This window comes from Lepus europaeus, chromosome 7, assembly GCF_033115175.1.
Source record: "Lepus europaeus isolate LE1 chromosome 7, mLepTim1.pri, whole genome shotgun sequence".
Lineage (NCBI taxonomy): Eukaryota > Metazoa > Chordata > Mammalia > Lagomorpha > Leporidae > Lepus > Lepus europaeus.
Genome location: NC_084833.1, coordinates 59,110,304 through 59,180,969, shown reverse-complemented (window position 1 = coordinate 59,180,969; position 70,666 = coordinate 59,110,304). Strand labels below are relative to the sequence as shown.

The 70,666-nt window shown below is 49.2% G+C and overlaps 2 protein-coding genes and 2 pseudogenes across 2 annotated transcripts; 3 read left to right on the top strand and 1 right to left on the bottom strand.

Moving 5' to 3' along the window:
- Nucleotides 1-18,630: 18,630 nt before the first annotated feature.
- On the top strand, nt 18,631-19,050 carry LOC133763778 (small ribosomal subunit protein uS19-like; annotated as a pseudogene).
- Nucleotides 19,051-22,520: 3,470 nt separating this feature from the next.
- LOC133763777 (neugrin-like) lies at nt 22,521-23,822 on the top strand (annotated as a pseudogene).
- A 17,870-nt stretch (nt 23,823-41,692) lies between these two features.
- Nucleotides 41,693-46,028, top strand: SMPD1 (sphingomyelin phosphodiesterase 1). The gene is made up of 6 exons (XM_062196594.1): nt 41,693-42,172; nt 42,615-43,387; nt 44,263-44,434; nt 44,674-44,750; nt 44,962-45,107; nt 45,269-46,028. The coding sequence occupies exons 1-6, from the start codon at nt 41,867-41,869 to the stop codon at nt 45,676-45,678; spliced, it is 1,884 nt and encodes a 627-aa protein (XP_062052578.1). The 5' UTR covers nt 41,693-41,866; the 3' UTR covers nt 45,679-46,028.
- Nucleotides 46,029-46,157: 129 nt separating this feature from the next.
- Nucleotides 46,158-69,688, bottom strand: APBB1 (amyloid beta precursor protein binding family B member 1). Its single transcript, XM_062196593.1, has 14 exons — nt 69,592-69,688; nt 61,999-62,736; nt 55,932-56,107; nt 55,776-55,832; nt 55,620-55,690; nt 55,445-55,508; nt 54,858-55,007; nt 54,361-54,488; nt 53,849-53,963; nt 53,616-53,700; nt 53,261-53,344; nt 47,160-47,275; nt 46,817-46,993; nt 46,158-46,734 (listed from the first exon to the last, which is right to left on the bottom strand). Exons 2-14 carry the CDS (start codon nt 62,720-62,722, stop codon nt 46,567-46,569), a joined length of 2,115 nt encoding a protein of 704 aa, XP_062052577.1. The 5' UTR covers nt 62,723-62,736; nt 69,592-69,688; the 3' UTR covers nt 46,158-46,566.
- Nucleotides 69,689-70,666: the final 978 nt, after the last annotated feature.

The window sequence follows — 70,666 nt, the reverse complement described above, 5'->3', positions numbered from 1 at the left end:
ATAGCTCACAACTATCTTTTCTTGGCTTTTAAAGAATTTAGGCCTTCAACATCAGCTCTTTCTGCCATTCAAACACTTATTATTTAAACTATCTTTCTAGATTTTTGTCTTGTATTAACAATTAAGATGATATTGATGAGTTCTGGTTACACCAAAGCAATAACTGTTCAAAAGTTTTTATCCATGGGACATGGCTCTGTGGCACAGTGGGTTAAACCACTGCCTGCAGCACCAGTATCCCATATGGGTAGTGGAGTCCCTGCTGCTCTACTTCTGATCCAGCTAATGCACCTGGGAAAGCAAGAAAAGATGGCCCAAGTGCTTGGACCCCTGCACTCATGTGGGATACCTGGATGAAGCTCCCAGTTCCTGGCTTCAGTCTGGCTCAGCCCCAATCATCAAGGTCATTTGAGGAGTGAACCAGCAAATGGAAGATGGAAGATATCTCTCTCTTTCTCTCTCCCTCTCTCCCTCCTTCTCTCTCTCTCTCTCTCTCTCTCTCTCTCTCTCTCTCTCTCTCTCGTGTGCACGCTCTCACTCTCGCTCTCTCGCTCTTTCCCCCACCACTCCCTCTCCCTCTCCCTCTTCATCTCCATCTTCCTCTGTAATTCTGTCTTTCAAATGAATAGATAAGTCTGAAAAGTTCTTATCCAGAGTTTGATAATCCTACCCAGGAGGTACTCTCTCTTAACACACAAGCATTCAACCCAAACCTAGGCCTTATTCATTATTTTTCTTCCTGGTTCCACATGAATATGTCACATCCATTCTATGCCTCATCTTAGAACCTTAATTCCAAAATATTTCAAGCATGTTCTTTCAGAGCACAGGAAATATCTAAATACCTCATACACACAATACTATATTACCTAGAATCTCCTAATGATGCTTTGAGTACCCTACAATGTTATTGCCAGTCTTCCTCACTCAATTCCTTAATTCCATTCAGTTTTTCTGTGACATAGCTAATATGTTTGCCTCCATTTTAAGAGGTGAATCCCTAGTTATTTACACTATTATCTCTCTCTCTCTCTCTCTCTCTCTCTCTCTCTCTCTCTTAAATGGCCTCTTACGTCTCTTAACAGTTTCCTGGATCTGGATCCCTTTTGAAGGAAGCATTCCAATCAACTCAAAATCCAGACTTCCTGTTTTGTGAGAGTCAACTATAATTTACTCACTGTTTCTAAGCTAATAATTCAAGCATCTCATCCTTTTCTGATACCCTCTCATAGAAAGTAAATGCATCTCGTGGAGGATGGCCCAAATCCTTGGGCCCTGCACCCGCATGGGAGACCAGGAGAAGCACCCGGCTCTTGGCTTCGGATCAGCGTGATGCACTGGCCGCAGCGCGCCAGCCATGGTGGCCATTGGAGGGTGAACCAATGGCAAAAAGGAAGACCTTTCTCTCTGTCTCTCTCTCTCACTATCCACTTTGACTTTCAAAAAAAAAAAAAAGTAAATGCATCTCCTTTTCCAATTTTGATTCATTTATCTTGGTCTTCTGAACATGTGGCAAGAGATGGCTCTTGAGCATAAGTGAGATAAGCCACAAAAAGAATTCAAGATGGGGCTTCCCATGTTTGCTTTCTAGATTGAAGTAATTTCAAATCAACATTTGAGTGGATGAGATTTGGTGCAGTCTATTAACTGATAATTAATTGTACTGTATCCCCCATGTCCAGAATGTGCAGATGGAGAAGGGCTCTCTTTTATCCATCACTGCAGCCTTGCTTCAGCTGCTCACATCAACTTAGGCCCTGCATCCCCCTAGCATCTTTATGGACCCTCCATGGGCTAAGTCTAATGCCTGTGTGGTTCAAGGACAATCTGCAGCATGCTTCACTCAAGGCTCCAACTTCTGCTATGGCTGTGCCTTTCCTGAGACCTGTGTAGCCAAAAAATACTTACTAGACATTGTCTAGCAGGCATCTGCTGAGGCCAGTACAGGCTGAGCTACCTCCATGCCCTGCCACGGAAGGTGCCTGACTAAGGTCTGTCTTTATGACTGTTCAAGTCATCTGTATGTACCTAAACAGAGGCATCTGGACTAAAAAGGCAAAACCTACCTACTCTACCCCTAAGGCAGCCCATAGCTCTGCTTCCATAAAAATAGATCCTTGCCTATAGATAAAGTCCTGAAAGTTACAGGGACCCATCCAGGTGAAAATCCCACATGGCTGTCATTGAAATCCTGAAGCTGCCTTCCCAGTTAACAACTGATAAAACCCATCTCCACCCATTAAAAAATCCAGCGGTATGCTTAATGTAAACTTCTACAAAACCATTGGGATCACAACGTGTTTACTAGAGTCAAAACCTGAAGCCCACCTTCGGTCCACCAAAAGCCTCTCGACATGTTAGCTGGGGCCCCAAATTCTACTCTCTGTTTATTTCTCCTGATCTGGTGGATTGGATGTGAACCTTCTGCTAATCCTCATACACAGCACTTCTTTCCCTCTGAATTCAAAACCAGATAGAAAGTAGAAGTCCTTATGTCACTTTTACTAGTAATAAAGTTAAATACTGGATAAGATTGCTTACATCATTAGATAAACTTTTTTTTTAAGATTTATTTTATTTTACTTGAAAGGCAGAGTTATAGGGTGGGGGGCAGGGAGAGACAGAGAGAGAGAGAGAGATCTTCATCCCCAAAATGGATATAACACTTGGAGCTGGGCTGACCCAAAACCAGGAGCCAGGAGCTTCTTCTAGGTCTCCCACGTGGGTGGCAGGGGCCCAAGCACTTGGGTCATCTTCTGCTGCTTTCTTAGACACATTAGCAGGGAGCTGGACCTCAAGTGGAGCAGCTAAGTGCCCATATGGGACTCCAGCACCACAGGAAGAACTTTACCCATTACACTACAGTGCTGGCCCCAGATAAGTGACCTTTCTAATAGTGAATCTCATTAGCAGAGAGTGGGTTACCAACCCATAGGTCATGTTGGAAAACCAAGGTCTCCTTTGAAAGATCCTGCAGAGTGCTTGCCTCTGTGGTCAGCCTGGCTGCCCAAGAGAATAGTGGAACTGAACCAAGATTGTTGATTTATTCTTCCCAAATCATCATTCTACTAAGTAGTTGAGGCCAGAAGTAAATCATGAAAAGTGTGAGGAAAGCACTTTTCTCTGATAGTGGTCAAGGTTAAAAATTCAACGCAGCTCCACCTTTTTTTTTTTCCATTTCTGCTGCATGTCAGGAGAAATGTGAAAAGACCCATTGCCATCTCCAATTTAGCAGAATAATTATTGTGGCCTCTGAGCAGAAACGTTCCTGATTTGAATAGTAAGAAAATCTTGGTGTCAGGAAGCCAACATTTTGAGAATGATTCTTAAAGTGTAATTAAGAGTGACAACATTTCCATTTCTACCTGTTAATCTCTGAACCTATGTATTCTAACTTTGGAAGTATGTTGAAGATGTATGCTTTCTCTCTTTCTCTCTCTCTCGATAGATAGATAGATAGATAGATAGATAGATAGATAGACTGTAGATATAGATGTAGACACATAGGAATCTGGCAGAGAACATAAGTAATCATCAGCAAGGCAATTTGCCAAACTTACAAGAAATTGTTCCCTATCTAGTGTGAAAGCTTAGCAACCATTTCTCCATAAAGATTTCTTGATTAATTTGCAAGTGCACTCTCAGAATTCTGCAGGATAGAAACCCAAAGTTAGGGTCTCAGCAAGGCAGACTGTCTTATAAGGCCCTAGAGAAGACCCCTCTTTGCCTTTTGTGGCTCCCGTAAGTCCTTGGCATTCCTTGGCTTGTAGCTGCATCGCTTTACTCTCTGCTTCTGTCTTCACATGATCTTCTGTCCTCTGTTCTCTGTGTCTCCATACCTCTCATTTTTTAAAAGATTTATTTATTTATTTGAAAGGCAGGGTTACAGAGAGGCAGAGGCAGAGAGAGAGAGAAAGGTCTTCTGGTTCACTCCCCAAATGGCCACAATGGCCAGAGCTGCACTGATCCGAAGCCAGGATCCAAGAGCTTCTTCCAGGTCTCCCACACAGGTGCAGAGGCCCAAGAACTTGGGCCATCCTCCACTGCTCTCCCAGGCCATAGCAGAGAGCTGGATAGGAAGTGGAGCAGCCAGGACTCGAACCAGAGCCCACATGAGATGCCAGCACTACAGGTGATGGCTTTACCCGCTAAGCCACAGTGCCAACCTTCTCCCCCTCCTTAAAGGAACATGGTCATTAGATTTAATACAGTATGAACTTATGTTAACCTGTTATGTCTATAAAGATCTTATTTTCAAATAAGGTCATCTTCACAGGTACCAGAGTGAAACTTCAGCATACCTTTAGGTGGTCAGGGCCAGGGAGGGAGGGCAGGTATCGATTCAACCCATTATAGGTCCTATGATGATGGCATGGACTTTGGCCCATTTTCTTGCTTATTTCACTATGAAATAAGTTTCTTGACAGAGCTGGATGCATTCATTACAAAAATGCATACTCTTTGAAATGTGACTTATCAGTTCTCATCAAGAAGAGTCTGGTTCCTCAACTACTGAGAGAAGACTGGCTTTGTGGCTTCTTTTGATCAATAGAAAGCAGCAAAAATTGGAATGTGGATGTTTCAAATTTAAGCTTCAAACATGCATTATTTTGGGTTTTGTTTTATTTTTGGAGGAAGGAGGGAACTTGACCCTGTCTTAAAAGCAATCTTTGGCTAGCCCAATATACAGTGAGAGATATAGGATCCAGCCTCCCACATCACCTCAACCATCAGCCAGCAAATCCCCGTACACATGTGAATGAGACCATGACAGACCAGTCCTAACTGACCAAGATGACCCATAGACTCATGGACAGCAGAGTGTGGTTCCTGCTATAAGCTACTAATTTGGGGATGATTTGTCATCAGATGACTGATAATAGGAAATAATGAGATATCTGATTCCATGACAATATATAAGGAACTCAGTAAGTTCACAGATGTTGGTGCTGGCAGAAGCATGACAAATAAAGAAGAAATCTCCAAATCCAAGATAAGTGTCTATTCCTATGAGGACAAATCTCTGTTACTTATGTAATGTGATGTGTATAAAAAAAAAAAATTCTAGCTGTTACCAATAGCTGGCAGATCTGCTTGAAATATGGTCCTATGGCAACGACTGAGAATTTGTCACTGTTAACTGGCAATTTGGGTACTTGGCAGTGGGAGCATTCAAATGATGGCCAAGAAAATTCCATTATGAGCTCAAACCAACTTAACATCCCTGTCTCACTGCCAATTTATCTGTGATTCCATCAAGCAAAAACTGGAAAGGTTGGGGAAGAAGAATTGATTGATGTATCAGACACTTGTGGTCCCCACCCATATCTTCTTGGATCAACTGTTTCTCAGGCCATTGGCAGCTAGCTTCTAGCACATGGACTCTGTCAGCAGCTTGGCTCAGTTTCACTTTTTGCCCAAGGCACACTTCTATATATACAACCTCAAAGTATGAGGCAGCTAACACCCCAGGGACAACCCTTGAACAAATGAAAGATGGATCTGGTAGATAAGTGAATGCATGGAGAATTCTATGCCTATCCTCAGAAAATACTGGCAGATGGAGCTCAGCTGGTCACCATGGTGATTAACCCTAGCACGCATGTTGTGTTAGCGCCTCTCCCTCATGCTTTGCCATCCTTGCCCTCACTCCTGCTCTTTGGGATCTCTTCTGTAAAGCCACATACTCAAAAGTCCTTGTTTCAGGCTCTGGTTGGTGTGTAGGGGAGAGGGGGTGCTACTGAGGAAAGAGGAAAATTCCCAGGATAAGATAACTAAGATGCACAGACTCATTCTGCCCACCCAATAGTTAAGAATATCTTCTGCAGGGGGGAGCTTCTGGTAAACATTTGTAAAACATGAATATGTCTCGTCTCGGAGCCTATTCTAAGGGGTTTATCCATAAACTCCTCATCCAAGCCTTTCCAACAATTTTTTAACCTTGCCCTTTCCAGCCTCTGACCATCTAACAAAATCAGCAGACACCACCCAGGAATCAGTGCACGTCTGTCCCCAGGAAATGTGTCATTTCGGGTGGTGTGCAAGATGGATTTCCCTCCCCCCAATCTATTTATACCTAGCTGTGTCCTACCCAGCTCAATGTGCAAGTCAGGCTTCAATCTTCTTCTCTAACAACAGATCCTGTGTGAGATTTAAGGGAGGGTGGCATGAGTTCTCACTCATTTGAATGATTGCCTAATGTTCCACTACAGGGAATATGTAGTCACATTTTATTTTATTTTTAAATGTTTTGTATTTATTTATTTGAAAGGGAGAGTGACAGAGAGACAGAGGGAGAGAGGGACGAGGGGGAGAGAGAGGAGAGAGAGAGAGCTCTTCCATCTGCTGATTCACTCCCCAAACGGCCTCAACCACCATGTGTGGGCCAAGCTGAAGCCAGGAGCAAGGAACAACATCCAAGTCTCCCACATGGATGGCAGGAGCCCAAGTACTTGAGCCACCATCCACTGCCTTCCCAGGTGCCTGCTAAATTAGAGGAGGAGCAGATGGATGTCAAACTGGGGGTGAGGGCACAGAGCTAGCTGTGTGCCCTTGGACAAGTCACATAGCCCCACTGGGCTTCAGTTTCCTCATCTGAAAATGCAGAGGATAGTTTCTGCCTTAGAGATATGATTGGTGACTTAAAGTACAGTCATCCACTACATAAGGACATTTTGGTCAACAATGGATCACATATATGATGGTGGCCCCAGAAGATTATATTGTCCAGTGACATCATAGCATTCTTTTTTGTGTAAATATACTCTACAATGTCTGAGCAGTGATAAAATTGCCTAATGTATTCTATCAAGTGACACATTACTGTATCACAGATATTAAATGCTTAATAAATATCAACTATTTTCCTAAATTCCTCATTCTCCCTTACCTTTCACATCTACTTTGATACATAATCTTATTCATCTTCCCTCCTAAATGCCCCTCAAATCTGTTTTCTCCTCTCGAGTGCCTGCCTGCAGTCTGTCTCTCTTCTAATTTACTGTGCATTTTGACACCCAGAAACCTGAATATTTCATCTGCCTACTTGAAAACCCTCCTGATTCTTCATCTGTTTAAGGACCATGATGAAGCCCTGGCATGGGATCTTCCTTGTGTCTATCTGTCATTCCTACTCCTCACTCCCAGCCCACCCTCCCCCTACTTCCTCTGCTCCAGATGTTTGGACTGCACAGAGATCCCTCAAGCTCTTTCAGAGACCCCACTTCCTTCCTCCACTTTTGCTTCTGCCCCAGATACGTTTTCTCATCTGCGCAAGGGAAATCCCTGTTCAGGCTGTGAGACCGTGCCTCAAGGTCATCTCTCTGTCCTCTTGTGTTCACAGTCTCCCCAAGCCGTGCATTGAATCCTTCCCTGACTCCAAAATCACTGTGCGTGTCCCTGTACTACAGTGCTTACCACATACATTGTAATTTTAATGTTCACCCCCCATACTGGGGACTTCTCAATATTGTGACCTTCTGTAATCACCCTTGAATTCTCATGCCTAGCATAAACTTCATCATTTATGTATGTACACTTGCTCAGTAAGTGAAGGTACACATGAGTCAAACATTAAAAAGTCACCCTGCATTTGGAACTAGCTAGTATGGTGATAACAAAGCTGGCCTCTAGGTGGCCTGTGCTTAGGAGATCTGCCTCAAGCCATCAAGCCTCGTTCTTTCCAACCTCTGGAGAGTCTGGTCAGAGGGACCACTAATTTCCTCTATCTCAGCTGCCTGCACCTGGACCCCACCTTGGGACTTACTCGCTCTCCCCCTCCACATGTGAAGCTTCAGCGCCATCTACTGGTGATTAGAAGACATGCAGGTCAGGCTAAAGAAAGGTGGAGGAGGAATTAAGGATCACTCTGATTTAACCCTGCCTTGGAATCTCAGATATTTCACCCCACACTGGGCAGTTTCTCCTGACTGTGTAAGCCCAAAACTGACAATGATCCTTTTTATTTAGACTTGTGTTGACCAGACACTCTCAGTCATGTCTTGGTGCTCAAATTCCCTTTCTTCAGCCCTCTCAGAGCCAAGGCCCCCAACCTCAGTCCCCTCAGAATCTGGGGACCCTAACTCAGTGACCCAAGCATCTTCCTCAGTTGTCTCAGGACAGAGTTTCTCATTCAGGCCATCGACCATGTTCAAGACTCTGACGAAAACCTCCCCTCAGCCTTTGGTGGCCATGTCTCCCCCGACCCGGTAAGCAGGACCCCTGACTCAGACCCTCAGGGGTCAGGGACCTTTCCCTGGGTCCTCAATGATTAGGGCACCATGTTCAGGCCTCTCACTGTCCTGAGCCCATCCACAGCATTGTCAGTGAGAACACCACCACCACCATCACCACTCAACCCCTTACATAATACCCTCAGTGGTCAGAGGTCCACCCTCCTTTCCTGTCATAGCTCAGGACCCTCACTCAGCCCATCAATGACTGGGCCCTCATTGAGACCTCTTCATATTTCATTCAGGTTTTTCTTAAAGAACTCAACATTTGCAGAAAAGTATCTGTGTGACCATAAATGGGATAAACATTAACTTCATTGACCATTATTTTATAGTTTATTTTTCATGTATTTGCAATAACATATGGAGACTAACCACAATCTTGAAAGTGTTTAGAGCTTTAACACTTATGATCCAGCCCCATCCCCCAGGGACCTGGTACCTATCACTTGTCACTCAGGGATCAGCAATTGAAAGCCTTTCACTAAGGTGTAAGCATAACAAGAGCTGGTCAGCTCCCTTCAGACACCCAACTGCCTTCCATGGCACTCTGGTCCACCTAAGAGGTTGTCACTGGAGCCTCTTGCCTCTATGGCTCAGCCTCCTGCCTTGTCCCTGGGCACTTTGTCCAGATGGAAGCCACAGCTGTGCCCACATCTCATGAGAGAGTATGGGCCTTGCTGAGCTAATTGGTGCAATCCAGGGACAGTCCCCCAAAAGGCCAGCTCTGGCCATCTGTGCCCCAGCTATGATTAGCAATGATTAGCAATAACCCTCTGAAATGTTTCTGTCACACACTAACCCACATAAACACAGTAACAGAAAAACAATCCAACGTCCCCTTTTACCCTGAATCCCCAGAGGACATACCACAGTGTCCACAGTAAGCATGATTGATCAGGGAACCTGGGAGGTCAGGCATAGGACACTGCGACTCACCATTCTTCTGTCTGTCTTGGCCCACGCTGGGCTCCCCTGCACTTACTGAGCTGCCCACAGAGTCCTTTTCCACATTAGTCACTGACTTGGTCACTGCCTCAGGGCCTGCTTCTCCCTTTCGGAGTCTTCACCGTGAAGACCTCATTTCACAGAAACAACACCATCCTCCGTTTATCAAAGGCTTAAAGAAACAGCCATGTGGCTCATTCTTCCCACACATCTTTGTTGAGCTGTGCTGTGTATTGTGCATTGTCTCAGACACTGAGCTCACCTGTGCTAGGGATGCGTACAGAATAAAACGGAACCCTTGTCCTTGTGGAACTCACCTCCATATGGTGTCACAGATGTTAGCAAAGCCCATGGTTATTCATTAACAGAGGGCATGCTTCATGCTACAAAAGAGATGGACTTCACAAGTGTCCAGGCCTTGTCCATGCTCTAGGCAACAGAAACAGAAAAGAAATGACAGCACATAAATCTAATGCCAAGAATTAGAAACATAAGTGGAGCGCTAACTTCCAGGGGAAGGAGAAGGATGGAGAGATCTGTCACTCTAATTAAGTCAGTGAGAACATCCCAAAGACCCTGGCCACTGGAAAAGAAAATGTGCTGTGTGAAGAGGCCCAGCACAAAGGCCGAGGTCCTGACGCCGGCTTGCTAGAGGAGTGCAAACAGGCCAAGAAAGAAGGCAAACTGTATTTAGAAAGTGTAGCAGCAGAGACTTGCCAGTGGCACTGGCCAGAAACAAAGCAGAGGAAAGGCAAGATTTCTCAGAGTCAGAGCCTCACAACCAAATGGGCTGTCCAGTCATTCATTCATTCAAGTGTTGTCTATGCATCAAGGCCAGACACTGTGCTGGGTGCTTGGGGTACAGTAATCAACAGAAAAGTTTAACAGGGCAGGGGGAACAACGTTGTGGCATAGCGGGTAAAGCTGCCTCCTGAGATGCTAGTATCCCATATGGGCACTGGTTCAAGTCCCGGCTGCTCCACTTCCAACCCAGCTCCTTGCTAATGCACCTGAGAAAGCAGTGGAAGATGGCCCAACAGCTGCACTCACATAGGAGATCCAGCCCTAATTGTTGTGGCCATTTGAGGAGTGAAGCAGTGGATGGAAGAGTTCTCTTCCCCCACCTTTCTCTAACACTGCATTTCAAATAAGTAAAATAAATCATTTTTAAAAAGACTTCAAATAAAAGTTTAACAGGGAAAACAGACATGTAAACTGACACACACTGAGGCAAGACAGCTGCTGTTAAAAGCATGCAACCTAAAAGGTAATCTATAGAAGTGAAATTGGCACTTTGAGATGCGATGACTTTGAACGGGCCTTGTCTCGACTGTTGAGGAACAGTTTTTGTTTTTCATACTGTTTGTTAAACTTTTACTTAGTATAGGGTTATCTTTATGTGTATAAAATTAATTAGAAATAGATCTTAGTAAAAAATAAGAATGGGGATAGGAGAGGGATGAGGAAGAAGAGTGGAAGTATGGGTGGGAGGGCAGGTGGGGTGGGAAGAATCACTGTTCCCTAATGTATATTTATGAAATGCCTGAAGTTTGTATACCTTAAATAAAAGATTTCTGGGGAAAACACATATGCATGATTCCTAGCGAGAGCCCCATACTGAAGTTACCCCTAAAATAATGTCTCCTCACTCATCTGAGAGAGGAAAGAGTTGCGTCACAGCCAGGACTTGCGAAGGGAGTCTTTAATGCTTGTTCTCCCCATACAGCCAGCAGGAGTGGGCAGATTGCTAACACACCAACGGTGCTGCCAATTTCAAATCATTATAGTGCACGGAGATGTAATAGTTATTTTTACCATTGGCTCTGATTTCCTGCAAAAATTCTTGCCGGGCTTGAATAAAATTGGGTTTAACCTTTGAGAGTGTGGATGAATGTGGATACCATCCATGGCATGTGGGTGGTGGGAAGAAGATTGAGAATGGTGGCCACGCATGGCTGTGATGAGTCACCATCCTGAGACCAGAAAGGAAGCTGAGCAGGTGGGCCCAGCAGGAGGGAGCTACAAGTACAAACAGGGGTTTCATTGCCTGGAGAAAATAATGATGATATCAGGAGACCGCCCCAATCTGGCTTCCCATGGAGATTCCCAGATCTAGTCTGGCCTGGAGCCAGGAGGAAGGGTCCCAGAAAGCCCAGGGGCAGGCCCCCCTCATGGTAGCATTTGAATGCTATGCTTCGGAATTTGACTGTTGGAGAACTATTTATAGCTTTTATTCTCTCTTCCTCCCTGCTCTTCGAAAAAGCTTTCAGAAAAGCCATCTATATCTGCACTTTTTCCAGTGAATATGTATTGTTCATTGAATTTTTAAAAAGATATTGATTAAAAGTAGTAAGTTAAAAATAGCCCTAAAATGCAAATGCCAGTTCAAGTTGCATTCAAAGGAATGGAAGTTTTGTCCATATTCACAGAGACTTGTAAAAATGGAGCTGCCCAATCCCAGGTCAGGGTTGGAGATAAGGGAGGCCTTTGGTTAGTTTTTAAGTCAGAAATTTCTAAGATTGAAGATAGGGTCAGGTAGACTCTGAGCCCTTGGCAATTTCTTCACCCCACTGCACAGAAGTCCCCTTCCAAAACATCCAACTGCTGGCCCCCGGTGCTTCATGGTGGCTTCCATGGGGGGCGGGGGGGTGTTTCCAATACGCATGGAGAATGGTAGACAAAGACACTAAAAGGAGAGTCAAGCTCTGGGCCCCAGAAGTCTTGCAAAGTCAGGGGGGACCAGGCGAGGCTGGTAAGCAGGGAGGCAGGGAGTACCAGATGTGCCCTCACTCCCACCATCCTGTAAAGTCCGTATCTTTGAGAACAAGCTCACAGTCCGCCTCATCTGTGGAATTTCCCCTGGCCCTTTGGCCACTCTCCCTCCTAGAGTGTCTCTGAGTATTAGGATTGAGCACCACTAGGTTGTATAATGTGATGAGAAGAGCTAGATTATTTTTCTTTAACCAGTTTTTCCCAGAACCATGTAGAAAATAAATTTCTTCATTTCCTTGTGATCTTTGACCGCATGTTTATGGTATATTAAATATATACCTACCAGGACTATCTTCTTTCTACTAAATCTATATAGTTCCAAGCAAAGATTATTTTTGACATGTGACTATACACTCTGGATTACTCTCTGTTATCTATACTTAAAATCATCTAAAGGAAGAAGCTACATATTTTACTCCCAATTATTCATCCAACAAGTATTTACTGAATGTTGACTATGGTCCAGGTACTTGCCATGTGCTGGAAACAGAGTGAAGAAAAAGATATGCATAGTATATGCCATTACTATAGAGTACTAATAATCAAATAACCAACAACAGTGAGGTACATAAAGAGTTATTTATTTAGTTTGCTTATTTGAAGGCAGAGAGAGAGAGAGACAGAGACAGCCGCACACAGGTACACAGAGACACAGAAAGATCTTCCATCTGCTGGTTTACTTCTCAAATGCCTGCAACAGTCAGAGCTGGCTGAGACTGAAGCCAGAAGCCAGGAACTCAATCAGATCTCCCATACGGGTACCAGGGACACAAATGCTTGAGCCATCACCTGCTGTCTCCCTCGGTGCACATTAGCAGGAAGCTGCAATGGGGAACAGAGGCAGTACTGAAACCCCATCACTAGGATACAGGATGTGGTGTCCCAAGCAGCATCTTAACTACTGTGCCAAATGCCCACCCCTGGAATGTGTTTAACAGCAAACTGCATCCTAGAGGTGATGGGAGGGAAGGCTCCCTGTGGCTTCCCTTTGACACCTGAAGGTTGCATAGACACTAAAGCAAAGAGGAGGGGACTGGTACAATCTGAGATGTGACAAGACCTGGGCCGGGGGACTCCTGATAGAACCTTAATTCCAGTTTCACAGGACCAGTAGAACCTTACAGAAACAGAAACAGATGATGACAAGAAAACTGATAACCCCAGCACAGCTGCCTTGAGCAGGAAACAGGAGCTACTGCTCCTTGAAAGACATCACACTAACATTTCCATATAATTCTCATTTCAGTCTCGGGATCCTTCTTGAGGTTGTTCATTGACTCACTGCATAGATGGAGACACTAAGGCTTAACACACTTGCCCATGATATGGGCAGGATGAAACGCGTGAGTCTATCCACCTTGTTCTATTCTCTTCTTCCTTCTCTGGGAATGTTGACTGTGGTCCAGGTACTTGCTAGGTGATGGAAATAGAGTGAAGAATAAGACATAAATCATCACCAGGCCCTGCTGCTTGCTGCAGAAAGCTGCGCCAAAACTTCAGCACATTTGCAGGATCCTCGCCTAACAGGACATCTTTTGGAACTTCATTCCCTAAGCTTCCAGTCCCCATCACTCTTCCATGCAGGCTGCAGACAAGGCCCACCCATTTGGCCAACATCTTTCTCTCCCCTACACCCCTAAGCCCTTGTTGTAAGCACCTTTTGTTTCTGCATCCTCTCATTTTCCTGCCAAACCACTGGAATAGTGGAGTAGTGAGTAGTCTTTATCCCAGGGCCACCCAAGATGTGGCCTAAAGGCCAGTGCCAGTCTACAAACTGCTTGCTTCCAGTTCCTGATGAAGTAAGCTCAGAAATTAAGTGTAAGTGCTTAAAAAGTGCTATAGCAATTTAGTAGAATAATTGTATGTCATTTGAATCCAACAATAAAAACTGCACTAAGATCCTCCACCTTGCGGCGCCGGCACACCGGGTTCTAGTACCAGTTGGGGCGCCGGATTCTATCCCGGTTGCCCCACTTCCAGGCCAGCTCTCTGCTATGGCCCGGGAAGGCAGTGGAGGATGGCCCAAGTGCTTGGGCCCTGCACCCACATGGGAGACCGGGAGAAGCGCCTGGCTCCTGGCTTTGGATCAGCACGATGCGCCGGCCGCAGCGGCCATTGGAAAGTGAACCAACGGCAAAAAGGAAGACCTTTCTCTCTGTCTCCCTCTCTCACTATTCACTCTGCCTGTCCAAAAAAAAAAAAAAAAAAAACTGCACTAAGTGCAACGTGATATCCTGGATTGGATCCTGAAACAGAAAAAAGATATTAGCTGAAAAATTACTGAAATTGAAATCTTTAGTTAGTAACACTAAAGTGAATTTGTTAGTTTTGACAAACGGATCATGGTTATCTAAGATGTTCAAATTAGAAGAAGCTGGGGAAAGGGTGCCAGAAACCTATTCTATTTACAGTTTTTCTGGTAAGTCTCAAATTATTCCAAAAATAAAATGTTTACTTTTAAAAAATGAGTTCAAACCTTATGAACTTTTTCAATTTAATTCTTATAATTTAATTGTGTTTTACAAAGGTGTCCCTCTATGGCCGGCGCCGCGGCTCAATAGGCTAATCCTCCACCTTGTGGCACTGGCACCCCGTGTTCTAGTCCCAGTCGGGGCGCCGGATTCTGTCCCAGTTGCCCCTCTTCCAGGCCAGCTCTCTGCTATGGCCCGGGAGTGCAGTAGAGGATGGCCCAAGTGCTTGGGTCCTGCACCCCATGGGAGACCAGGATAAGTGCCTGGCTCCTGCCTTCGGATCAGCACGATGTGCCGGCCGCAGCGCGCCGGCCGTGGTGGCCATTATAGGGTGAACCAACGGCAAAGGAAGACCTTTCTCTCTGTCTCTCTCTCTCTCACTGTCCACTCTGCCTGTCAAAGTAAAAAAACAAACAAACAAACAAACAAATAAAACCAAAGGTGTCCCTCTACAACAGATTCACATTGCAAATTTAACAATGAAACTGGGGACTGGCATTACAGCGTAGTGAGTAAAGCTGCTGCCTACAGCGCCAGCATCCCATGTGGGCACTGGTTCGAGTCCCAGATGCTCCACTTCAGCAGAAGATGGCCCAACTGCTTGGGCCCCTGCACCTATGTGGGAGAACTGGATGAAGCTTCTGGCTTCCGTCTGGCCCAGCCCTGGTCACTGTGGCCATTTGGGGAGTGGAACAGCAGAAGGAAACAATGAAACTGGTGTTGTCACTACAGATGTTGGAGAAGCACTGCTTCCCATACTCTGTCCCCAATAGCATTTGTCGCCATAATCACATTGAGTGCTTGTTAGTGATGGCCACACTTCCAGGTGCAGGTTTGGGGACCAGTTACTATACACTGGGGGTAAGTCACAGTCCAGAGCCTTGCTCTCCCTTAAATACAGGCACATTCTGGGGCTCCATCATGTACCTGACACTGTCCCATCCCAGGGTCTTGTCACAACCCCACTGAAGCATAAGATCCTGTCACAGTTCAGGGCTAAGCATAGGCTGCAACAAAACCCTGGGAGGTGCCAATATGTAAAGATTAATAGTGGGCTGGAGCTGTGGTGAAGTGGGTTAACGCCCTCGCCTGAAGCGCTAGCATCCCATCTGGGCACCGGTTCGAGACCTGGCTGCTCCACTTCCAATCCAGCTCTCTGCTGTGGCCTGGGAAAGCAGTAGAAGATGGCCCAAGTCCTTGGGACCCTGCACCCATGTGGGAGACCTGGAAGAAGCTCCTGGCTCCTGGCTTCAGATCGGCGCAGCTCTGACCATTGCAGCCAACTGGGGAGTGAACCATCAGATGGAAGACCTCTCTCTCTGCCTCTCCTTCTCTCTGTGTAACTCTGACTTTCAAATAAATAAATAAATCTTTAAAAAAAAAAAAAGATTAATAGGAAAGGCCCAGATGATTCTTATGTGAAGCATCCTGGGGTGTGCCTCTATTTGAGGGATGACAAAGCTCTGCTCTGTGACCCCATGTGGTTCTGTGACAAGGCCCTGGAATGCAACATGGTTCTGGAATGTGATCAGGCCCCGATCTGTCTGAGTCCTGCCTGTAGTGGGTGCCAACTCAAATCCTGTGTCACTGTCACTGGGCTTGGAACACAGAGAGGTCTGGGAGATGGCAGTGCTAATGTCCAGTTAGTCTGGGACCCGTGGTGTGTTGGGGACAGCAGAGTCAGCCAGAGGTGAAAGCACACCTGGATATGTTAGGCCACATTTGGAGTAAAGTTTGTTCTGATTCCCAGAGCTATTGAGCAACCCGGACCTGCCTCCTGAGTCTCAGAACAGTCCAAGGCCTCCTAACTAATGGCACAAAATTCTCAGCTTCCAGGGGATCTGCCTGAAGCCCTCACCCAGGAGAGTTGGGTCAGGTTCAGCTAAGCCCCTGCCCTCCTGAAGCCCAGCAGCTCCCAAAGCTATGGAGCCTGCACCTGAGCCGCTCTCGGGAGAGCTTTCCCTGAGGATTGCCTGCTTGCTGTCCACTGCTCTGAATTTGGACCTTGGATGAGGCGAGGCCACAGTGCCACCTGCTGGCCGTTGAGAGCCATGCATGTCAGGCCTGAGACCTGGAAGCACTGAGAATCCTTCCCTATCTCAGTTCAAGGTTAATAGAGGTGGCCTTTTCCCCCTGGCCCCCCATGACTCAGACTTCAGTGATCAGCCCCCTCTACTCAAAAGCCTTAGTGACTGTGGTCTCCAAGTCAATTTCCTCAAGGACCAGGGCCCCTCACTCACCCCTAATTCCACGTCTCTGAGAGCAGAGCCTCACCCCCAGGGTCCCTAAGTCATGCTCTTGCCCCATACTAACTAGAACCCCTCACCCAAGCACCCTAGTGGTGAGAGCACCTCACTCGGCCCCCTACCCCAGTGACCTGACCTCATTCTCAGGCCACTTAACCAAGGCCATAGTCCCATAACCCCAAAAAACCAGAACCCCCCAAGCAGGCCCCCATGACCAGAGCCTTCAGCTTCCCATTGAGGACCTTCTGTGCTGGGTAACTAAAAACCATTGTTCAGAGGCCAGTGGACATGCGGAGTGGTGGTCTTGGTTCCCCTTGTCTCCAGAGAGGCCAACGTAGAAACCTCTGGCACAGGGGCTTTCCTTGCTCTGCTGTGTTCCTGGGTCCCTGCTTCAGTCATGGCCCGGATCTCATGAGGAAGGCAGCCTCTGCAAGGCTAATCAGTCCCACCCCAGGAACTCTGGCCTGAGAAGACCAGATTCTGTAGCGTGGCAGATCACCTGCCACCACCTGGGCCCTTCAACGCCAGGTCACATCCCTCTGCACCACCTCACCTCTTGCCCTCAGAGACAGGGCTGCCATTGCATCTCAGGTCTTGTAACACAAAAGCCAGATGTTTTTCAGAGACAGCATCCCATCAGCGCCTGACACCTTCCCCATGCGCCTAGCACCGACGCTTTCCCTTCTTGTCTTCCAGTCCCTGGCATAGTTCCCCATCCCAGTTGGGTTCATTTACTTATCCGAACAGACCTCCACTGAACATCTGTGTGTGAAAGGAATCAGCTCGATGGGGTGTGGGTGTGGATGTGTGGGAGGCAGCAGCACAGAGGAGGCATCTGGGAGGAGATTTGAAGGGTGAGTAGGAGTTTGCCATAGAGTCAACAAAGGGAAGATGTCTGAAGAAGACAGAGCTGAATGTGCAAGTGCACAGCAGGCTAGGGTGTTCAGAGGGGCCGCACGGCCATATGGAGCCCAAAGTGAGGTGGACAGGAAGAGAGAAGACAGGCTTGAACAGGCAGGCAGGGGCCAACTGACAGAAGTCCTTTCCCTGAGCTAAGGAGTATGGATGCTGTCCTCCTAGGATGGAAATCCACTGAAGAACACCAAGTAGGGAGCAATATGATTTTTAAAACTGCTTTTTCTAGGCTGGTGCCGTGGCTCACTAGGCTAATCCTCTGCCTGCGGCACTGGCACCCCGGGTTCTAGTCCCGGTTGGGGCAACGGATTCTGTCCCGCTTGCTCTTCTTCCAGTCCAGCTCTCTGCTGTGGACCGGGAGGGCAGTGGAGGATGGCTCAAGTGCTTGGGTCCCTGTACCCACATGAGAGACTGGGAGGAAGCACCCGGCTCCTGGCTTCAGATCGGTGCAGCGCCGGCCATGGCGGCCATTAGGGGAGTGAACCAACGGAAGGAAGACCTTTCTCTCTGTCTCTCTCTCACTGTCTATAACTCCCTCTGTCTCTCTCTCACTGTTTAAGTCTGCCTGTAAAAAAATACAAAAACAAAAACAAAACAAAAACAAAACAAAAAAAAAAAAAAAACCTGCTTTTTCTAAATAAGTAGCACTAAGGAGGACAGACTGGGAAGGGGCCAGAACAGAAGCAGGGACTACTCAGTCTAGCCGGTCAGCCAACAAGTTTTTATTGCATGCTGTACTGGGTGGTTACAGTGGCCCTCAAGAAGATATGTCCATGTCCCAGATCCTGTGAATGTAACCTTATTTGGGATAAAAGACCTTTGCAGGTGCAATTAAGGTAAGGATCTCAAGCTGAGTTCATCCTCGATGATCTGATGGGCCTTACTTCCAATAGTAAGTGTCCTCATAAGAAACATGCACAGGAGAAAGCTGTGTGACAACAGAGGCCAGAGTGATGCAGACATGGAGTGCCTGGAACTACCAGAAGCTAGAACAAGGCAGGATTCAAGACCTTCAACTTGTTTTTTTTTTCCCCTGAAGCCTACAAGATGGCAGAAGTGGAGCAGAAAAAGAAGAGATCTGCAAGTTCATCTACTATGCGTGAACCTCGACCAGCTGCTGGACACGTCCCGTGAGCAGCTGATGCAGCTGTACAGAGCTTTGCTGCAGCAGCCGGTCTGGGGCTTGCATCCAGAGAGGCATTCACTGCTAAATCACCTGTGCAAGGCCAAGAAGGGGCACCTTCCATAGAGAAGCCGGAGTTGGTGAGGACGCACCTGCAGGATGTGATCATCCTGTGTGAGACACTGGGCGGCATGGCAGGCATCCATAACAGCAAGACCTTCGACCAGGTTGAAATCAAGCCACAGATGATTGGCCACCACCTGAGCGAGTTCTCCATCACCTCTGAAGCAGGGCCAGCCAGCATCAGGCCCATCCACTCCTCCTGCTTCATCTCTCTCAAGTAGCCTGTTCAGCAAATACCTTTCCAAAAAAGTCCCTCCATGCCCATGAGATAATAAATCTCAGTGAGTTTAAGCCGTCAAGTTTATGGCACTTTGTTACACCATCCATAGGAAACTAATCCAATTGGCAGCCAAGCCTGTAGTAGGCATTGAGCATAGACCAAGGAACACAACAGATAACATTTCCAATCCTCATGAATCTTAGTAAACAAACTCATTCATTCACTCACTCAACAAGTATCTATTTCGCACCTCTTATATACCAACCATTTTCCAGGTACTCAAGTTACATTAGTGAACAAAGCCTCTAGTCTTGTGCAACTCATTCCTGGTCAAAGAAGAAAGGGAAGGGGAGTGGAGAGGAAGGGAGAAGGCAAGAGAGAAAGGGAGGAGAGGGGAGGGGAGGGGAAACAGTAGAAGAGAATAGACACACTAGAACAAAACGACACACTAGAACAGAGTAGGGATAAGTGCTCTGGGGAGAGGACAGTGGGAAGGAGAGTGCTGATCTTCAGGTCCAGTCCTGGCTCTTCAGCTGCTCAGCTCTGAATTGCTAGGGAACTGCACTCTGTGTTTCTCAGGATCATACGTAAGATGATCTGGACAACTTCGGCCAATCAGGAAATACAGTAAGATTGGCAGTCAGGATCAAGGCAGCCAGGATACATCTCTCTCTCTGCTGTGACAACATCTTTAAGGCCTCCTTGAAGACAAGCATGCAATGGTTCTACCTTCCATAGAGTGCCCTTGATCCCAGGAGAAGCCTCTCTTTGTACCTCCAGCCTAGTGGAGGGAGCAATTTCTTGCTATTGCTAGACTCTGGATCACCTCACTGACCTGGTTGGAATCTGAGCCTTTTCAACCAAGAGATAAGGTTGTAAATAGGTCATAGGTCCAGTTATGGAATCTGCCTTATCTTAGACAGTGGGATTCCTTATTCCTTTAAATGATGGAGGCTGAAATTAGTTATATTAGCTGCCTTGGTTAATAGGAAGTCCCCTCACTCTACACCATGAAACCCTACACCAAGGCAGAATACATAAGAATTACAGATGAGTTCTATCAGAGTGGTCTTAGGGGAAATAGCACAAAGCCAGGAAAGCCAGTCTCAAAGAAATCAAGCTTGGGGAGTGAGTGCCAGAAATAGGATCCAGAGTTACTGATGTGATTTGAAGCTGAGAGCAGAACCATGGCTTTTCTTATCAGCCCAGATTACATTCTTTACACTGAACTCTGCCGCTGCTAGGATGGGTTCAGCAAATGGCTTGTAAAGCCAAAGTCCCTCCACCCAGGATGGGATACACATACAGTCATGTACTGCGTGATGATACTTCAGTTAGTGACAGACTGCATGTGTGTCGGTGATCCCGTAAGATTGCAATGAAACAGAAAGATGCCTATCAGCTAGTGATGTACCTATCATTGTGCTACAGTTGCCTACAGCATTCAGTACAGTAGCATACCATATAGATTTGTTGCCTAGAAACAATAGACCACAGCATAAAACCTAGACATGGTAGACCGTACCAACTGGGTTTGTGTAAGTACACTCTGTGATGTTTGCACAATGACATAATTGCTTGATGACACCTTTCTCCGTGGAGCCACACGTGACTGTATGAGATACAGGAGGACAAAACAGGCCATGGGTGAACAGCAAATGTCACCTTGTGATTGCATTACCTCCCACGGATCACAGAGTTCTAAGAGCTCTAGAGAGTAACTAGATGAAAAGGGACAGCAAGGACACCAAGCAGACATAGACAAAGGGTGGGGCACCAAGGCTGAGGCATCAGAGAAGCCAAGAGTGTTGATGAGTGTCCAATTCTGCTGACAGAACCAGAAAACAGAAACTAATAAGTGTGCCTTAAATCTGTTAATGTGGACATCACAGGTGCCTTAACCATCTCAGGAGATAGGTGGGGGTCACCATGACAGAGATGAAAGATAGAGGCAGCATGGGGGTAGGGAGCTCCTTTTTTTTTTTAAGAATTTATTTATTTATTTGAAAGATGGAGTTACAGAGAGAGGAGAGACAGAGAGAAGTCTTCCATTAGCTAGTTCAGTGCCCAAATGGCCATAACAGCCAGGCCTGGGTCAGGGTGAACCCAGGAGCCAGGAGTTTCATTCGAGTGCAGAGTCCCAAGGCCATCTTCAGCTGCTTTCCTAGGCATATCAGCAGGGAGCTGGATCAGAAGTGGGGAAGCCAGGACACAAACCAGCACCCACATGAGATGCCAGCATCAAGGGCAGTGGCTTAACGTGCTATGGCACAACGCCAGCCTCCAGGGAGCTCTTTTGAGAGCAGAGGAACAGAGGTAATGGAGAAGACTGGGTTATGTCCAGAGAGGCTTACATTTCTCTTATGTTGGTTTGCCTAATTTTGAGTTTTAAAGCAGCAGCCTTGGTTGGGTTTTAAGCTGAGTAGTAGAGGTGTCAGAAAGGAAGAGTATGGCTGTCTTACTGCCCTCTCACAGCCACTCTCCCAACTTCTAAGGTGGTAGCATCTCTGGATTTTCACTGAGTAAGCAGCCTCCTGAAATACAAATGATATTTCTCTCCTCTCTGGCAGCTTTGCAGCATCACATGACCAAGCTCTAGCCACAGAAGCAAAGACAAAAATATTGCGTGCAGGCCGGTGCCGTGGCTCAACAGGCTAATCCTCCGCCTTGCGGCGCCGGCACACCAGGTTCTAGTCCCGGTCGGGGCACTGGATTCTGTCCCGGTTGCCCCTCTTCCAGGCCAGCTCTCTGCTATGGCCCGGGAAGGCAGTGGAGGATGGCCCAAGTCCTTGGGCCCTGCACCAGCAAGGGAGACCAGGAGAAGCACCTGGCTCCTGGCTTCGGATCAGCATGATGCGCTGGCCGCAGCGTGCCAGCCGCAGCGGCCATTGGAGGGTGAACCAACGGCAAAAGGAAGACTTTTCTCTCTGTCTCTCTCTCTCACTGTCCACTCTGCCTGTCAAAAAAAAATAAAAAATACTGTGTGCAACTTTAGGGAAATGTTTTTCAAGGGGAGGGTCCAGTCTTTCTCCTGCCCATTCTTTCTTCCCACTGGCTAGAATGTGAATGTGATGGCAGGAGCACGAGCCATGACATGAAAGCCATTTTTTGAGGATGGCGAGAAAAATAAAAGTAACTTGGGGTCCTGGTGATCCTACTATTATTGTACAAATCCTGTATGGGCTGTGTCTGCATGAGGGAGGAGTAACTGTTGACTGTGTCTAAAGCTGATGTTATTTTCTGTCATTCATTGCGGAATTTAGTTTTAACTAAGAGGGGAGGGGTAACCAATATAGTAAATTGGTAGAATGAATGAGGTGGGACAAAGAGCAATATAAAAAGATCAGCTCTTTGTAGAGGAAGGGACATTTCCCCTATTGGGACTGGTCTCCACCACTTGCTAACTGTGTGATCTTAGGCAAGTTGACACCATTGCACCTGTTTCATCATCTGAAAGGGTGGTAAGAGTAGATGCACATGCACAGTACAGCTGTGGCTGTTAGAATGCAATGGAGGCAGAAGCTTTGTGTGTTCAACACGGCGATTACCCTGAGCCTGTTGCTGGGCGGCCATGTCTGCACTGTTGTCTCTCGCTATGGGTTCGTGACCCGGGGAGTGGCGGGCCCAGGCCCGTGGGCCGCGAGCAGGACCCCAGTTCCGACTAGGAGCCTAAAGAGGGGGAGCTGCGGGAGCTGGAGAGGTTTCCAGCTCCTCCTCCGGCTTGAAGCAGGGCTCTCGCGCCCGCTTGGCGCCGGGCGGTCCTGCGGTGGCATCTGCAGCGGCCCCTGTGTCGTCTTCCCCCTTTGTCAGGGTGCAGGGGAGGTGTGTTTGGCTCCCTTGGGACCACAGGTCTCCTCGTTAGTGGCGTATTTCATCATCTGTGTAGAGAGTTCGGCATACTTGTGGGCAGTTACTGTTCTAGATGTTAGATTCCAGCAAGCGGTGCACGGAGCAGCTCCAAGCCGGCACCCTCGGCCCCGCCGCCCCCTGATTCAGCCCGGAGGCAGGCTCTTCAAAACCTATCTTGCGTCCACGCGTGGCTTCTGCTATTGGTTTTCTCCACCAGCACCCTGAAACGACAGAAAAAAGCAATCTGATTCCAGAAAATTCGGAGGCAAATGGAGGGGCCTGGTGCCCTGCCCAGAACCCTGACGAGCCATGGAGCAGATCTTGTATCTACATAAGGAATTTGCAGACACCTGCTCAGTTCCCAGGTTGACTGAAGGCTTTGATGTCAGCACCGATGTGATCCGAAGGGTTTTAAAGAGCGAATTTGTACCCTCGTAGGAACAGAAACTGAAGCAGGATCAAAAAGTCCTTAAGCAAGCTGGACTTGCCCACGTGCTGCCGCGGCTCCCGGGCTCTGCAGATGCAGCCAAGCCACTCCTTACAGGCCACTCTGTGTCAGGGTCCTTGCTGGTGCCAGGAGACGGAGCCTCATCCAAAGGTCAGAGTCACAGCACAGCTTTGAAAGCAATTGAGGCAAACAGCCTGGTACAGGTACACCAAGGAGACAAAACAGAAGGAATCAAGGAACGCAGGGCCTGAAGAAGGAGGGCTTTGTGCCTGATGCTGCAGCTTTGGGTCGGAAGAGGGAGCTACCGAAGTCCCCCGCGCCTGACTGCACGGGTCCCAGAAGAAAGGGGAGTCAGTTGTCAGAAGCTGGAGGAGTTGAAGGCAGGGGGAGCTGGTGACCGGAACTTCAGCAGCAAAGGAGGGCAGAGTGGGCGGGAGTTCTTTGACAGCAATGGGAACTTCCTGTACAGAAGTTGAGTGCGCGCCCGGGGGTGGGGGGGCCTTCCTTGTGGAGATGCCTTGTGAAACACAGGTAGGCCAGTGTATTTGGAACTGCCTGGGTTTCTGCATGTGGATTAGCCACCTTGGGATAGAGGAAGTGGGAAGTGGAAGCAGCAGCTGTTTAGGTAGAGTGAAGCTTCCTGGAGCACTGCTCCCAGTCTGACGCCTGTGCATCTTCCATGCTCACCCTTCTTGCTCTGGCTCTGTCTTGCAAACCAGTGTTGCAAGTGTTAGGAGCTTCTGTGATTCTTGTGTAATATACATTTGGGAGGAGGTGAAAAGTTTGCCTTCTAACCTCATTTCCTGGTTGATCAGTGAACACTACCAGTTCTGGAACTATCCAGTCAATTGGTTATTTCCTTATGTGTAGAAAAATATAGTGAAAACATAGAAAAAAAAAAGAATGCAATGGAAGGGAAAAGGAAAAGGATGGCTACAGAAGCATGGCAGTTTTTAATATTTTATAACAAAAATCAGGAAATTTCTGTCCGGGTGGTTCCTAAATTATCCATATAATAAAAGCAAAATTAATTAATGAGAGTGGGTAGTGTGGACACAAAGGAATCAGATACAAACATTTATTACAGAAAATATGGCTAACTAAAGAAACATGGAAAAATGACAAGGCATTGCCAAGGGCACATGTGAGGCTAGGGTTCATGACTTTATTGTCATACTATTTTCCCGATTGGTAGTTTTTTCAATAACAATTTCAGCTACTCAAGGAGTAGAAAACAGTAGTGATTGGTACCATTTAAGACTTGGGTTCAGTCACACGAAATGACAGAAGGAAGAAGGACAAGAGCACGGAGGGTATCTGAGAGACTCACAATGTTAGATCAGAGAACCTGAGTTAAAATAGACAGGAAGCCAGGACATAGGGACAGATAAACGGGGAGAAAAAGAAAGGAAGAGGAATTGGGTGTGTTGATGAGGTCAGAGCTATGGTGGTGGGGGTTGGTATCCATCCATGCATACCCCACCATGCACAACACACATGTGCATGCACAACACACAGACTGGTTTTCTAATTAAGTTCTGGCTTACGGACTGAAAAATATTTCTAAGGTTTAGCTTTTTCAGAGCACAGTGATGGTAAGAAATGTAAAGCTCTCTAGGTTTTGGGCCTGGACTCCCACTTGTCCAGCCCACCCAAGTTTAGAGCTGAGGCATTATCTTGCAAGTTAGAGTCCTGCAGACTCTGTGGTTCACTGGAACTAACAAGTATCCTGAGTCACTGAACGTCGGATGTCCACAAGCAGGAGTATAGCAGTGTCTCGGGACACAGATCAGTGACCTTCATCCTACAGAAGATACAGTCTCCTAGGAATGACTGGAAGATCAAATGTCAACTCTACTGGCATGAGGTGTCTGTGACTGTTGACCGGTCTGCGGGAGAAGGCACGTATGCCGCTTCCTCATACCAGCTGTGAACTTAATCCTACAGAGGTCAAAGTCGGCCAGGATGTGGGCCCTGCTGTGAAGACGCCCTGCAGCTGGTTTCCAGACCACAACAAGACCTTTCAACAAACACTGACTGTGACCAAGGAAACACCTACTGTTCCTTAAGGAGGAGCAGGAGGAGTGATTAATGCTCCCATTGTTCGTCTCTCCCTGAGTATAGAGAATATCCCATGTGAGAATGAGTATGGGAGTGTAATGTACCTCCTTAATGATCAAGTCTGTTAACTGTTACCCAGTGTTCTTTCATTTCCAATGAGCTATTCTTCAATTTTCAACATCACTGATCACCAAAAATCTGTCTTGTTTAAATATGACTCAAATATGTACTCACCCTGTAAGAAAAATAAAAAAACTACAACCAAACTCAGACTCGTGTAGCCACTCAGACAACTGACTGGTTATTAAACCATCAGTTTGACTGGAAGAATAAATTTAACTTTTCTTTTTCTTTTTTTTTTTTTTTTTTTGACAGGCAGAGTGGACAGTGAGAAAGAGAGACAGAGAGGAAGGTCTTCCTTTGCCGTTGGTTCACCCTCCAATGGCCACCACGGCCGGCGCACTGCGCTGATCCACAGACAGGAGCCAGGTGCTTATCCTGGTCTCCCATATGGGTGCAGGGCCCAAGCACTTGGGCCATCCTCCACTGCACTCCCGGGCCATAGCAGAGAGCTGGCCTGGAAGAGGGGCAACCGGGACAGAATCCGGCACCCTGACCTGGGCTAGAACCCGGTGTGCCAGCGCCGCAAGGTGGAGGATTAGCCTGTTGAGCCACGGTGCCAGCCCTAATTTTGCTTTTTCAACCAGACTCTGATTATTTACGCCTACTTGGCTGACAGGGATGGGTCAGTTTGCTTGGCTATCCTAGGGCCCACACTGATTCAACAGCCCCTCGTGACCTGACCTTCTCACTACAGACCTCCCCCCAGCATCGCCACCACCCCGTTCCTGCAGCAGGACCCAGAGTCCCAGTGTTTCCAGGCCCAGGTGGGAACTGGAGTTACCTGCCCAATGCTGTTCTGTTCCCAGCTACTACAGTGACATAAATTCTATGTCTTGACCCTCTTCCTTTTTTATTCCCAAAAACTTGTTTGAAGTAAGCTTACACCTAGATACACACACAATCACCACTCTGAACCTTAACCTTTTGCTTCTATGTACCTTCCTACTACCAGAAACATCCTAATTTTCTGAGAGATATTGTGGTTATTTTGCCACATCTAGAGCAATTCCTATTCCTTTAAAGGGGCTAGGTCACAAATACCTTGGTCTTTGAGGGGTCACAGTATCACCACTGCTTCTACTATAGCAACTGCTCAACTCTGCCGCTCTGGCAGGAAAGCAGAATGAGCATTGCTACATCCCAATAAAACTTTACTTATGGATGCTGAAATTTGAACTTCATATAATTTTCTTTTTCTTTGTTTTAATTATTCTACTTGAAAACTGTAGATGTCATTTAACATCAACCATAAGATAATTTTGATTTGGAAATATAAGAATGTCTTAAAATTTATGAAATATAAACCACCCAAATTAGACATTGATGTTGTTTACAGTTGGGTTTTTTAATGTTAAAATTGGAATCTTATATATATATATATTTCTTTAGATAAAAATCCCAAGGGGCTGACATTGCAGAGCAGCAGATAAAATGCTGCTTGTGATGCCAGCATCCCTTATCAGGGAGCCAGTTCAAGTTCAAGTTCCGGCTATTCCACTTCTGATCCACCTTCCTGCAAATGCATGTAGGTAGGTAGTGGATGATGGTCTAAGTATCTGGGTCCATGTGGGAGACCATAATGGAGTTCCTCGATCCTGGCTTTGGCCTGGCCCAACCCTAGCTATTGCAGCCATTTGGTGAGTAAATCAGCAAATGGAATATCTCTCTCTTTCTCTCTTTCTCTCTTCTCTCTCTCTCATTCTGCCTTTCAAATAAGGAAATAATTCCCTTTAAAAATCCTAAAAGATTGTTGAGTAGAGTTAAAGGAACATTTACATCGTTACTAATTTTTGTGTTGTTTTTGATTGGCAGAGTAATTATGCATATTTACAGTGTACAATGTGATGTTTTGATATGTGTATACATGGCATAATGATCAAATTAGATTAATTAGCATATTTGTCACCTCAAATATTTATCATGCTTTTGTGGTGAGAATATAAAAAAATTTCTAGAACTTTTGGAAAATACTTGATACACACCGCCAAATTGCCACCTAGAAAATATGGCCGGCGCTGTGGCTCAACAGGCTAATCCTCCGCCTTGCAGCGCCAGCACACAGGGTTCTAGTCCAGGTCGGGGCACTGGATTCTGTCCCGGTTGCCCCTCTCCCAGGCCAGCTCTCTGCTATGGCCCAGGAGTGCAGTGGAGGATGGCCCAAGTGCTTGGGCCCTGCACCAGCAAGGGAGACCAGGAGAAGCACCTGGCTCCTGTCTGCGGATCAGTGCCGTGCGCCAGCTGCAGCGCGCCGGCCACAGCGGCCATTGGAGGGTGAACCAAAGGCAAAGGAAGACCTTTCTCTCTGTCTCTCTCTCTCTCTCACTGTCCACTCTGCCTGTCAAAAAAAAGAAAAAAAGAAAATTTGTCTGAATTCAGTCTAAACCAAAATTGAGATCTTCTATTCTTCTATGTATTCACTAAAACTAGTTTTATCATTTTTACACTGTATATCTGATGGGTGAAAATGAAGTGCTCTGTTTCAATCTGCATTTTTGAGTCTGTTAAGTTTGAGCATTTTTCATTATTTCCCTGCCTATTTTCTGCTAATTTGAAATACTTCTTTACATAGGAAGATGATTAATAATTTATGTTTTATATATGTTAAAAATGAATATTTTCAGTGATCCATTTGCATTCTGATTTTGTTCACGATGCATATATCACACAACAGTTTTTGATCTTTTTTTTAAAGATTTATTTTTATTATTTATTTGAAAGTCAGAGTTACATAGAGAGAGGAGAGGCAGAGAGAGAGAGAGGTCTTCCGTCTTCCATCCACTGATTCACTCCCACGATGGCCTCAATGGCTGGAGCTGTGTCGATGCGAAGCCAGGAGCCAGGAGCTTCCTCCAGATCTCTCACTTGGGTGCAGGACCCAAGGACTTGGGCCATCTTCTACTGCTTTCTTAGGCCACAGCAGGGAGCTGGATTGGAAGTGGAGCAGCTGGATCTCGAACCAGCACCCATATGGGATGCCAGCGCTTCAGGCCAGGGTGTTAACCCACTGCACCACAGCCCCGGCCCCAGTTTTTTATCTTAATGTAATAAAATTCATCAATCCTTCCCTTTACATTTTCTTTTCTCTTGTTATGATCCAGCTTGAATTTTTCTCCACATAAGTTCCTTTTTAGATTTTTCTGTTAATTATTAACTTTAAGTAAATTTATTTTACAGTTTCTATGTATAACTTTCTCTGTATTTATCATGCTTGAAATATATAATTTGAAAACTAACCAGTCATTATATCTTCAAATATCATTTCTATCCCCATTTTCCCTAACCTCTCCTTGGTCTTAAAATGACATGGATATTACACCTTTTCATCACAACCTATGTCTCTCCAGATCTCTCACATGGGTGCCGGGGCCCAAGGACTTGGGCCATTTCCTGCTGCTTTCCCAGGTGCCTTATCAGGGAGCTGGATCAGAAGTGGAACAGCCAGGACTCGAACAGGCACCCATATGGGGTGCCGGCCCTGCGGACAGCAACTTAACCTACAACGCCAGCCCTGCAAGTGACTTTCTTGATTGGTTGAACAGATCCTTAGGCTGTCACCTTAACACTCACCTTAAGCTTATATAATATGAGTCCAAAAATTCCATGAACGTCATAATTACATGGTGGCAAGTGCTGTGGTTTTCTAAGGGTTTGAGGAGTCGTTCAACAAAGCCTCAATGCAGTTTTGGCAACCTGTTTGCCCCACTCCACCAATGGAGTCATGGGTTAGGTAGGAGGACACGTAGGCCAGATGTGCTCTTCCAAGAGTCTGTCTTAGAGATTGGAGAGTTTCTTCCCCTTCAGGAAAGCTTGAAGAATACAGTAATACACAGTTCTCCTTCTAAAGCTCAAAAGCTTTGTCATATTCCACTATAACTGATTATGCTTGATCTTGGAACATTTTCCATTGAGTTTTCCCCTTCTGCATGTCCTTTCTCTAGATGGGGATGAGCTAACTACAGTCCTTGGGCCAAACCTTGCCCACCGCTATTTTTTCACATTCTGCACGCTAAGAATAGGTTTTACATTTTAAATGATTATATATTATATTATATTATATTATATATATATTATATTATATATAATATATATTATATATATTATATATATTATATTATATATATGACATATATATGACATATATATGATTGTATATTATATTATATATATATTATATATATATAAATATTATATATATATATAATGATGCACAAAAAGTCTATGGAATTCAGAATAGAACTGTTTTCATGGGGACAGAAAGCAAGCTCTGCTTCCTCATCCAAACATCTGAAGGCAGTAAATGATCTGAGATTGCCAGTGCTCCTAGCATGGTGGCCCAGGGAAACTAAACATAAGCTATCTCTGGAGGAAGATAATATCTTTCAGAGTCTCAACCATCCATATATTTTCCACTAAAAGTACCTAGCACTTATATACAACCAGGTATAAGAAAACAGAACATTTAATTGAAAACCAAGAGAAAACAAATACAGGCAATTGAAGCAGATTAATGGGAAAATTAGACAAGTTAGTTATAAGGGACCTTATAATGAACTGTATAACAGCTATGATTATAATGCTGAAAGAACTAAAAGACTAAGAAGACCAATTTTGGGGGAGATCTGGAAACAAATAATTAAGTGGAAATCTAGAATTGTAAAACTATGCATGAAGGGGCCAGTGCTATGGCATAGCGGGTAAAGCTGCCACCTGCAGTACTGGCATCCCATATGGGCACTGGTTTGAGTCCCGGCTGCTCCACTTCTGATCCAGCTAGCTCTCTGCTATGGCATAGGAAAGGAGCAGAAGATGGCCCAAGTCCTTGGGCCTTCGCACCTATGTGGGAGACCCAGAAGAGCTTCCTGGCTTCAGATCGGCCCAGCTCCAGCTCTTGCGGCCATTTGAGGAGTGAACCAGCAGATGAAAGATTCTCCCTTTCTCTCTCATCTAGCATATCTGCTAATGTACCTCGGAAGGCAACAGAAGACAGCATAAGTGCCTATTGCCTTGTTGCATTCCTTTGCCACATATGTTCAAACCGGCACGATCTGATCCAGTTATACAGCCTCAACATATGCTACCAGTATTTCCATCAGTAAGTTAAAGACACTGGTTTTAGTAATTAAACTAAGTCATTCTCCCTGAATGAATTCTCCAAAACATCAGCATTGTGGAAAGTAATGCTAGCTCTTTGTACATAAAATAAATAATTTCAATTTTAAAAAGGCAGAGGAGGAAGGGGAGAAGGAAAAGGAGGAGGAGAATGGGCTCATGCCACCACAGAAGAGACAAGGACAGAGTTCCTAGCACCTGACTTTGGCATGGCCAAAATCTCACTATTGCAGCAGCTGTTTGGGAAGTGAGTAGAAGACAGAAGATTTCTCTCTCTCTCTCTCTCTCTCTCTCATTCTACCTTTCAAATAAATAATAAATATATAAATCTGTCTTTAAAAACAGTGGGGGCTGGTACTGTGGTATAGCAGGTTAAGCTGCTGCCTGTGGTGCTGGCATCACATATGGGCACCGGTTCGACTTCCAGCTGCTCCTCTTCCAGTTCAGCTAGCTGCCTGCTAATGTGCCTGAGAAAGCAGCAGAAGATGATCCAAATGCTTGGGCCCTTGCACCCCCGTGAGAGCTCTGGATGAAGCTTCTGCCTCCTGGCTTCTGCCTGGCCCTGTCCCAGATGATGTGGCCATTTGGGGAGTGCACCAGCAGATGAGTGATCTCTTCCTCTCTCCCCTCTTTTTTTGTAACTCTCAAATAAATAAATAAACCTTAAAGAGAGAGAGAGAGAGACTTGTTGTGTCCAAGGTAACACATCTAGTGACTGGCAGGACCAAGATTCTAACCCAGGTATCCTGAATCCAAAAGTTCTCTTTAACCACAGCCTCTATCATTAGATGTACTGTTTTATTGCATTGAAATTGCCTGTCTAAAGACACAATTTCTTCTGTATCTGTGCCCTTAAACTCATAGATTCCTAGCTTTCTGATACTTCTTAAAAATTCCACAAGAGGGAGATATTTCCCATCACTTTGGCATTATGGATTTTATTTGTAGTTTCTTCGGCAGCTCAAGAGCACAGAATATATACAAGTTTCCCAACACAGTGGAACACAAATATCCTAAGGTCAATTATCCCAAATTAACTAAGTTTTCTGTTCCAATCCAGCAGCCCATATTAACCCTCTGCCAATCACTCTCTAAGTCTAGCCACTAAGTTGTCATGGTGGCAGTGGTTGTATAAGCCTTAGCTATTTTTTTTAAAGATTTACGTATTTATCTGAAAAGCAAAGTTACAGATACAGAGAGACAGAGTGAGAGAGAGGTCTTCTATCTGCTGATTCACTCCTCAAAGCTCCCAACATCCAGGGCTGAAGCCAGGAGCCAGGAGCTTCCTCAGGGTCTCCCACGCAGGTGCAGGGGCCCAATGACTTGGGCCATCTTCCACTGCTTTCCCAGGCCATAGCAGAGAGCTATATCAGAAGTGGAGCAGCTGGGATTCTAACCAGCGCCCATTTGGGAAGCCAGCACTGCAGGTGGCAGCTTTACCTGTTACATCACAGCGCCGGCCCCAACTAAAAGCACTTTCTAATAAATCTCCTACAAGTGGCTATCCATCTTAGGGTCCTGCACAACCCAACCTAAGACAGTTGGTACTGGAAGTGCTTTGAGAAAGCACACACTGAGATGGAATTTAGGAGCTGGACCACCTTTCATTTGGCTGATGAAGACATCCATTGGTTAGCTGGCATCAGTCACTGGAAACCAGGGCAATATAATGGTGGAAAGGAACACATTCATTGAGCTGATGCCTCAGACTTTTGAGAAATGTGGGAGAAATAGTACCTAGAAGGATAGGAAGTTTGAGTAGCTATGGCTAAGCTCAATCAACACTCTGGGGAAAAATAGCAAAAAAATCAAAAGTAATTAATTGACAGTGAAAAGCATTTGAAGAGCTGAGCAGCTCACTCAGTGAGGCAGAAATGCCATAACTGACAGAAAGAATCAAACACCTTAGAAAAGTCGGCCGGCGCCGCGGCTCACTAGGCTAATCCTCCGCCTTGCGGCGCCGGCACACCGGGTTCTAGTCCCGGTCGGGGCACCGATCCTGTCCCGGTTGCCCCTCTTCCAGGCCAGCTCTCTGCTGTGGCCAGGGAGTGCAATGGAGGATGGCCCAAGTCCTTGGGCCCTGCACCCCATGGGAGACCAGGAGAAGCACCTGGCTCCTGCCATCGGATCAGCGCGGTGCGCCGGCCGCAGCGCGCTACCGCGGCAGCCATTGGAGGGTGAACAACGGCAAAAGGAAGACCTTTCTCTCTGTCTCTCTCTCACTGTCGACTCTGCCTGTCAAAAATTAAAAAAAAAAAAAAGTGGGCATATATATATATATATATATATATGGCTGGAAAGTCCATCAAATAACTACATCCCATGGCATCACCTGGAGGATACACAGTTTATGTAAGCAATTTGTGGTGAGAGGAGGCACGGTCTGTCTGAGAAGTTCTGTTACAGCTCTCCTGCACTGGCCAAGGCTGACAGTAGGAAATCACACTGCTGAGCTGGACTCACCGCCAACAATAGGGAATAAAGGACATCCCCCCCACTCCCACCCAGAATAGCAGCTAGGTGGCAGCACATAGCCATCCGAAGTCCAAGCTCGTTAGCATGGTTTCTCACTTACCAAGGCTGACAGAGCTTTTACCACTGTCAAATGTCTAACCTGCCAAAAACAAGGAAAAACAAAACAATAGCCAAACTGCTGCATGAGCCCGTACTTCAAGGAGACCATTCACCCTCTCATTGATGAGTCGACCGTGCTGGACTCCTTCTACCCTGTGTTAATCGTCTTTTCATCGCTATAACTAAATACCTGAAACTAGCTACTTACAAAGGAAAAAGATTGTTTGGCTCATGGTTTTCAAGGTTCATGATCCAAGATCAACTGGGCCCCATTGGTTTGGCCATCTGGTGAGGCCAGAGGATGGCCATGGTGGAGGATGGGCAGAGGAACACAGTGAGCCAGGAAGCAGAGGCAGCAGTTTGGCCCAACTCAGGCTTATATAACCAACCGTCTTGTGAGAACCACTTTCCAAAGACATGCCCCCAGCTACTGAAGGACTTCCCACCAGGTGCTCTGCCTAAACACCATATTGGATTTAGTTTCCCCACTCTTAGTGCCATATACTTTTGATTTGGGGGTTTAAAGACCTATGCGAACTTGGGAGCCACAGCCTATCTAAACCATAGTTCACCCTAAAAGATGAAGCAATTTGTTCTGTGAGAATATATACATAGTTCAGAAGAGGGTTTGTGTTTCCTGCACACTTGGTCTCATCATCACTGCTATCCCAGGCCTTACAAGAGTGTCTGAACAGTGGGTGTGAGATCTCATTTTGTTGTTCCTATCATGCTGAACCACTTGTCAGCAAAGGAGGTATAAAATGGGCCCACGACCATGGGATCAATTGATCATATTATACATCGTGTTGCCCAGAAACTGCTAGCCTGATTCAGTGACGGAGCAAGCTGGTGACCACACACCTCAAGCCCCTGTTAGAAATGAGGACACCTAGAGAGGACAGGGTGCCATCTCCCAGCTTGCAGGATACACTTTAAACCAACAACCTGTACTGTCAGGACTGTGTTTCCAATAGGCAAAGCATGCAAACGCAGCAAGAGGGGGAAGCAGGCGTGGCCCTGTTTACCGTCACTCCTAGTGACCCACTTGGGGATTTTGTGCTTCCTACCCTATAAGCCTAGGCTCTGCCAGTTTAGAGGTTCCAGTTTCCAAAGGGGAAACTTTTCTAACACGGGAAGGGGTATGGTTGGTACTGAGGAATTTCAGGCTCCTTGTGTGGAGGGGCCAGCCAGCAAGAAGTCATCGGCATCTTGGCTGCAGAGTTGGTCTTGATTATCAAGAGGAAGTAGAGAAGTTGTTACATAATAGGACATAGGGAACTATGTTTTGTATTCAGCTTATGCATTTGGGTGCCTCTTGGTACTCCCCTGCCCTATTTTGATGGTAAAACCACAAATGAGCAGTTGTGGTTTAAGGCAGGCAGGGATATTAGAGGCTCAGATCCCTCCAGGGTGCAAGTCTGGGTCACATCATCCAATAAGTCCCTGAAATCAGCTGAGTTACTAGCTAAGCTTGAAGAAAACCTAGAATGGTTGGAGATCCCCTGCAGTGAGCTATAATTCTTCCCGGTTTTTTCTTCAAAGTGTCCACCTTGAAGAGCAACTAACATGCCATTTCATTAACATGCCAGAGTGGCTGCTCTCAGAACTGACATGAAATGTGTCAACTGGCGTAAGAGGTACACTGTGGTGGATGCTGTGGTTTGCCACCTGCATCTCCCATCCCCCAGCTGCTCAGAGTGGTCTCAACAGAAAGTACTCAACTATCAGCCCCCTTCGAGGATTTCCCTAAATGAAGCAAGTCCTCTCGCCTCACTTCTTGACAGCTCTGCAGGGCCGACCCAGTTTCAGAACTCTCATAGGGCCCCATGAGGTCTGTCTGAGACAGTATCACAGATCAACCTGTCTCTCTACCCAGTTCTGTTCCCTTCCATTTCCTTTCATGGGTATTTATTCCAAGAATACCTTCAGGTAAATTTCTCACATATTAGTCTTCTGTCTCAGGACCTAATTCCTGAATAACAACCATCCTTGTCAAGGAAAGAGAGTTTTGACAGTCTACCCAGAAGTGAAGCAGGAGTGGGTAGTTGTTCCTAGCCGCGCAAAATCATTGTCTTATAACACGATGAAGTATGAAGGCACAAAGAAGGGCAAGCGAATGTTGAAGCAAAATTTAATGAAAAGTGTTAGTAAAATGGCACAGTCTTATTTATGGTGCTATCTATGCCCTGGACACCATCCTAGGCTGTAGCTCCTCCCCCCCACCCCACCATTGCTAGAAGCCAGGTGACCACATGGCCCAACCACCGATGTCAGCTCCACCTGACCCTAATGGGATTTTGCTGCTCCTACTTCTTTGCCTGCCCTCTGGAAATGTTTAAGAGGACCTGCTCCTGAACACATGGCTTGCTCGCTCTCTCTCTCTCTCTCTCTCCTGTCTCTATCTATTATCTATCTATCTATCTATCTATCTATCTATCTATCTATCTTATGCTCTCCTTCCCCTTCTTTTCCTTCTTTGCCCCTTCCCTCTGGTCTGTTGAGTTTCCCCACCAATAAACCCTTTCCCTTACTCTGGTGTTTGGTGTGTTTTGTGGTGACCTTACAGAAAGAAATAATGAGGAGAGTATATCTAACAGTCCAGGTGGGCATCTCAGACGGTTTTATGGATTTGGGTATGGGCCCTCTTCCTCGCTCCTAGTCTGGGATGTCTCGATGGATGGTGGGCTTCCTGGGTGTAGAATTGTTAAAATTCCTTCCAGAGGGGCCGGCACTATGGCTTAATGGGTTAAACCTCTGGCTGCAATGCCAGCATCCCATATAGGCACTGGTTTGTGTCCTGGCTGCTCCTCTTTCAATCCAGCTCTCTGCTAGGGCCTGGGAAAGCAGTGGAAGATGGCCCAAGTGCTTGAGCCCCTGCACCCACATGGGAAACCTGGAAGAAGCTCTTAGCTCTTAGCTTAGGATTGGCCCAGCTCTGCCCATTATAGCCATTTGGGGGTGAACCAGCCGATGGAAAGCCTTTATCTCTGTGTCTCCCTCTCTCTGTATCTCTGCCTCTTGAATAAATAAATAAATCTTTAAAAAAAAATTCCTGCAGAACTTCACAATAGCCCTCTTGGTGTAGGGCAAATGAGATTCCCCTAAACTGTTCCCAGGCAGAGGGCTGGGACCCACTCAATCAGGTTATTGAACAATGACAAGAATTTTGATATGTAGATTATTATAGCCACACAAAGACCCACCCAACAAGGTTATTGTACAAGAGCCAATACTTTTAGATATGTAAGGCTGGCTTACTTCTACATTTCCTCATTCTACTGTGTAGACATTCCCATTTTTTCTTTGGCCCCTACACACATAGGCTAATGTTTACATATCTACTTTCACAGAAGGATAAGGGCACATGATCTGCAGCAAGTGCTGGTTCTATCAAAACAATGACATATATGAAAATGCTGTGTCATGCAGGACTGCGGAAATGAGAGCGCAGGCAGCAACCTCGAACAACATTATCAAGGAGACTGGATATGAGCTAGGTCTTGGAGGACAAGTAGAATTTGGACCCTGGGGATCATCAATGCCATCCTACATAAAGGAAGGCAGATTCAGAGCATTAACAGTTAAGGAGAAAAGAGGCTACTTGAAAGCCCAGACAGGGAAGTGGAAGGGAGAAATTTCACTTCAGAGCAAATGTACCAGGCTCCTTCACACCCCGTGCTTTCTGCATGACGTCCCACCTCCCCCCAGTCCCTTCTGCCAAAATTCCAGACTTTGCAGACCCAGACATCACAGATCCAGGCATACAGTTATGACAAAGAGGTGGTTGTCTGGGAGGAAAAGCTTTTCCCAATACCCTTGTCATTTCAGTGCCCAAGGCCTGAGAACTAGGCTGACACAAGACAGATTAACAGCAGAAAGGGGCTTATCTGTACACACAGAAGACCAACCAAAAAGGAGTTGGTTCATCAAACAGTTAAAGTTAGAGGCTTATGCACCTAATTTAGAAGGAGAAAGGGAAGGGAGAGAAAGCCTTCTTAGGCAAGAACAAATAAGATTTCTTTAGGAAAGACATGAGTTTTTAAGAGAACAGAGGAGAGGGGCCAGTGCCCATATGAGTGCAGGTTCAAGTTTCAGCTGTTCCACTTCCAATCCAGTTCCCTGCTCTAGAATCTGGGAAAGCAGTGGAAGATGGCCCAAGTCCTTGGGCCCTTGCAACCATGCAAGAGACCCAGATGAAGTTCCTGGCTCCTGGCTTCAAGCCTGGCCCAGCCTCAGCAGATGTGGCCATTTGGGGAGTAAACCAGTGGATGGAAGATCTGTCTCACTCTCTCTGCCTTTCAAATAAATAAATCTTAAAAAAAAAGAGAGAGAGAGAGAGAGAAAACAGGGGTCAGCACTGTGGCATAGCTGGTAAAGCTGCCGCCTGCAGTGCCAGTATCCCATATAGGCATAAGTTTGAGTCCCAGCTGCTCCACTTCCAATCCAGCCCTCTGCTATGGCCTGAGAAAGCAACAGAAGATGGCCCAAGTTTTTGGGCTCCTGCCTGGGAGACTTCAAAGAAGCTCCTGGCTCCTGGCTTCAGATCAGCCCAGCTCCAGCCACTGCAGTCACCTGGGGAGTGAATCAGCGACAGAAGACGTCTCTCTCTCTCTCTCTCTCTCTCTCCCTTTCAAATAAACAAATAAATCTTTAAAAAATAATAAGAGAGCAAAGGAGAAAGAAAGTTTGTGACAGTGTTTTTCTCCACCTGAGTGGTCTTACAAGGCCATCAACTGAAGAGCGTCAAACTTAAGTTAGGTTTACCCTTGGTTTCTCTCCTGGGATAGAAGTCTCCCCAGATAGGAAATTTGTGACAGTCCTCATTTCAAAAAAGTTCCTGCTTTTTGTCATGTAAAGGAAGATTCAAGAACATTTCTTTTACATCTGTTGAATCTGAAATGCCTCTGGCTTATAATAATTTATGCCATTCCTGAAGTTCCACATAGCAAAGCATCAAGCCAGGATGCTGCATTTAAATTCCAGTTCCAGCATTTACTAGGTAGCTGTGGAATCTTGAGACAGTTACTCAAGCCTACTCTACTCTTCTGTAAAATGTGGATAATAATAATAGTCAGCCCTGCATATCCAAGTGCTCCACATTCATGGATTCAACCAACCACAGACTGAAAATATTTTTTAACTGCATCTGTATTGAACATGTGCAGATTTTTTGTCATTACAGAATCCAAACTTCCCCACTCTATGTAATCCTGTCCACCCACCTGTCAGACAAATGACCCCTTCCCCAGGATGTACTTCCCCTGACCTGGGGACACTACCATGTAACCATCCCCCTGTCTAAGCTCAGAAGCCTGGTGACAGGGAGGGAGCTCTTGGGAACTTCTACGGAGGCAGGGTACTGAAACACCTTCTTCCCCACCCCACCCCATCCTTTCCCTTCTGGGCCCACTCTTCTGAATAATGCCCATGGGTGTATATGCATTTTCCTCACCTTTTAAATAAACTTTATCACTTTGTACGTTGTTGCAAGGTGTCCAGCACGTAACAAATCTTCCCAGGCAGATGAATCAATTAATTTACAAGCTTTTATTGGAATTCCGCTCCTGGGCGAGGTTCACAGTCCCAACAGAGGTTGGGAGGGCTCCTTTTATAGATACAGGGTGTGGGGGTTAAAGGTTCAGGCAGGTCTGATCCTCACTGGATGACCTTTAGGCACCCGTGGGGACCTTGACAAGGACTTTTCTTCCCCGGAAGTGTGGGTAGGGACTCTCCATTCCCGGAAGTATAGACCTTCTCTCCTTGCGGATCCCAAAGCTACCAGTTGTATTTGTATGAGGAGTCAGAGGGTTTAATAGGCAGTCAGGTTTGTCCCAGGGGAATTTGTGGGTGCAAAATGCTTGCTTCCTCCAAAAGTTATCGCTAGCAAGGTCAAAATTGCCTGCCCACTCCTTGGAAGCTTCCAATTTTACCATGAAAATAGCAAGGGAGTAATGATTCCATCCTTCTGAGCTCACAGTTCACTGTAAAAACAAATTACCTATCCCACCCCTCAGCAAATAACAATACAGTCAGGTCTTTTTGATGGGTTTTGTCCTTGCCTTGTAACTAAATCTCAAGTTGATAAGTTTTTTTCTTCCCCAAAATTGTGCTTAAAACCTCAGTACCACCAGCCACATTGGGTTTTCTTCCTCTCTTGGAGCCCCCCCCTCCGGGCTACTCTAGCTGGAGGTCTCTGACTCCAGTAAATCTTGCTTTTCAATACATCTTGCTTTTCTTTTTGCCTTGTCTGCTTGGAAATTCTTCCACGTGAGACAAAGCTCTGAGGTAATCTTTTCTCCCTTGCTGTTTCACCTGTAGAATTTGTGCCTGTACTTAGAATGCTTCTCTAAGGCACAAGAGCCTGGAATAGGGATTTAGACCTCAACCTAGCCCACAACAATTATTCACTAAACAATACAGTACATCAACTATTTAAATGGCATTTACATTGTGTTAGGTATGGTGACTTAAAGCACACAAATATGTGGGAGGGAGAAAATTGCATAGATTATATGAAAATACCGCACTATGGGAGCCAACACTGTGCTGCAGTGGGTTAACGCCCTGGCCTGAAACGCCGGCATCCCATATGAGTGCTGGTTCGAGACTCAGCTGCTCCACTTCCTATCCAGCTCTCTGCTATGGCCTGGGAAAGCAGCAGAAGATGGGCCAAGTCCTTGGGCCCCTGCACCCGCATGGGAGACCCGAAGGAGGCTCCTGGCTCCTGGCTTCTGATCAGCGCAGCTTCAGCTGTTGCAGCCAATTGGGGAGGGAACCATCAGATGGAAGACCTCTCTCCCTCTCTGTGTAACTCTACCTCTCCTCTCTCTTTGTAACTCTTTCAAATAAATAAATAAATCTTTAAAAAAAAAAATACTGTACTATGCCACTTTCTATAAAGGACTTGAGTGTTCACAGACACGTAAGGGTTGTAAGTCAAATCCCTTGATGATACAGAGGTGACTATACCTACCTACTAAATTTGTTGTGAGCAGCCAGTCAATATGGAGCTCTTAGATAAAAATCCAGCTTGGGGCCAGCGCTGTGGCGTAGCAAGTAAAGCTCCCGCCTGCAGTGCCGGCATCCCATATGGGCACTGGTTCGAGTCCTGGCTGCTCCACTTCCAATCCACCTCTCTGCTGTGGCCTGGGAAAGGAGTGAAAAATGGCCCAAGTTCTTGTGCCCCTGCACCCATGTGGGAGACCTGGAGGAAGCTCCTGGCTCCTGGCTCCTGGCTTCAGATTAGTGCAGCTCTGGCAGTTGCGGCCAACTGAGGAGTGAACCAGCAGATGGAAGACCTCTCTCTCTCTGCCTCTCCTTCTTTCTCTGTGTAACTGTGACTTTCAAGTAAATAAATAAATCTTTTTTAAAAAAAGAAGAAGAAAACCCAGCTCTTAATCTTAAAAATACATGTTAATAATTATTGTGACTACTGTACCTTAATTATAATTTATTATTTATTTGAGATACAGAGACAGAGTTCTCATCTCTGGTTCACTCCCCTAAGTGTCCACAAAGGCTAGGTCAGGCCAGGACAGACACAGCCAGGAGCTGGGAACTAAATCTGTGTTTCCCAGGTAGCAGGAACCCAATTCCTTGATGATGCCCACAGAACTGGGTTGTGGGGTGGAGAGCGGAGAGTCACCTGGAAGAAATTCTCAAAGGAAAGAACTGACATCTTTGTGGAAGTCGAACAGCGTTAAGTTTTAATTGTTGTTCTGTGCGGAACTTCCCTTGTGCTGGTTTCCCCATCTGTAAAACGGGGTCAACAATATTACATCTACTGCTTAGAGGTGTCAGAATTGAAGAGTAATTAGAAGGTGCCTGGATTAGTAAAGAAGGCAATACATGTTGGCTTTGTTACTATTACAGACACTCGGATACTCGGTGGAGAACAAAGGTTCTAGCTCTTGTTCCCAGCCACCGCTGCTGTACGGTCTCTACTGCTCCTAGGTCATTTTGCCATCCGAAGCCTTAGATGAGCCAAGAGTTCCCGTGTATTTGGAGAATGCTGGGTCAATGGTGACTCAAGGGCTGTCAAGGTGACTCTAGGGAGCTGGCGGCAGGGGCAGAAGATAGGACGAGAGGAGCCCCCTTGACGGGAGCGGCACACTCACCGGGAGGATCCTCACCTTCACCGGGAGGATCCTCGCCTGGCCCTGCTCCTCCTCCCGCCTCCCACCACGCGAAGGGCAGAAGGCTGGGTGCACTTCTGGGCAGTGGAGCCCCCCAGGAGCCTCGGAAGCCCCCATCCCCCACCAACCACACAGGTGCAGCGCCACAGCACAAGCGCAGAAGCTGGCGCGGTTTTGTGCGGCTGTGGCCGCCAGGCGGTGCCCCTGGTTAACCGCAGGGAGCAAGGGCCCGCCCCATGTCCACGCGGCCCGGGCCAGGGCCGGGCGAGTGAGGGGCGGGCCCGGGCGCGCCGCGCCGCTCCGCCCCCGCAGAGTTGACAGGACTCTCGGCGGCCGCCGGGATCAGCTGTTGCTGTTGCTGACAAGAGGAAGAGGAAGGGGCGGAGCTGCTTGCGGCTGACTGCTGAGCAATCAGCCGACTTAGAGAGAAGGGTAATCGGGTGTCCCCAGCGCCTCCCGGGCCCTGAGGGCCGGCCAGGGTCAGACAGGCGAGCCAGCCCTGTCCAGGAACCCTGGCAATGCCCCGCCACGGAGTGTCACCGGTCCAAAGCCACTCCGGATCTGGCTGGGGGCGGGGACTGGACAGGTCCTTGGGGGCCCCCAACCGAGGACTCCTTTGGATGGGCCTGGGCCTGACGCTGGCCCTGGCTCTGGGTGACTCCCTGTTTCTTGGGGCCCCCGCCGAAGCCCACCCTCTTCCTGCCCACGGCCATCCTGCGCGGTTCAATGGCATAGCGCCCCAGCTCCGGAATGCTCTGGGGTGGTGGAACCTCACCTGCCCCATGTGCAAAGGCCTTTTCACCGCCATCAACTTCGGGCTGAAGGTGAGTGCTAAAGGGGCTGAGATGGGACAGGCCAGGTGGGAGCCCTGGGGGGGTGAGGACTGGGAGGAAAGCAGATGCCCCCGGGTCTGAATGCATCCCTGATGGATGGAGAAGGTGGCATCTACAAGCCTTGGCTGTTTGCTCCCCAGTGGGGAAACCCATGCCTACATGGCACCACCGTCCCAGTGGGAGCTTTGTGAAGTAAGGAGAGTGAAGACTGAGAAAGCCAGCTGGCTAAGCGAAGGTCCTGAAAAGCGTGCTGCTGGCCACTGGTCAAGAAGGAAGCACTGGGCTGGTGCTGCCTGCATCGTGCATATCTGGGAGGCACTTCAGTGGCACTGAGTCCAGCCCAGCCCCCGTTAGGGTCTGGAGACCCAAGAGGTCCTGGCCAGGTTCCCCTGCTGTGTCTCTGGTGTCTCACCCCTCTTTGCTCCCTCCACAGAAGGAGCCCAATGTGGCACGGGTGGGCTCCGTGGCCATCAAGGTGTGTAATCTGCTGAAGATAGCACCGCCCGCTGTGTGCCAGTCAGCCGTCCACCTCTTTGAGGACGATGTGGTAGAGGTGTGGACGCGCTCGGTGCTGAGCCCCTCGGAAGCCTGTGGCCTGCTCCTGGGCTCCAGCTGCGGGCACTGGGACATCTTCTCCTCCTGGAACATCTCTTTGCCTGCAGTGCCGAAACCACCCCCCAAGCCGCCCAGCCCTCCAGCCCCAGGCGCCCCCATTAGCCGCATCCTCTTCCTCACTGACCTGCACTGGGATCATGACTACCTGGAGGGCACGGACCCTGACTGTGCAGACCCACTGTGTTGCCGCCGCGGCTCTGGCCTGCCCCCTGCCTCTCAGCCAGGTGCTGGATACTGGGGCGAGTACAGCAAGTGTGACCTGCCCCTGCGGACCCTGGAGAGCCTGCTGAGTGGGGTAGGCCGAGCAGGCCCGTTTGATATGGTGTACTGGACAGGGGACATCCCAGCCCATGACGTCTGGCAGCAGTCTCGTCAGGACCAGTTGCGGGCCCTGAACACCATCACAGCCCTCGTGAGGAAGTTCTTGGGGCCAGTGCCAGTGTACCCTGCTGTGGGCAACCACGAGAGCACACCCGTCAACAGCTTCCCACCTCCCTTCATAGAGGGCAACCACTCTTCCCGCTGGCTCTATGAGGCAATGGCCAAGGCATGGGAGCCCTGGCTACCTGCTGAAGCCCTTCGCACCCTCAGGTATTTACGGTCCATAAAAATCCAGGAAGGAGAAGACAGGTGGATGAAAGTGAAGGGAGGAGGGAACCTAGCCATTAGCTCAGGCTCGAGTCCTCAGAGCTTCCCTGGCCCTCTCCTTCCCTTTCCACCCTTAGCTCCAGCTGCCCTCCTTCCAAGGGCTAGCAGCATAACTTCTGCATGCCCCAGCCTGTGTCTCTGCTCATGTTGACTCTGGAAAACTATCTCCCCTCCTCTTTAATTCCCCCAGGTTTTCCCAACTTGCTCAAGCCCTGGTCATCTCCTGGAATAGCCTTTGCTTCCTACTCTAGCTCGTGTTTTTGTTTTTGTTTTTTTTATTTGACAGAGTTATAGACAGTGAGAGAGAGAGAGAGACAGAGAAAGGTCTTCCTTCCATTGGTTCACTCCTCAAATGGCTGCTATGGCCAGCGCTGTGCCAATCCGAAGCCAGGAGCCAGGTGCTTCCTCCTGGTCTCCCATGCAGGTGCAGGGGCCCAAGCACTTGGGCCATCCTCCACTGCCCTCCCGGGCCACAGTAGAGAGCTGGACTGGAAGAGGAGCAACCAGGACAGAACCAGGTGCCCATATGGGATGCCGGTGCCGCAGGTGGAGGATTAACCAAGCCACAGCGCCAGCCCTCTAGCTCGTTTTTAACCTTGCTGGACTCCCAAAACCCTTAGCCCTCCAAGCTGTTTTTTTTTCTGTCTACAAGCCCTATCATCAGTACTGTTCAATCTCTGCTAGCATGTGAGCTCCTCAGGGTAGGGATGATGTCATGTATGCCTCTTCCCTCCACCTAAATATCTAGCACAGGACCGGGCACCCAGAACCAAGATTATGACCAAGTGTTCACATCCCTCATGTTCCCTTTGTTTCAGAATTGGGGGGTTCTATGCCCTTTCCCCACGCCCGGGTCTCCGCCTCATCTCTCTCAATATGAATTTTTGTTCCCGTGAGAACTTCTGGCTCTTGATCAACTCCACAGATCCCGCCGGACAGCTCCAGTGGCTGGTGGGGGAGCTTCAGGCTGCTGAGGATCGAGGAGACAAAGTGAGGGGCAGTGGTGGGAACACAGTGGAGTAGGGGCTGCCAGGGGTGAGGGGAGAGCAGGCTTCTGCTGAGCTGAAGCACCTGCAAGCAGAGAGGCTTGGTTTCCAGGCACTCCCAACAGCAGTGTCCCAGGGGTTCCATTCAGGGTCATTGTCTAAGCCCTTTCATGCAGCCACCTGCTGGCTGGCACTGTCTGGACTCCTCAATCCCCTGATTAACTGCCCCCTCCCCACCCCCAGGTGCACATCATTGGCCACATTCCCCCAGGGCACTGCCTGAAAAGCTGGAGCTGGAATTATTATCGAATTGTAGCCAGGTAGGAGGAAGAGGAGGTGAGAGGGGGTTGGGGGGAGGGAATGGAAAGTCAAAGGTGGAGGTTCCCTAGGGCATCTCCCCCTCCCTGCTGCCCCACTGGGTGGCTCCGCTACTGACTCCAACAGGCTGCAGAAACACAGCGTCCGGTCTCCCCAGATCTCTTCCTTCCCCTCCCCAGACGCTTCAGACCATAACTGGTGTCTTCTGGCCAGGTATGAGAGCACTCTGGCTGGTCAGTTCTTTGGCCACACTCATGTGGACGAGTTTGAGGTCTTCTATGACGAAGAGACTCTCAGCCGGCCGCTGGCTGTAGCCTTCTTGGCACCCAGTGCCACCACCTACATCGGCCTTAATCCTGGTGAGTGAGGGGAAGGGAACTTCCTTTAACCTGGAGTTGGTGGGCTAGGAGTTCTGAGCCAGGTCAGGGATAGGGAGCGAGGGGTGGGCAGGATGTGCAGCCTCGCCCTGGAGTTGCCTTTTATCTCCCTTCTCCTGGAGTCAGCCCTCTTTTCCTTGCAGGTTACCGCGTCTACCAGATAGATGGCAACTACTCCGGGAGCTCTCACGTGGTCCTGGACCATGAGACCTACATCCTCAACCTGACACAGGCAAATGAACCGGGAGCCACGCCGCACTGGCAACGCCTCTATAGGGCTCGAGAAACCTACGGGCTGCCCAACGCGCTGCCTGCCGCCTGGCACGACCTAGTGTACCGCATGCGGGGTGACACACGACTCTTCCAGACCTTCTGGTTTCTCTACCATAAGGGTCACCCGCCCTCGGAGCCCTGCGGCGCGCCCTGCCGCCTCGCTACTCTCTGCGCGCAGCTCTCGGCCCGCTCAGACAGCCCTGCTCTGTGCCGCCACCTGGTGCCAGATGAGCGTCACCAAGACGTCCAGAGCCTGTGGCCGCGGCCACTGTTCTGCTAAGGGTCCCAACCCCCAGAGCTGGGAAAGTTCACGTCTTAGGAAAGGAGCGAAAGCCCCAGTGTCGCTGAGATTCAGCTCTGCAAGAATGTGCGGTGGAGCCCGTCCCCGGCCGGAAGTACGCCGGAGAAACAGGCCCTTCTCTCCTGGAGCTGGTTTAGCTGGATATGGGTGGAGACTGCTCTGCCCGTGCTCGCCATCCGATTGCCCTGCGGCTGCCACCTGTTCATGGTCATGGAGCTCAGGCTTAGGTTGACTCTGTGCTGGGCACACCAGACAGGAGCCCTGCACTGCTGCTGCTACCTGATGTTGCTGGGCTGTTAAAAATAAAGATAGGAGACTGGGACTCCGGATCCCTGTGTGACTGCCCCAGTTTCTTCATTCCACGAGGCCGGGACAAGGGGACCTGGAGAGTGGGGTCATGACTGAGGGGTCAGCAACGGGGTGATGGTGAAGTGCAGGTACGGGAACACACACACAGCAGCGCAGACAGACTTTATTAGTGATATCAGTACAGTAGAGGTGCCCACAGGGCAGGGGAGAGGGGACCCATGCCTCGACCAGTCCCCTCCTCCTTCTGCCCCTGCTGGGCCCTACAAGGATAGAGCCATGGCCTGGACCAGTTCCTCCTGCTCCAACTGAAACATGGGATAGAGAGCCCAGGGCTGGCCTTGCTTCCTGCTCCTCTTGTCATCAATCCAGTGTGATCACTTCCTTGAAGAGATCAGATCTCTCCCTCCCCAGCCCTTAGGTGGGGAACTTCAGCTACTGAGAGGGGCAGCTGTGGGGGGGACCTGAGGCCTAGGAACAGCCTCTAGGACCCCTCCCTGTTCCATGCCCCTGAGTTCCCTGGGGCCCAACACAAACAGGTGGAGGGAGGAGGGGGCTTCTTCATGGGGTATGGGCCCCCAGACGCTTGGGCTTCAGGGAGCCCCAGAGCGACTGCACGCCCCTGCGGACAGTCCACCCTACGCGCCGGGCAACGGACTCAGCAGGGGGCGCTGGGAGGCAGGAAGTGGAGGCCTGGGAGCGGGCGTCCAGACACTTCTGGTAGCGGAGCTGCAAAGAGGCAGGTGGGTCCGTCACTCTGTGGCCTGCCCCCATGGGATCACGGCGCCATGTCCCCACCCCTCCTGCTTACCATGCACGCAGCCTGCACAGCCTCTGAGAGGCTGGCAGCGTTGGGCTCACACCAGAACATGTGGCAACAGAAGGAGGCTGGGCCGGCAGCCATAATGAATGCAAACGTATGGACATCTCTGCCCACAGCCAGGAAGGAGAGGAAGCGCACCCGACACTCTCCAAGCACTGCCTCTGTCTGCAGAGAGGACGCCTAGTCAAAAAGGAACACCTCTCCTACCCCCCCAACCCCGAATCTCAGTGTGCCACTGAGGCACGCTCGTCTTACTAGCAGCTTTCCTCTCACCCCTGGGCTGTCCTCCAAGGCAGGCAAAACCATGCCTTCTCCTACCCCAGGTCTTTACCTGCTGGTGCAAGATGGTGAGGGTAGCAGGGGCCACACTGACATGACTTGGGGTCCACTGTTCACGGCTACTGGAGGACAGAACTGACTCCAGGGCCCCGTTGATCACATCTACGCCTGGAAGACAGAGACACAGAGCATTGTGTGTAGGGAGAGGATATCCCAGCTCTACCTCAGACCTTCCAGCCCTACTCTGTCCCCACTTCACCACCCCACAGCCCTGAGGAGATCGACGCCTGGGCATCTCCTCCTGGGTGCTCCGTGACCACTGTCTTGACATTTGCCTACTTTTTTTTTTTTTAAATATTGAATCCTAGGTTTGGTTTTCTTTACTAAATCTGCCTTTTTCCCCAGCCTCTTAAACTGACTAACACCCCCAACCCCTCAATTGGAACCTTCTGGTATCTTGCTTTCCAGAGCTCACCCACATTCAGTCACATGCTACTTCATGCCACAACAATGACTCCCAAATGTGCCAGGCCAATCCTTTCCCAAATCCTGATTTTTTTTAAATCCATTTGAGAAGTATTTACTCTGTGTTACACTGTGCTAAGTAATTGTAGTGGATCATCTTATGCTGGCACAACAATTTCACTGAAGATTATTTTAGTGCCTTTTTACAAATAAGGAAACTGAAGCTGACAGAGATAATAGATATTAATCACATAGAAGAACAGGGATCTTTCCCTACCTCTTCTCTGTATTCATAGTTTTTAGAATGAGAAGTGTTTTCAGAATCTTAGTTCTACTCAAGAATGTCTGGAAACCCAAAGTTCCTGACTTATAGATCAGTCAAGTGTGCCTGGTAATACAATGGCCTCCTCTCCCTTAAACTGCTCTTAAACATTTCCACTCATGCTCCCTACTTTTGCCTGCCCTCAGCAAGGGCCAACATAGGAGCACACAGCTTGGCAGAGGCTCAAGTTCCTGCTCTACTCCCGAGCTAAAGTGTGAGCTACTGTGTCTGCTCACAATGTCAATGCCAAAAGCACACGTCTCTGTGATCCACTTGAGAACTCCCGTGCCTTTCAATGCCCCTGAGCTCCCACTGAAAGTAGACTGTGCCAACTGTCTGCAGGCAGAGGACAAACGTCTTCCTTGGAAGTTTTCCTCCATTATGGCCTTGCTCATCTGACCTTTGGCTGGATCAAGGCCAAACTCCACTCCCAAGCAGGTAAGCCCTCCAAAAACTGGCCTCATCAGAGCTGTCAAGCCTCATATTACTGCTCCCTGAGCTCCAAATCATTTACGTAGCATTTATTATCATCTGGACCTGGCAAATGGCCTGCGAGGCAGACGGGGAATACAAAGCAACAGAAGAGGATGCCCTCAAGGGACACAGACTAGAGCTGAGAGAAAAGCCTCTGTCTGGAGTACGCGTCCTCTCCTTGACTGTCTGGGACACTCTGGATTCTCAGCCTGCAGGGCTCTACCCTTGATCTGCCTGGGCCTCCTTCCCTGCTGCACAGCAGGGAGAAAACAAACCTGAGACAACTCAGCTCAACATCCTGTAACTGCTGGAGATCCTTTTCACTGGCCTGTGACCATCTCAAAAACAGAGATTAATTCATCTCCATGTTCCCAATCCTAACACAGGGCTTATCTGCTGAAGAAATTCCACATGTGGGGCCAGCACTGTGGCATAGCGGGTTAAGCCGCTGCCTGCAGCACCAGCATCCCATATGTGCACCAGTTCCAGTTCTAGCTGTTCTGCTTCCAATCCAGCTCCTTTATGGTCCAAGTCCTTGGGCCCCTACACCCATATGAGAGACCTGGAAGAAGCTCCCGGCTCCTGGCTTCGGTCTGGCCCAGCTCCAGCCTTTGCAGCCATTTGGGGAGTGAACCAGTGGATGGAAAATCTCTCTCTGCTTCTTCCTCTCTCTGTAACTCTGCCTTTCAAATAAATGAATAAATCTTTAAAAAAAAAAAATTCTGGATGCATGAGTAAATCACCCTCAAGGCAGCATAGGCAAATGCATCCAACTGGTTAAAAACCAAGTAAGACAGCAGTCTACTTGATGGATGACAATGCAGACAGAAGTGATGGGTCAAGTTAGACTGCCCAGAGTCAGGAAGACTGGTATGATGTTTATGATATTTAGGCCATGGTAATGGGAAATCTCAGAGTTCATGAATGTAGGAAACACATCAAAGTCAAACTGCTGAGCATGCAGATGGCACTGTATGGGTCGAACCTGGTCTTCGAATCTCTGGAGGACCAGCATCAAGAGGCAAAAACAATGAAGCAATGGGATCTAGAAAAGGACTGTCAGATTTGGTGGTAACTAGGACTGAAATCTACACTCTGACCACCGGCTCCATTTTCCAAGACCTCTTATTCTGCTGTGCTTTTTTTTCATGTCAGCTTTGCCTTCTAACATACTCTATAATTTATTTACTTTATTGTCTGCCCCTCCTTGCTAGACTGTAAGCTACCCGAAGGCAGGGATCTCTGCCTGTTTCATTCACTAATGTATATCAAGGTATGGCATAATACCTGGCACCAGTTAGGCACTCAGTAATCATTTACTGAATGAATGACTGATTAATGAATGAACAGTACAGCTTTGGGAAGGGCCAAGGTTAAACAAGGAGATTAAAAGGTGAGCAGGGGGGCTGGCATTGTGGGGTTAATCTACTACCCATAATGCCAGCATCCTATACGGGTGCCAGTTTAAGTCCAGGCTGCTTTGCTTCTGATCCAACCCCCTGCTAATGTACCTGGGAAAGCAGGGAAAGATGGCCGAAGTGCTTGGGCCCTGTACCCACATGGGAGACCTGGATGAAATTCCAGGCTCCTGGCTTCCTCTTGACCCAGGATGGTGTAGCCATCTGGGAAGTGAATTAGTGGATGGAAGATTTCTCTCCCCTGCCCCCATAAATGTGCCTTTCAGATAAATAAGCCAAAAGGAGAAGTGGGGAGTTCAGGATAGAGCAGGAAGTGGGCTGAGAAACCACTGATGCACAAGCCCTGGGCTTAAATAGGGCAGACCTATGGTGCTGAGAGGCAGTCAACGGCCACAGGCACTCATTTAGCAGAGTGAAAACCTGTGTGGAGTGGCTATTGGGAAGCAGCAGGTGCAGGAGTAGGGATAACAGCTAGAAGAGTCAACAAGGGTTTAGAAGCTGAGGGTGAGAAGTAGGCGGGAACAAAAGCAAAGGTGTGGGGTCAGCCAAGCCCCCCTTTTGTGCCCTGAGCATGCTTTCCTCACCTCCAGCTCCAAGTTTTGGCGGTGCCATTTACTACAACTGGAATACCCACTCTTCTCTCCAAATCCAAGCCTTCCTGTGAAATCCCAGTTCAACCCCCACCTCTTTCAGGAAGGGTTCCCTCTCTGAAAGTAAGATGTTGGTCATTACAATCATCATGGTTTAAGGGCAAGAGAAGAGAACTGAAGATGACCATGGCTTGAGTCCTAGGTGTACCATTTCCCAGCTCTGTAATCTGAGGAAAGTCTCATTCATTCATTCATTCAGTCAGTCAGCAAACATGTGTTTGTAAGTCCAAAAGTGTCTTTTAATAGGACACCCAATCATCTATTGAAGTGGCATCTTCCTCTCCTCTCTCCTGCCCTCTCACCTGGCACTTCGATTCTCCTCCAATCAACTGTTAACTGAGGGAGGGCCTCAAGGCGAGGCCTGGCTCCTCTCCCTTGTTGCTTCAGGATGTTCCCTTTCCAGGGTCAATCTATTCCACACCCATAGCTGTGGTTGCTTCATTATTCAGTGATGTCCAAACTTCTGTCTGCAACCCAGGCCATCCTCTCCACGGACACGTGAGAATCCAGTGTCAACTGGACTTTGTCACTGAGTTTCCACAAAGGCACCTAAAACTCCGCATGTCCAAACTGAACCCACAGTTTCCACACAATCGGCCTCTTCCAGCCTCTGCTACCTTTCAGCCAGCTCCCAAAGCCATAAAACTAAGAGTCACTCAGTGCCTCTGTTCCACATCCTGCCTGTTAACCTTAGTTGTCTAAGCATCAGCTAAACCCTTACACTCTTTTTCAGCTCTACCAGTGACCAAGCTATTCTCATTACTGGCCATAATCACCAGAAGATCTTCCTAACTGAGCTCCTCACATCCACTTTCACATCTTTCTCCATGGAACAGTCAAGTGAACTTTATAAAATGCAAATCTGATTATGTCAAGGGCACTCCAGAAACATTTTTCAATAGTTCCTTGCTGCCCACAGGCTGAAGACCAGTACATTAAGGTTGCCCAGAGGGTCCCTCAAGTGTGACTGCTGCCCATTGTTAGCCTCACCTGGCACCACTGGCCTTCTCTGAATGCCTTCCAAATACCAAAGTACCTCCCACAATAGACCCCTGCCACACTGTTCACTGCCGGGAATGATCTTTGCCTCTTCTGTCCCTACCTCTGTCTCACTCTACGACATTAGCTTCTGTTCCTTTTATAAGTCTCAGTTCAAATATCACTATCACAGGGGAGTCTTTTCTGGTAGTCTCCACTCCCCACCCCTGCAACATCCACAAGCTATATGAAGTCACTCTGTTACATCTTGTTACTTTTTTTCTATGAGTGACTCAGTTTATAACCACATTTTATATGATTATTTGACCAATTCCTGCTTGCTTTTCGACGGAATTGCTATGAAAAAATGACCGTGGCCATTGTTTTCCCAGTGCCTCATACAGGGACTGGTACATGGTAGGCTTCAAAGGTATTTTATGACAGTTACTACTACAAAATGCTGGAAATACGAGTGAGCCAGATAGTCTCTACACGGGTCCTCATCTATACACAGATCCAGGGCACTTCAAAGAGTTCATGGAAAGGGGTGGGTGTTGTGGGTTAAGCCACTGACTGGGATGCCCACTTCCCATATCAGAGTGACTGGTTCAAGTCCTGGCTACTCTGTGCTTCCAACCCAGCTTCCTGTCAATGCACCTGGGAGGCAGCAGATGATGGCTCAAGTGCTTGGGTTCCTGCCACCTATATGGGAGACCCAGATGGAATTCCTGGTTCTTGGCTTTGGCCTTGCCTAGCCCTGGTCGTTATGGGCATTTAAGGAGTGAACCAGAAGGTGGAAGCCCTTTCTCTCTACAGACATATCCCCACCTCTCCATCACTCTTCCAGTCAAATAATCTTTTTAAAAAATGTTTCAAACAATTTTTAAAATTCATGGATAATGGGGGTCTTCAAAAAGTTCATGAAAAATTAATGTTATTTTTTAAATGAAGGGATTTGGATATAGATAAAAGGTATGGATATCTCTTAATTCCATTTTCCATGAATTTTCTCTTTTTTAAAAGATTTGTTTATTTATTTGAAAGGCAGAGTTACAGAGAGTGAGAGAGGGACAGACAGAGATCTTCCATCTGCTGATTCATTCCCCAGATGGCCACAACAGCTGGAGCTGGGCCTATCCAAGTCTTCCACATGATGCAGGGGCCCAAGTACTTGGACCATCTTCCACTGCTTTCCCAGGCCATAAGCAGGGAGCTGGATCAGTAACGGAGCTGCTGGGACTTGAACCAGCGCCCATATGTGACACCAACACTGCAAGCTTACCAACACTGGCCTCACCCACTGCACCACAGCACCCGCCCCCATTTTCCATCAGTTTTCAAAAATGCCCTCACATGTCATAACCCACCCCGCCTGGTTGTCATGATGTAACAGAAGGACAAACTTCACAACAGGAAAGCTTGTGCTAGTTATGCACTCTTTCTTCTCTAGATGCTCACAGCTCACAGTTGGTGCTGGACTACGAACACTGAACCCAGCTCCTGGCAGCTGCCTTCACCTTCTAACACCTGCATCCTGACCCCATGGAAGCTCTCCCATAGGAGGCAGGGGGCGTGTCTCCCTCTGTGCCAGGCTCCCCACCAGTCATGAGACTGATGCTCAGGGAAGGCCCACTGACTGCTGCCGCAGCAGGACACAGCATGAAGCTGAGAGAGGTACAGGGAGAGGGGACACACTGACGGGCAAGGATACCCAGACTTGAGAATGGAGGGGACACACTGATGGGCAAGAATACTCCAGACTTGAGAACGGTCCTGTAGAAGCCCCATGGACACACAGAGGGCTGGCAGAAAGCTCTGGGGTCAAGGTAAAGGAGGACACACATACCGACAGGCTTAGCAACAGGCACATTCCCCAGGTAATAGACTTGGAACTTCTGTACCAGCTCATTCTTAGGTGCTGGGAATTCCACTGCAGGAAAGAAGAGGAGCTTCAGTTGTGGTCACAGATCTGACTCACTCCCCATCCCAGCCCCACAACCAGGACAGGGGCTGGCTATCCCCCTGTCAAGCACCTCCTCCCGCTGTGTCTCCTTGGCTCTCCCCACTTATTTGATCCAAAGTGTTCAGTCTCCATGTGTTCATTTTTCAATCATGTCTATTCAGGAGCATGTGTGTCTCTTCTCAGGTGGCTCCAACTCTGCCAACATAGCTGAGTTGGGCCTGGTGGGGTTGACACTGACCTTGGAAAGGGACATCCACGAGTTTAGAGTGGTCCAAGGAAAGTCCATTTACCAAGCAGCGGGCACTGCGCCGTTCAGCCATGATCTGAGGAAGGAAGGCGTGGAGGGGAGGAGCGAGGGAGGGTCTATTAGAGCTGGGATGCCCCTAGAGCCCCCACCCCCACTCAGGGACCACACCCACGCCCTTGTAGAGCAAAAGTGGCAGCTCGTCCAGGGAGCACAAGGAGCCGTGCCTTAGAGCAGATCTCATGCAGGCTGGTGGCGATGTTCTTGGCGGGTGCCTCACAGCGAAACACGTGGCACTTGAGCATCTGGGTCAGCTTATCTCGGGCTACGTAGGCAAAGTCCCTGTTGGGGGAGGGGCACCTCAGTGTCTCCCAGTGCCATCCAGGGCCAATGCTGGTCCCCACTCCATCCTCCCTGCCCATTACAGCTCCTCCAAGGCATCTACCCTCAGATGGGGTGCTGTGGGTGCTGCCTTCCAGAGGGAGGGTAGACAGGCAGGCATGCTGAGGTGGGGGTAATGGGCCAGCACAGCAGGCAGGGAGGGGCAGGGCAGGATAGGGCAACACGGGTGCTGTGAGGTGTCTGGTCCAAGTGTGGGAAGGGGCACAGACAAAGGAGACAGGCATAGTACCTCTCTCTGGGTCCGGCAGCACAAAAGAGGCAAAGAACAGCATTAGGGAGGAGGAATCTTGACTGTTGGATGGACCCCCCACCCTGGAACCCCAGGCCCTGCTCCCACCTTCCACTGTCCCGCCCGACGCCCCACACGCGAATGCTGACGATGGGCTGGGCATGCAGCAGCGCCTGGCTCTGTGGCTCCACCAGCTTCAGTGTCTCATCTTCCAGCTGCAGCAGCAGATTCTTGCCCTGCAGGCCCAGGAAGAGGCACTCAGTGGTAGCCCAGCAGGGAAGGTGGCTGATCTCTGCCACCTGCAGCTCAGGGGACGCTGGCCACTGCTCTGGGGCTCTTGTGTTGGTGTCAGACTGCCAGCTCTGCAGGTCGAGCTCTGGTAGAGGTCACATGTCACTGCTCACATGATTCCTTTCATCATCCCCTTTGATGCTGGGCAGTCACCTTTCAGTGGGGTCACATATCCATTAGCAGGGCTGCTTCCACTTGGGTGGGCTGAGGCTGTCTCCTCTAACCCTTCTTTAGCAGGTCAGACCTCCCAGCTCTCACCACTCCTCACTCACAAGGCACCACTAGCACCACCATGCCTGGACTCAGGCCCTCACCTCCCCCCAGCCCCCAGACATGGGGTCATGCAGATTGTTTTTGTGGTAGGAGAGTTGACGGATGCAATTGTTGACTGCCACACTGCTGCGTCCAGGCGCCAGCTCCTCTTCAGTCATCTCCACCCAGCCTAGGGAGCGCACGGCGAAACACTGCAGACACAGAAGAGAGGTTGAGGGAGGCGGGTCTGAGCTGAAACTGCAAGAGCGTCCAGCATGGGATGCAGGAGTTCCTGACTCCTGTACACAGCAGGGAGCCGGGGAGAGTTACTGAAAAGTTCCCCAAACAGGATGCAGTTAGGGAGAGGGAGATCTCACGGGAGACCCCTGCTGGTCCAAGGAAGCATCTGCGCCAAGCCTAGAAAGGCCCCCTGGCAGGCCACTGGGCTGGCCGAGTTAAAAACTCTAAGTAGGTGCCTCCAGCTCAGAAACAGAGCTCTGTGCTGAGACTGAATCCACATCTCAGGACCTAGGGGGCTGCCCTGAGACCAGAACACCCCCTAGAACACAGCATGAGGGGCTGTCCTGCACATGGTGGTGGTGGTGGGGGGTGTCTCTGCCTGCAGAATGGGTGTTGATCTTGAACGAACCTTGATCCCTGGGTTGGCATTCTGTGAGGGCAGTTTCTCTTCCTCTTGGGGCAGTGGATCTGGGCTGGAAGCAGATGGTAACACTTGGCACCAGGCCCCCATACAAGGAACTAGTTCCAAGGCCCCTTCCAAAGAGATCCATCCCACTGCCAGCCCACTGTATCTGGCAACTCACCTGAGGCTCTGTGTCCCCTCTTCAGGTTCCTTCAGTCCCAACTCCATGGGGGCCTCCTCACTGGGCTCATCCTTGGGAAAGGGATTGAGTAATCAGGACAAAAAATGAAGCCCCTTCTTCAACTATCACCACAGCAAAACAGGTCCCTTCACCTACCTTCCAAAATTCTCCATCCTCAAAGCCTTCTCCATGGGAAAAGCCTGTCCAGGTGAGCTAAGGGGAGGGATGGGAGTAGTAACAGGTTGACTCATCCTGTTCTGGCAGCACATATCCTCTCCTCCCCGGCCAGAGAACAACCGGCCTGAGCCTCACCTGCGACTCCTCTTGGGGGCTGCTCCCCTGTGAAGGGGAGGCCCGGCCAGGGGGCTCCCACTGGGTGGTCCCTGTTGGGATATGCCAGTAGTAGGTCCCTGAGGTGTCCTGGACCCTCATCCATCCAGCCGGCAGGTCGGAATCCGTCTCGAAGGCGTTGGGGTTCCAGAAGGAATCTGCCAAGTGGGAGGCTTGGTGAGGGTCAGCCCACCCAACAAGTGCACAGTGGTCACCTATGCCCAGCCCCCCTCCATGAGAGCCCATAGTTGAAAAGAAGAGAAAGGGCTCCAGCACACCATGGTCCCTGCTTCCTCCCAGGGCCAACAGATAGGAATCACCAACTGGAGGGCCACCAGGAGGAGGCGACAGGTCTCCTCTCGAGCCCTGCTACTGCCTAATGTGGGCCACACAGAGGAAGGAGGAAGGCAAGGAGGAAAGAGGGGAGGGAGTAAAGGAGAGAGATAGGTGACCCAAATTAACCTCCACTCATATATCATAGAAACCCATGTCTCAGGGTACACAAAGGTACACACTCACTAGCTCCTGCACACATGCATGCGCACACAGACACACAACACACACAAGCCCCACAACACACCTGTGCGGCCACAAACACAGGAATGTCAGCACAGATGTCAGGAATCACATACAAGTGCACATGTGTGTGTTGAGGCAAACACATACACCAATTTCAGCCACGCACCACTACAGACACCATGGTCAGAGGTGTGTGCACACACAGCCATAAACACCAGGCCCTCAAACACAGCTCTGTGTGGATAACACACCACAACAACCCCAACACACATGTGGGTTTCACACAAATAGGCAGGCACACACTCAGACACACAGCAAGTGTCAATGTCTGCCACATGTGTGCACATGGCAGATACTCATACCCTGACCCTTGCCACACACAGATGCAGACAAACCTGTCACGTGCATACACACAACACACATCTGTGACACCCGGCCCTCCTCTGCCGGCAGAGCCACACCACTCCATCCCTGGATCCCAGCTCATGCATCCTCCACTTCTGCTTTCCCTGCCAGCTGCACCCCTACACGCACCCAGTCCTGTGCTGCCCCTCACCTGGGCTGCTGTCCTGCAGGATGATGGCCAGGAAAAAGTCCTGGGAGAACATGGCGCTCATTCCCGGCCCCTCCTGTCTCCACCCTCCCTCCTCACAGCCCCTCCAGCCTGGCCAGCTGGGCTCACAGCCTGGTGCTGGGCTGCAGAGAAAAGCTCATCCCACCCCCTTCTCACCAGGGCAGAGCGTCTGCCAGGCAAGATCCTCCCACGCGGAGCTCACTGGGGAGGGGCCAGGACCACCACATGAGGGAACCTCCTCGGGGTGGGGAAGTGAGGAGGAAGGAGGGGGGGCTCATGAGACCCCAGCCCTTTCTAAACACACCTCATCTTCCTCACCCTGCTCCCCTCCCCCAATCCTGAATCTCCATCCCACCCTCCAGCAGTCACCTCAGCACCACAGTCAAGCCCAGATTTGGGGAAACCGGGAGACAGAGCCCCGCGGGAATACCCCAGCCACCTGGGTCCTGTGGAGCCTCTACCGCTCAGCATAAACAGGGTGTGGCTTCAAAGTCCCCAGGGACCCCACCCCTGCCCCAGGACCTGCCCAGCAGTTTAAATACAGGGTGGGCCGTCAGGGCCTAGGCCCCAGCAAATTCGAGGCTGAGCTTGGGGCTTCCCAGCACCACCCCCCTCACCTGCCAGGGCCCAGCTAGGCTGCAGCGTCTCCTCGGCAACCGCAGCACCAGGACCGGCTGGGAGCGCCCAGACTGCTGACGTGCTTCCCGTTACCAGGGAAACCAGGAATCCTGACTGGTCCAAGAGGCAGCACTGAGAGGCAGGCAGTCCCAAGATCCAGGCTGCTGGGCAACCAGGCACAGAGGTGCTAGGGGTGGGTGTGGTTACCCAAAGGTGGATGCACCTGATGAGAGCTACTCAAGCAAGGTGTGCCTCACCCTCCTCAGCTTCCAAATGAGGTGGGCCCAGACACCCAGTGAGGAGGGGGCTCTTTGAGTCCATCCACCTTCCAGCAGCTATCACTGCCTCCCCGCCCCCCACGGCTCTCCTCCCTGGTACTAGAGAATAATGTCTCCAATGGGAATCTGACACTTGGCTAAGGCTCAGGGAACCTATTCTTTTCCCCAGAGACCCTCCACTGCAGGGCTCTCCTGTTAAAACCTTCCAGGAACACTAGCACCCAGGGCCTCCTGCCCTCCACAGCCACAGCCTGCTTTATGAAGGGTCAGAGACTTTTGGAATCTGGGGGCCAGCCCCCTATCTCCTGACTGAATCACACACACCAATCCATCTGCCATCCCTGTCAGCCTGCACCTTCCTGCTTCAAAGAGCTTCATCCTTCCGATCTGTCCTGGAGGGGCAGCGTCTCCCCCCTTGACCATCTGGGAGGCCCTTCTGGAGCTTGGCATGTCTCCCTGAAGCACGGCCCACCGGGGCCTTGGCTTCCACACACATGCATTTACTCCAGAATGCACACCTTTGCTCCTGCACTGATTCATGCAGGCACTCACACAAATCCGAGTGCCCGTGGATCATTCCACCATCTACAAATGGCTTAATGGCCAGACCAGGTATACTTATTTTCTCAGGAATCATTGGTTCAGTTAACACTCTGCCCTGCTTTCTACTCCACAACACTACCATGATCCAGGCTACTTTTTTTTAATCTGTATCATTGTACCAGCCTCTTTCTCTGTCTAGTCTCCTCCAGTCTGGGCTGCACACTACAACCTGTGATTCTTCTGAGATGCTAACCTAATCAAGTTACTGTCTAGCTAATATACTTGATTGGTTTCTCATAGCCCTCATGATAGACGTCCTTATTCCCCTACAGGTTCTGTGTATTAGGATTCCCTATCTGCCCCTCCCCCTTCTCTCTGACCACTCCCCTCTTCTCTTTTGCCGCGCATCCTCTCCCAGCCCAGCCTACCTCCTCTTGAACCTCAGACATCAGTGTAAAGGTCACATCTCAAAATGAATCTACACCTATCTTCCCCTACCACGCACACAGGAAGAGTCAGATGCCCCTCCTGTACCTCCCCTACCCTGGAGCTCATCACACTGATTATAACTACCCATTGTTTTCTCTATCTCCCCGCCAGACTGTGAAAGTCAAAAAGGCAAAAAAAAAAAAAAAAAAAAATTCTTTTCCCCAAGTAGTATACATTCCTAGCACTTGGGACAAGGCTTAGCCAAGTATGAATCCAGCAAAGGCAGTGAAGTTCACTTATCATTCACTCATTTAATTCACACATTCATGAATTTACGCATTCAGTCAATACTTTATGGCAATCCTAGCATGAGAAGGAGAAAATATTTTTGCACATGCTTTGTGGCCATCATGATCATAGCAATTCTACACATTCATGACCAAGTGAGCAGCGACTCAACCCCTTCCTGGAGCTGGCACCATGGCTCTACCCTCAATCCCATAGTCTCCACCAGCACCTGGTCCTTAAGAATCCTCTATCCGCTCCCAAGATTAAGCTGAGGTCGCTGCCTGTGCCCAGCATACCCTTCGCAGTTCCATAGTCATGCTCCTAAAGGCTCACAAGTGTAGCCACAGCCACCACAGTGACACCTCAAGAGCTACTGGGCAACAAGGTGTCTTTGGCTTCTGATTCACACCCACTATGGTTGCAAAGTAGCAGCCTGCAGACTGATGCAAGTCTCAGATGGATGTTGTGTAGCTTGCACAGTGCTTTTCAAAACCTGTAATTCTGAGCCGGCATGGTGGTGTAATGGGTTAAGCTGTTGCTTGCAATCCTGGAATGCTATATGGGGCAGGTTTGAGTTCAGCTGTTCCACTTCCCATTCAGCTCCCTGCTAATGCGACTGGAAGGGCAGCGGAAGATGGCCCAAGCCCTTGGGCCCCTATACCCATGTGGGAGACCCGTGGGAAGCTTGTGGTTCCTGGCTTCAGTCTGGCTCAACCCTGGCTGTTGCAGCTATTTGGGGAGTGAGCCAGCAGATGGAAGATTTCTCTCTCTCTGTTCTCTGTCTCTCCCCCTCTCTGTGTAACTTTGCCTTTCAAATGAATAAAATGAATCTTTTAAAAATCCCATAATTCATTGCTAATAATTAGAAACAGGGATATTTGACTCAATATCAATTTCTCAGTTTCCACTGAAATGGTTCCATGGAGACATGTTCCCCAAACCCCACTCTAAAAATGACCTACTGAAGTGGAGTAAAGGCTATTCCCTTTAAAGAGAGTGCAGGCAATGACCATCAAAGGCCATAAAATCAAAAAATAGAGGCAAGTAGGCTTTGCCTGTGGTTGAAGTTCTCTGTACCAACTATTAAGTGTTGTTGCAGAAACAAAACCCAAAACCCTCAAATCTGAACCCGATCACAGCTCTAGAAATAACCAATTCACAAGAAATCCAGGGCAGGAGGAACATGTGAAATAACACTGCAGGAAGAGAATCTGAAAAATCCAAACCATGGAAACCTTAGGACAAACAGTATGGCTTCTTCTGTTAACACAAAAACAAAACAACTGGAAACAAAAACTGAAGATAGATGTAGGGAGAACTTACAACTCAAAAGGAACTTTAAGAGCCATATACATCATGGACTGATTTGGATACTGATTCACACAATTCAAACATTTTAAAAGGTGGACATTTAGTAGACACTGGAAGAATGTAATAAACATTGGCTGTATATTTGATGATGTTAAAGAATTACTGTCAAATTTTTGTAGGTATGACAATGGTACTGAGGTGTTTTTAAAATTATTTCATGTTTTAGAAGTGCATATGTAAATCTGCAAATGAACATTTTTGTTTCAAAATAACCAAGGCTGAGGCTCAGGAGTGGACATAGAAATTGGGAGAAAATGGAATTAAAAGATAATTTTCTTTTGGGGCAAAATATTTTGGAAACCATGCATAGTTACTTCAAAATATGCAATTTCCATGAACTTTTTTGAAGTGACCTTGTATCAAAAATTGTTGAAATTGGATCATGGAGTAAAATCAGACTCATTGTTCTGTTCCCTCTACTTCTGCAGATGTTTAAAAATGTACATAATAAATTTTGCAAAAGGGGATGGTATGTAGCGTGGGCAACTGCAAGCTCCTTGCAAAGATACCAGATTGGAAACAGGTTGGTATGGTGTCTGCTGTCTGGTGCGATGAGAGTCTTTCCTAATCTTCATTTCCACTCCTATCCACAGAACTCTAGGTTTGTGGTTACAGCCCATTACCTCTGTCGTTTGCTCCCCAACTTTGTCTGTAGTTCCATGTGACATTAGCAAATAAGGAGACTCCATTTATTTAAATGAGATACATTTTATCATCAACCCTTGAAACCTTAATATTTACCCTACCTCCCCACAAATGAGCATATGTTCATTTTTCTTTTGTTTCATAAGTTGTAGCCAATATCTTATTTCTGACAAAACTGCATCCTTGCAATGGTCAGTGTGGGGCTCTGCACAGGGCATGGGGTCATAGGCACACAGCATCCCGGGACCCCTGTGGGGAGGTCCTGGATGTCCACTCCAGACCTGGCCTGTCCAAACAGAGCAGAATGTCCCCAGTGTACTTTGGTGGCAGTGGAATAGGAGACCAAGAGCTTGGGCCTGGATCCAGATCTGCTTTCTGACCTCACTTCTATTGTATCTCATACTGTCTGTGATTTTGAGAAAGTAACTAGATCTCTTTGGATCCATTTTTTAATCATCTATAACACTGGCATAATAATAGAAAGGATCTCACAGCATTATGATGAGGGTTAATTACAATAATGGGGAGCAGAGCCAGCAATTTGGTAAGTGCCCAATAAATGGACTGGCCCACACCTCCCCAACATGATGGCATATGCATAATGGATAGATCCATCCATCAGGGCATGCAAGATGGACACTGGTACTGAACTGGCCAATCGCCCTCTGAAAGAAGAAACCTGGGAATGGCTTGCTATGGACCAAGGACATCATAACCCACACCCACGGCGGCTGTGGCCACTGCCCTCATGCCCTCCCACATCCCGTCAAACTGCACAAGGTACCTGTGTCCTCTGGGGAGCCATAGGAGGGGCTGCCCTGGGATAAGGTGGCCCAGCTTGAGTCCTCGTCACTGGCTGCACTGTTGCGCATGCCGAACAGAAGGCTGGCACTCTTGCTGTGTTCCCGGGGGCCATCTGTGAGGGCCTGGGGCCCAGAGGGGGCCTCCACATTCTCCAGGGGCTCAGGCAGCCCTGGAGGAGAAGACAAGTCCTCCTCCTCCTCTTCCTCCTCATCCTCTTCCTCGTCATCTTCTTCAGCCTCCCCTGCTGCCTTCTCCTCTCCCTCATCTGGCCCCTGTTCTTGGGTGCTGATGATCAGGCCTGGTCCTCGAAGCCCTCGGTTGGCCGCATTGTGGGCTGAGAGCTCCAGCTCAGAGTACAGGTGCATTAGGCCTTTGGGCCCCAAGGGTGCTGTTTCAGGCTCCTGGCTTGCCTCTTCTGCCAGGGTCATGGTCACATTGCGGTTCTGGTCACGGTGAGCTGTGGCAGCCCGTCGGAGCTGGTTCTGGCCCTCTTTTAGCCACTTGGCATTGGCGGGGCCTGGCTCAGGCCCACCACCCTCCCCCATGGCACTGCGCAGGTCCTTGGGTCCCACAGCTGTGGCCTGCAGCTTGGCGTTGAGCAGCTGGTTGTGGGCAGCATGCAAGGGCAGGGGTAGGCTCAGCGCAGGGCCTCCGTGGCTGTTGGCATTAATGGCCGACTGGCTCAATGACGATGGAACAGACATGGCCTTGGCCGATCCTGTGGAGTGGGGAGGGGAGACCATGTTGAGCCTGAGGGCAGCACAAGAGTATCTCTGCTTTTGGCCTGGGCTGTGTCCTGACCAACATCTCCCAACACTGAGGCCAACACACCCAACTCTGTGTCTCATAAGCTATTTTTCCATGAGAATTACTGGGCTCAAACTTCTGTTCCTACATCATCAACTCCATTACAACCCAAGACATGTCTCCCAAGTTCCCTAGCCCTGAGCTTCCTGGGATAGCACAGCTGGCACCTGCTCTGCCTTCATTCCCACCAGCACAATGGCTCTCTGTGTGTTTCCAACCCCCATCTCCTCCAACCGGGGCATACTGTACCAGGGACATAGCCAGCACGGGACTGGCTCATGCATTTTGGACACAGGATACTGACTGCCCCTTTCCTCCTGCCACACTGCTATCCAGAGCCCCATGGCTGTGAGCTCCCCAGGCTGTATTCCTGTCATCATAAATCATTGAGCTCAACCAGCTCCCAAACTCACCCCACGCCAGGGGTTGTGTGGCCTGGAGAGGAGAAGGCAGACCACAGAGGAAGGACCTTTGGCTCCAATCCATGGCTCCCTCAGTGGGCTGAAGCCACATTTTGGTGATGATTTCTATGAAGCCTCTTACCATGGGCATCAGTCTCCCTGCTCACCCTTATAATGCCCCATGCCCGGGTCATGGAAAAGCCTTTGATCTGCAATCCCCAGCCTGTCAGCTTTGCCCAAATGTCACCTCTTTGGGGAGGCCTTCCTTTAATATCCACTTTAAAACTGCAGGCTTCCGCACCCACTCCTCAGTAATCCCCAAACTCCTCCCTAGCACCATCCGACAAGCTAACTTTTATGATTTACTCTGTTAATGGTTTTCTCTCTCATGACCATATGAGTGAGCACTTTTTCTCTCTTGTTTTCAACACAGTATGCTTAGTGCCTAGCACAGTCCTGGCCCAGAGAAGGAACTCAGTAAGTATGTGCTGAATGAATCTATGAATCTGCCTCCTGTCTTCTCCAGGACCCGTTTTTGCAATTCTCCTGCCGATGTCAGAAACACTTGGTTGTGTGTCTGTGACTTAGCATTGTTCTCGGTGTCCCAAGCAAACTCTACCTGGCCTGCAGGTGCAGTGTTCTGTTCTATGACAGCCTGCCCTAATCTCCTCCTTGGACTCCCTCCTAAGAAGCCTTTGTGGATTACCTTCTCTACCATGGCTTCAGTACAACCCATGCTTCTAGTCCCTCTGCCGCAGGGATCCCACCCCACGGCCCCATCCCATCCTCCCCACTCTCCCTGACCCTCCACTGCTCTGTTGCTCTCCTTCCCAAACCCCCAGCATAAAGTATGTGCTCCCTGCACCCTCACTGGCTCCCACCTCCCAGTTCTTTCTCCCTGACCAACCACTAGCCCTCCTTGCTCATGCTGAGCCCTCACTGTGCTCTCTCCATCTGACATTGCCTGTCATTTTGTTCTCCCGGTATCCTCACTCAGAGTTCTCTCTTCCTACCTGGCCCTTCTTCCCAACACAAACTCTCCCTTACTGACCACCTCAGAATAGTGCAGTTCTTTCTTTCTGACTCCCACTGCAGTGTTCTTGCACCTCAATTTCTCACCTTAGAGGTCCCTACTTTCCTCTTCCCTCGCAGGGGAGGTCTTTCTTCCCAACTGCCCGTTGCCCCAGCTCTCTCTGGCTCCCCAGGGTAGTGCTCAGCAGTGAGCACAGGGGTTGGAGCTGCCTGAGCAAGGCTCTCCCATTTCTTAGCTGTGGTACATGGTCCTGAGGCAGGAGCCACAGCTCACCTTTCTATCTCAGACCCTAGTACAATGCTACATGCATATCTGTAAAATAAGTGAGGAAGGGCTTCTGCTCATGTGTCTGCCTCACGTGTAATTGTTGGTCTATTCAGTGCAGCTCCACCTGGGCTATGGGAAAGCTCATGGTCAGTGGAATAAGTAAAGAGAAAAATAGACAGCTCTGCCTCCACCCAGAACCACAGTAATCTTCCAAAAATGGAAACCAGATTGTGTCACTCCCCAGTTCAAAAATTTAAAGGGCTCACCACTTTAGGATAACATCTTTAGGATAACATCTAAGCTCACTTACAGGACACTCAAGAGCCTCCTTGAGCCAGTCCCAGAGCTTGTCCCCCTTCCTGCTTCCTTCATGTATTATACTCCAAACACATGAACACACTGTTACAGCCTGGGTCTCTGTTTACACTGCTCCCTTGGCCTGAAATCCTCTGCCTCTGTGTGAACCTCTGCTTATGTCTCACAACTCGGCTCCTAAGCAGGCCTTCCCTACCCTCAAGTGACTATTCCCTCCTTAGTGTCTCACAACACCCACTACTGCATTCCCTCAGAATACCTGAGGCCGTGCCTTACTCAGTTTCCCATTCCCATCACCAGGGGCCTGTGCTTTGTGTCTGCCAGAGTGGGCCACCTTTTGGAGGGAAGGGAGGGATGGAGCAGACAGACCCAGAGGTGGGAGGGTGAGGAACCAGGTTGCTCAGAAGTGGCTTGTGGGGCTCTTGGGGCTGGAAGTGAGGGGCTCCTGAGAGGGAAGAAAGATGGAACTGGATTCCTGGACAGAGAAGGGCTGAGGTCTAGGAGAAGGAAGAAAGAAGTAGCTTAACGTGTCTCAAAGACTGCTGCAGGAAATGAAAGCCCCCGCAGCTTTGCCAAGCTCCGAGGACCCTGGAAATGACAAGCCCTTCTCTGAAGCAGTGGTGTGCACAGCCAGCTTTCTCTTGTCAGGCTGGGATCAACCAACCTTCACACTAGGAGGTGTGTTCCAAGAACAGCATATGCTCTATGTGCCTGGGACTGTGAAAGGCCTGGTCGACCTTCACTGTGTCCTCCTTCACAAGCTCTTTGTGGCGAAGGGCGGCCCTGCCAGGCTGCTGGCCAGGGCAGAAAGTTCTGGGTGGAAGAATGGGGAAGTTCTGTTCGAAGTGCTAACACCTGAGTATCGAGCCTGAGGCAGTCTGGTCGCCATGTCCTTGGGTTTTAAGATCAAAAGGATGACCAGTTGCCCAATTTCACCTGAAGAAGCACAATCCAATCTCTCCTTTCTCAATACCTGCAGCATCTCAAAGGATAGAAAGAGCCCAGTGGGTTCTGCCTCAAGATAGGGAGCTGGGCAGGAACTAAAAGCAGTGGCTTCTGGGGCTCGTGCTGTGGCACAGTGGGCTAAGCTTCCGCTTGTGGCGCCAGCACCCCATATGGCCTCCGGTTCGTGTCCCGGCTGCTCCTCTCATCCTATGGCCCAGGAAAGCAGTGAAAGATGGCCCAAGTCCTGGAAGAAGCTCCTGGCTCCTGGCTACGGATCAGCTCAGCTCCAGCCATTGTGGCCATTTGGGGAGTGAAACAGTGGATGGAGGACCTTTCTGTCTATCTCTCCCTCTCTCTGACTCTACCTTTCAAATAAATAAACAAAATCTTTAAGATTAAATAAATAAATAATAAAAAGAATGGCTTCTAAGCCTGAAGAAGCTGGTATCAGACCACAAGGGTAGGGAGTAAGCCTTGCTCTAAGTCTTCAAAACTGACAGCTTACTACATGTCAGGCACCATGCTAGGCATGGAGTGGAGTGATGAACGCTAAAGAAATGGCTCCTCCCCCAGAGGAGCTCGCAGTCTAGGTGAACCTGGGCATTTAACAATTCACTACAATGCAGTGTAATGCCAATATCTAGAGCTGTGCTGGCACCCACAAGCACTTCCTATTTGTTGAATAAATGATTGAGGCTTATAGAGGAAGAGGAGGCGCCTGGGGCTCACTGTAGCCCAGACATGAGTGAAGGCCTGCCTGAGACTAGAACACTACTGTCCCTGGAGCCTTCCCCTCAGTTCCCCCTTCCTCTGAGAAGAGTCTCCCCTTCCAATTCACAGAGGGAGGGAAGTCTTCAGCTGGGGAATACCCTCAGACAGACCCAGCAACCTAGGCGCCTCGCCTTGTCTCTCCTTCTTCCTAACCCAGTTGTTCCCCCTGTAAGTTGGATCCTTCCTATCATGTCTTTCCAGGAATTTTACACCACCATTTACTCATGTGCTCTTCAACATAATCACCCTCGCCTTCTCAACGGGATCCACTATCTCCAGCTTGTAAACAAAGTGCTTCTTGACCCAACAAGTATCCAGAGCCATTTACCACCCTATCTCTATTCTCCTGCGCATAGGCAAACTGCTTGAGATTTGTCTCTACTCACGTTAGCATCTCTTCGCCTCCCTCTCGCTGCTCAGTACCTTCCCAGTCCAGCTTCCATCCCCAACATGACTTGGTAACAGCTTCCACCCAGCTCAACACAATGCCTACGCCAGGCAATCCAACAGACACTCGCAGACCTTATCTTGGTTGCACTCTCGGCAGCGTTCGATCCCACAGCCTTTCATCCAGCTGTCATCCTGTGCACTCTACATTTCTTCCCTGCAATTCTGCTGACTGTTGACTCCTTCGACTCCTTGGCTGGCTCATCTTCCTCTATCAGCCATTACATACTGGAGTTCCTCACAACTTGCTCTTATGCCCTTTTCTCTTTCACATCCTTTATTCTATATAGGTATGCATTCATACCCACAGCTTCAGTTGCCACCTACACATTGGTTTTTCTAAATTTACCTCTCCATTTCAGATCCCTCATCTGAGCTAGATACAGACATTCAGCTGTCTACTCAACATCACCTGGATGTCTCAACGACCCTTGAACTAATTCGTGCACTCATGTGTCTCACTGCCAGTCTCAAAGGGTCCTCTTTCAGGGTGTTGGCTCATGAGATGGTATGACCACACATCCTGTCATGCAAACCAGAAGGAAGGGGACCATCCTTGAGATGTCCTACTAGCTCACTCTCTATTCAACTCATCCCCAGGTATCTGTCATTTTCTTTCTGACAAAAACTTCTGGTCTTCATCTGCACTCCTGTTACTATCAACAATATACACCAAGGACAAACCCTGAAGAACAAAACTCTTACCCTGCTCTAAGAGGTCCTGCTCAGTCTGGCCCCTGTCTTCTGCTCTCCAGGCCCCAGCTTTGTCACTCTGCTCTCCAGCCTCGGTGGCCTTCTTTTAATGCCTACTACGAGGTGTTTACACATGATTTCCCTTCTTTGTAGGACTTTTCCACTTTCCCCCCTTACTCTCTTAGCCAATTTTAGCTGCTACCTCTGCTTCCCATATTAGTTCAAATGTCATGTTCTCAAGGATGCCCTCCTTGACCTCTTGTCCCTGTCTCCCAGGCCAGGTTAGCTTCTGCTCTTGTGTGCTCTTAAGGCACCACACATCTCTCCTTCATGGCATTTACAACATTTGTAATGCTATGCTTATTTAATTTCCTTCCTAGATTGTCAGATGTACAGGCAAAAGGATCTGTTCTATTTTGCCCTGATTATATCTTCAGTGCCCAGTGTGGTGCTTGGTATGTATCAGATGCTCAAATCTTATTTGTTGAATGAAAAGCTGAGCAGACGCATTTTTTATTAGGCTTACTCTGGGTGCTATGGTGAGAATGGTTAGGGGAGGTAGGGAGAGGGTATGCTGTTACAGCTGTCAAGGGGGAAAAGGGTGGCAGCAGTGCGAATGAAGTGAAACTAATGGATTTAAGAAATATTTAAGTAGCAGATGTGGTAGAACTTAGGGAAATCAGATGTGGAGGGATGAGGGAGAGAGGTTACTGTTGCCCAGCTTGGGTAACTGATAGGAAAGTAGCAATATCTACTCTTTGAAGGAAGAACAGATTTGGAAGTAGGATGCAGAAAGATCCAGGGAAGATCACTGGAGAACTGCGGGTTTGGAATTCCTATTGTACGTCAAGAGGACGGCTGGAGATATATATATATATATATGGATTTCAGGAGAGAAGTCTGGGCCAGATATATGAATTGGAGAATCATCCGCATATTAATAAAATGTGGAGCCTTGGGAGTGAATAAAATACTCGGGGAGAAAACACAGCTCAGGACAGAACGTGGAGCCTCACCAACATCTAAAGAGAGGAGGAGAAGGGGGCAAATGCGATGGAGGAGTGGATAATGCCATGGGAGAGAAACCGGGAAAATGCTTCAAGGAGAGTGAATTCCCACACAGCACCAAATACTACTAAAAGGTAAGGGGAGGACCAGAAAAGCACCCACTGGAGTTTGCCACACGTAGGTGTCGGGTGACCTTGACGTGGACAGCTACAGTGGGTGGCAGGCACCCAAGACAGCCTGGAGTGGTTTTAAGAATGAATGGGAAGCGAGGAAGTGTGGACTAGGTTTGGGCTTTGAAGGGCGGAGAAAGCTGGGTCTACAGCTGGGGGAGCCTAGAACACAAGAGACGCACTGGCAGATTCAAAACAGGTTCAGAACAGCCTCTGAATAGGCACTGGGAAACCGCTCCCAGGGAGTGCTCCTGAGTGCTAGGCCTCCTGCCCGAGCTGCACGCTCAGCCGGCCCCAAGGCACACCCCTCGGTAGCGAGGGCAACGGAATGCCGCTTGACAGATCCCCGGCCCAGGACCCCCGCTGGAATCCCTGCGGCCGCCTCCCCACCCCACCCCACGTCCCCTTCCCAGCCTAGACCTCCCCTCCTCCCATCGGCCCCTCGCTGCGAGTCCCCTATACTCGCCCGCTGGTTAGCCCCCAGGAGAGGAAGGGAAAGGCCGGGGAGGGGGTGGTGTGAAGACCGAGGTGGATCCGGCGAGGGGGCCCGGGAGGGCGTCCTGAAGGCGCGCGGCGGGAGGGCAGCCCCGGGGGAGAGGGGGATGGGGCCTGGCCGGGGGACCTGGGCCGCCGCGGGGAAGGGGCTGCAGCGTCGCCTGCCTCTGGGGCTCGGGATCCTGCCGCAGGGGCTGGGCCCGGGCAGGGGGAGCTCCTACCTGCGCGGCGAGGCCCCAGACCCAGGTGGTGGAGGTGGCTCAGGCTGCGGGACTCGGGCTCTGCCGCGGCTTCTCCATCACAACATCCCCCGCCCAGGAGCGCGCGGGCCGCGGGGCCGCGCCCCGAGCGGCGGGGGCGCGCGGGGGGGAGGGGCGCCATCTTGGGCCCGGCGCGGGCACGAGCGCGCGAGTCCCAGCGGAGCTGCACTTGCAGCAGCTTGCCTTGGGGGGCTCCACCCTTGCACACCCCACGCCAGCCCACTCCCTGCACCCGGCTCCCCGGGACCCCTGCCGACCCCAACACCACAGTCCACTACGATGCCACAGACTCACCCTGCGAGCTGCAGGGCCTTGGCCCCACGCAGCCGCGGGGCGAGGCGCCGACGAGGTTGGAGCCCGAGAGGCAGCGGCCGTGGGGGGGCCGCGGCCGCGGGAGGGGCGCGGAGGAGGCGGCCGGCCGGGCTCCTGCGGCAGCACTGCCTGACGTCCTGGTGGGGCGGCGAGGAGGACGCGGCGCTGGTGATAAGAATAGCTCGTGGTTATTGACCACTTATCCGGTGCCAAGCTCTGTGTTAAACCGTTCGCGGGCATCTATCTTCACATCACCCCTGTGGGATCGCCACAATGGTTAGCCTCGTTTTTCAAAGGCAGATGCTGGGATTCGGAAAGGTGCAGAGACTTGTCCGCAGTGACAATCAATGCTGAAACCGGACTGAACACAAGTGTTTCTTTAACACCCTACCGCTGCTGCTGGGCGTTGAGCTGGGACGCTAAGGCCTCGCAGACGTCAAGAACAAATAGCTCCCGGTAGCCATTCATAAGAAGGACGGCAGAGGGGGGATGTGGTGAATGGAAAATACCAAGGAAGGCATGGTGGGGAGCAGAGCTTGCTGCAAGCCCTCCCTGGGCAGTGGGTCAGATGCCAGGGTCAGCTCAGGAACCTAGGGGGCATCCCGGAGAACAAGGGGCTGTTAGCATCCAGAAATCCTCCTGCGGCTCACCCCCTTCAGGAGGAGGGTTTAATTTGTTGAAGTAGTAAACATGTTAAACAATTGACTGGAGATGCCTTCGAAGC

Coding starts and splice junctions, on each gene's coding strand:
- SMPD1 (XM_062196594.1), top strand. CDS start 41,867: ATGCCCCGCCACGGAGTGTCACCGGTCCAAAGCCACTCCGGATCTGGC. Junction 42,173..42,614: donor CCATCAACTTCGGGCTGAAG/GTGAGTGCTAAA, acceptor CTCCCTCCACAG/AAGGAGCCCAATGTGGCACG. Junction 44,435..44,673: donor CTGAGGATCGAGGAGACAAA/GTGAGGGGCAGT, acceptor CCCCACCCCCAG/GTGCACATCATTGGCCACAT.
- APBB1 (XM_062196593.1), bottom strand. CDS start 62,722: ATGTCTGTTCCATCGTCATTGAGCCAGTCGGCCATTAATGCCAACAGC. Junction 55,509..55,619: donor GAGGGGACACAGAGCCTCAG/GTGAGTTGCCAG, acceptor ATCTGCTTCCAG/CCCAGATCCACTGCCCCAAG. Junction 55,008..55,444: donor ATGCCAACCCAGGGATCAAG/GTTCGTTCAAGA, acceptor CTGTGTCTGCAG/TGTTTCGCCGTGCGCTCCCT.